We start from the raw sequence: 71,471 nt of genomic DNA on the forward strand, positions 1-71,471 counted from the left end.
GATAGACACATGAACAACTAAAAGACTTTTTTTTTTGACATAACTAATATAGGCATTTGTTTTGCTTGACTATACATATTTATAACAGATGTTTTAATTCTAAATTTGAGATGGGAGATTTTGAGGAAGGGAAAGAAGACAGATTTCTTCTGATTGAAAAAATATGTTGTATAATTTTTAAAAAGATGTATCAAGCATTCAGTCAATAATATTTGAGAAAGTTCAGAGATAACAAACCATGACAACAAACAGTAATATTATACAGCCTCAGATGCAGCCACATAAGAATAAAAAATATTTGTAACAAATATAAGGATGAGGGTCAATCAGTCTCTAGATCAGTTACCCAATCCACTTAAATAATAAGGTACTGAGCCTTCATACTTTAAGATAGTAAAAACATCTCCCAATCACTCAATGAAAATCTTCAAACCAGAAGTTCTTTAACTTTTTTATGTCAAAGAACTCCCTCTGACAGCTTGGTGAAATCTATAGACCCCTTTTCATAATACTGTTTTTAAATATTTCAATGAACTGTTAAATTTCAGTTAATGAAAATAAAATTGTAATTTTTTCCCATCCATATTCACAGACTTCAAAATATATCCATAAATGCTTTAGAATTTCATGGACTCAGGTTAAGAATACCTCTTTTATACAGTGTGAAAAGTCATTGATAAATTTAAAAATGTTTTTGGACTAAGTTAAATTATGTCAGACAGGACTGATTGAGGGATTTGGACATACTTGGATCTTCTATAAATTAGCAAACTCAGAACCAGAGAAAAGATGATGCAGCAGCTTTGTGGGGAGAGCCATTCTAATCAAACCTCTGTGTTACATGCAGGATGGGGCTCTCCCCATCATACCCTCCTTGGCCAAAGAATTTCTGAGCTTAGAAGGGTCAGCAGGATATTGGACTCCCCATCCTCCTATTAGCAAGGATAATTATTATAAAGGAACATGTGAAATTGTTCTTTATGTGAACATCAACACTTTATCCTTGTTTAATCCTAACAGCATTCCCAAACATCTATTAATGTCTACATCAGGAGCTAATGATAGACCAGATGTAGATATAAGGTACTATAAGGAACCTAGCAAAAGAAACTATACCAATACCTAAGAAATATCTTGAGAACTACAGCAAAAAGACTTCCAGAAATTATTACTCTTTTCCCATATGTATTAAATTTGAGCCCACTTTCTCCTTGACTCTATACATAGTTGTAGAAGAATGTCACAGACCTTGAGAATTTTGCATCTACTTTTAAAAAAAAATTTAAGTCAGTTTTTATTGATATTTTTACATCAATATTTTATCCAATATCCCTACTCCTTTCTTCCCATAAAATATCTTATATTATAAATAATAATTAAAAACAAAAAAGGAAGAAAAAGAAGAGGGTGAAATCTGGAAAAAAATCTGAAAAAAACCACATATATGGATGTCACCTCTGCCTAGAGGTGGGGTGAGGAGTTATTTCTTTTTTGGAACTTTGATCATTCTTTGTGATTTCACAGGTTGTAATGTGCATATGTTGAGTACTTAGAAATGTGCACATGTATGTTGAGCATCTTGGATAATAAACCCTTAGTAATTTACTGCTAAGATTTCTTCCTCTTCCCCTCTCCTGCCTCTCTCCCCTCCCTTCCACTTCCCTAGTTTATTTTGTTTATATATTGGCTTTTCTGTTTCACATAATCAAAGTATCTAGTTTATCTTTTATAATTACCTCTTTCCTTTGGTTAAGTATGAATTTCTTATGCATAGTTGTGAAAGGTAGATGATTTGCTCCCCTCTTAAGGTTTTTTAAATAAAATAATCATAATCACATATCCAGTAAGAATATATTGTAGAATGTGGTGGGAGATGTTGGTCCAAGTCTAATTACTACCAGATTGCTTTACAGTTTTCCCATAATTTTTATCAAATAGAGAATTCTTTTGAGCAATTTATACTTTCTGGTTTATTGGGCATGAGGTTTTTGAGTTCTGTTGTTTCTAATTCTATTTTGAGTAGATTGCGCCATTGATCTACCTCTCTCATTTTACTTTTTTTTTGTTTTGATGACTGCTGCTTTATAATATGAATCTGAAATCTCTCATTTATATGTTTTGATATTCTAGATATTTTATTTTTCAAAATGAATTTTGCTATTCATCAAGTTTTATAAAGTATCCTTTGATTGCTAAAACATTAAAATTATAAATTAATTTTCATAGTATAGTCATTTATAGACATGAACACTGAATATTTCTCCAAATATTTAAGTACTTCTTTAATTTTTTAAGGAGCACATTAAATTTTCTCTATATGAAGATTGTGTGCTTTGATAGACATTTTTGGATAGTATACAAATTTATGTAGTGATTTGGAAGAGGATGGTAAGAACTATTCTTGTCAAGTTAATGAATACCCCTTTCTAAAACCTCAGTTTTAGTTTACTAATATCAACTAACAACGATGGTTGGAAGTCCACCAGTAGAGGCTTATGAATTATAGCATTAAACCCCTTAAAACTTCAGAACTATTCTTAGTGCTCTAAAAGGATGTTAACAGCCATTCTTTGGGAACTTAACTAGGAGTAGGAGTTGTAAAAATTGCTTCAGACAATGTGCTATACGAGAATATAAATTAGAGATTCTGAAGCAAAAAATCACATTTTATCTCGGATTACTTAATTTTGATGTGATGATGCCCCATAGTAAAATATGACTCCAGAATACCTTATTGAAAGAAATATGATGAGGTAGGGAGTAAGATGTATCCCTGTACGTGTACTTTGACCCCACTCCAGACACTTGAGATGGTAATGCCCTCATCCTCATCACCAAGAAGCATTCTGCTTCTCTCATTCAGAACTCTGAAACTTCTAGCCACAACCTCCCCTTTTTCTCTCCCCGTGCTTTATTTATCCTCTATCCTTAAGGCAACATCTATTTACTTTATCCCTTTCTGCTTTCTCAGGTCTCACCACTGTGTTCTTGGTTTTTTCCCCTCCAAAACCTTGGCCAGATAGTTAACTCCAGTTCAGTTCTACTACCTAAATGAATACCTTGTCTCTCTGATCTAATACTGCTCATTTGGTTCCAAACTTCAACCCTAAATAACTCTTTTCTTTTTCACTGCTACTTTATAGGGCTGTTATAGAAAATAGTCAGATGGCTAGGTGGTACAGTAGATAGAGTGCCAGGCCTGGAATCAGGAAGATTCATCTTCATGAATTCAAATTTGGCTTCAGACATTTATTAGTTGTTTGATCCTGGGCAAATTATCTAGCCATGTTTGCCTTAGTTTCCTCATCTGTAAAAGGAACTCATCTTTACTTAAAAATAATAATCCAAAGGGGTCATGAGTCAGGTATGAATGAACAACAAAATTAGAAGTAGTCAATATTAGTGATTCCATTACAAATTTTTAATAATAATACTCCAAATGGGGTCCAAATGAGTTAGATATGACTGAATAAAATTAGAAGTAGTCAACTTTAGTGATCCCACTACAAATTTTTAATCTAATATCAAATGGATCCTCAACTGTTTCACAATGATCTTTTTACTCTTCCTTGATTTTCCATTGTATTCTTCAAAGCAAATATTTTTAAACCTTTCTTTTCTCCTTAGATTGCTTACAGCACCAACTCTTCCCTTCTTCCTCTCCTCAGAAAATCCTACTTGAGAAAATTGTGTTCATCTATCCTGAATTCCTTATTTTCATTTTTGCACTTCACATCTTTTCAATGTCATCCTCTATTCTCTCATTTGTCTCTGAGGAAGAAGTGGGCCATTTCTTTAACAAGACATACTCCTTTGTGTTCTTGGTCTCTTTACCTCATGTCTCCTCAGGGAATCTGATCTTTCAGAACACTGGACCAAATAAGATGAAATTTAATAGCTACAAACACAAAATTCTACACTTGGGTTCAGAAGCCAGCTCTACAAATACAAGATGGAGGTAAAGTTAGACAGCAGGAGGTCTGAGGGCCTTATAAAATTGCAATGGTCTGATACAGCAGCCAATAAAGCTAATGTAATCTTAAACTGAATAGAAGCATAGCATCCAGGAATAAAAAACTGTTAGTCCTTCTGAATTCTGCTTTGGTCAGATTACTTCTGGAATATGGGATTCATTTGTGGGCCCATTTCTATAAAAGAGAGATGTATAGGGGAGTGTTCAGAGGAAGAAAATTATGGCAATGGAGGGTTTAGAGATCATGCCATGAAGAATCAGGTTATAGCCTGGAGAGAGAAGATTGTGGATGGGACATGATAGTGCTCTTCTAGGATGTGAAGGGTTGTCATTTGGAAGAAAGACTCCAGAGAACAAAATTAAGAACATTGCATGGAAGCTGTAAAGAAGCAAATTCAGATCAATGAAAGGAAAAACTTAATAGGGGTTAATCAGGAATTGAAAGGGCCAGCCACCTTGAGAAGCAGAAGGATCAACAAAATGAGAGGTCTTTAGAGGCTGGACAACATATGTTAGGTATGCTGCAGAGTGGATTCTTTGCCAACTATGTATAATTTGAATTGGTTGGTAACGGGAATGACTTCCAAATCAAACTCCATGATTCTATTTTTAGCCTTGTCAGGACTAGCCCAGAGGAGAACAATCTACTGAAGTAAAATGAACATCTCTGACATAGTTGCTGAATGACTCCCGATCTGTGAGAAAAATATAGGTACATCCTCCCCCTGATTATGTCAGACTGAAGGTGAGGAATACAGTAATCACCACAAAAGGAATAGAACTTGGGAGAGACAGGTCAAACACGGTAACTCCCCACATGCCACTCTGAGACTCTTCTCCCTAACCCCTTGAAATCTGAATTTCTGCCCCTGCACCTTGTTTTTCCATTTCTCTCTTCCTAGATTTTTTCAAACTTGCAAGCATCCTGGTATTACATTGGCTTGAATTTTTTTTCCTAGCCTTGATTTGGTCCCTATCTCTGCTACCTTCAGATGATGGTTGCTTTCCCCCTTATGATGTTTAGCTCATAAATGTTTCATCCATAGATGTTAGGCTTGCTTCAGAGAAGTAGAAGATTCAAACCTAGTAATGTTATGCCATCTTTGGAAATATATTTGAAATCACTAGGACTGTGGCTCTGATTACTTCTAATTTTATTGTTATATCCAATTGTTCATGACCCCACTTGGATTTTTTTGGCAAAGATACTGGAGTTCCTTCTCCAAATCCTTTTACAGATGAGGAAACTGAGGTAAAGAGGAGTAAATGATTTGCCCAGGGTTACACAGTTAGTGTCTGAGACCAGCTCTGAACTCATTAAATTACAATCCATTAAGAGTGCCAAGACTGATTATTCAGTTACTCCAGTAGTGTATTTACTTACTTGGTAATTGAACAAGATTTAGCACTTTCTGACTTTCCTGCCAGTCTGCAAGCATCACTGCAGAAACAGAAGTAGACTATTTTTTCCCTGTTTCATATGTTATAGCCAAAGAACTCATGAACAGGTAATCAAATAGGTTGCAAAACTCTTCATACTTGTTTAAGTTGATCCTGAGAAGATATCTTTTGCTGGAATAGTACTTGAAGTCTTTTCAATATGGTAGGAACTTGCACTTCGCCAGTCTAGACTGAGATGGAAGGTCACCTTGACACCATGTCACAGCATCAAAGCACTAGAATCAGGAAGACTTGAATTCAACCTTGCCCTTGATACTTACTAGCTGTGCAACCATAGATAAGTCACCATTCTCTGAGCTTGTTCATTGGAAAAACGGAATTATCTACTGGTACCATTAGTCAGAGTTGAGGCTTAAATGTAAATTTCTTTGCAATGTCCCATATACAATTTTAGTCATTATTATTATTGTAAGGAGAGAAGTTTATGACTGGAAAAGAAAAATGTGCTAGTTACACAAAAACAAAGGATAACTTCTGAACAGTTTTCACTTATTCCATTGGTACCCATACAATATCAAAACATGAGGATGGCTCTTCCCACGTCTAGTGGTTCTGATGTGGGAGATTTAAAGAAGACAAGATATATATCTGTCTTCATCACACAAGATGGACAGACATGGATAAGCTGTGATCTATATCACAGGAGAAGTATATTTTGGGGTAACATCTTCTATGATACTGCCACATTAACTTCCTTTACTGGGGCTAATTTTGGGACCAGCCCCTTTATGTCATCCAAACATGTTCCATGGATTGCTATGTTTGAGACAAGAATTGGAGATATAGAGGCATGAAATTTATTTCCCTTGGCCTGAGAATTACTTTGAATGTGTTTCTCCCTCATACTCCAAATATCTGCTAACAGATCTTCAACTCCCTCATCCAACTGGGATTTCTAGAATTTTACCCCCAACTTTGCTCTACCAACATCAAGCTCCTTACAAAGAATGAATAATTATTTCTCTCCACTGACCAGCCATTTTTTTTTTTTACTGTATTGCTAAGTCTACTTTACTCCAAGAATGTCCCCAAGGATCCAGGGCACCTCATTTAGAAACAAATCCACTTCAAAACTAGTCTCTGTCCAAATTATGGACATCTACCCATATGAAGTTTATTTTAGAACTTTTATTTTATTTTGTTCTTCTAAATTTCTATTCTGATGTTCATTCTTCATATGTAGGAATATGGCTGTATGTGTGTACTTGTGGTTGCATTTTCATAATTAGGTCCTAAGTCTGGGTTGTTTAAACTTTTATTAAAATACCTGGGCATCTTCTGAGAACCTGACTAGTTAGATGTTTGCTAACATCCCCAATAGCAGATGTTAAATCTGTGAAATTAATTCTGGAAACCCACCTTCCTCAGAGTACAAGAGGCCCAGGGCAGCTATCCTATCTGCCAAAGCCCCCTTTATCATCTGCCCTTCTCAACAAGGCAGATTTTGCCCTTCAAGACCCTTTTTTCTCATGGCTCTGTGAGTCTAATGCATTTGTGTATTCATCTTTACTCAGGCAATGACTCTTCTGATGCTGCTAGGAACCTTATGTCATTCCACATTCCAGATCCATTCAGGTCCCCTATCATGGCCTAGGATAGAGGATTAGGGAAAAAGAATGGCAGACCCATGGCCTCAGAAGCATTCCTCTCCTGTACCACTACAGCCTAACTTCAAAGCTCCATTAGGAGAGCCTGCTCTGAGCCCGCAATACCCCCTAAGCCAAGGACTAAGGTAACAATTGCCTGCTTCCCCCCATCTCATTTCTTTCCCAGTTTTAGGATCCCTTAGGATTTCCTCACCCTAAGTTCCTGGGTAGGGGAGGTGCCTGAAGCAGCAGCATCCCCCTTCTCTTCCAAGAAGGATCAAAATGGAAGCCACGGAGATCATTTATTTTGTACATTGAAGCGGACCGGGCAAGGGTATTACTGTCTGTCTGTCAGTTTGTTTGAGAAGGCAGAGGGGAAACCATAGCCTGCCAGCCTACAGCACTGCCCTGTGAAGCAGCTTGGAGGCAGTCAGGATCCTTGGCTGTGAAGGCCCCAGGCTCCTCCTGGAGACAGGCCAGAAGAACTGGCAGTAACTGATCTACGTGATGGGGCTAAGACCAAGCCTAAAGGGGGTCTAGACCCTGAAGTGGGGTATAGGTCTAAGTAGGGCTAGGGGTTGGGGTGAAGCTTAGCAATTCTTGTAGAAACCAAAAAACATGTGGGTAAGTGGGCAAGTGGGCAGGCAGTAGGACGGCAAGCTCAGGGAGACTTCATAGGCCTCCCAGCCTGGTCACCTCCCCCACAGCCTCCCCTCCACCCCAATCACCAAAGCAGGAACCGAATAAATAAAGTGCAGCGTGAAGGGATGGGAGGGATGTGAAGGGAAAGGAGGATAAAGATCAACTGGTGAACATGGGGAGAAGATCCCGGGGAAGGCCCTGGAGTGGTGAAGGGCACATGGCTCCCACTTTCATTGCTCCCTGATCTGGCCCACAGTGGAGGGGTCCTGGGCCCATCCCATCCTTGGAGTGGTGGTGTCCATCTCTCTATCCATCCAGGTCTGAGCCAGCAGAGCAGCTACTGGAGGTAACGATAGGCCTTGAAACAGTGGTTGCCTGCATCAGCCACTACCACGTGGCCATCAGAGGTCAGTGCCAAGCCCTGAGGGCCATAAAGTGGTTCTGCAGTGGTGTTGATATAGGATAAGAAAGAGCCTGTACTGTCAAATACCTGTAGAACAGAGAGAAAGACAGAAAGTTCAGTGTGACCCTTAGCCTTCACTTCCCAGACTTCTAGGGACCAGAGAGCCGGAGGACTTACCTGGATGCGACTGTTCCCCCAATCTGCCACGATGATGTTCCCATTCGAGTCTACAGCCACACCAGTAGGGGCATTGAACTGCCCATTACCCTCGCCATGGGAGCCAAACTTGAAGAGGAAGTCTCCATCTGCACTGTACACCTGGGATGGGAGGGGACTTAGAGCCAATTCAAAGACACCCAGCATGAGGGGCACAAAGCCAGGGGCTGAAGATAGCAGAAAGGGAATGGAGGGAGGGAGGGAAAGAAAAGGAATCACAGGAGAAAAGTGACCTGGAGATCCAGAGCGTAGGAAGGAGGAGGAAGGTACAGGATGTCTGCTGTTTGTGGAAGATGTCACTAACCTTCACTGAGTGATTATGGAAATCTGTCACCACAATTTCATTCTTGTTATTCACAGCAACAAAGTGGGGACCTTAAGACACAGGAGAGAAGCAGCAGTAAGAAAGAGATTCTATATAGAGCTGGGATAATAGCCCTTATTCAGAGATTCACTGGGTGGTCCCAGGACAGCAGGTGTGTGTGTGGTATGTGTGTCTGTCTGTGTGAATTATGGGCTGAGGGAAGTCTTAAAGATTGCTAAAAAGATTAAGTTTTTTTTTTTAATTTTATTGTTGGTTATACTTGCTATGAACATTCATGACCACATGCTAGGGAAACTAAATGGAAAACCTTTATATTGGAAATCTATATATTAAGTGATATCTATGTTCTTCCTAATTCTGGGTCAACCTTCTAATGTAGATTTAAAGAAAAACAAACACATACACAAACACAAAATCAAAGTGTTTTGCTGCTATGTGTTTCAAGAATAAAAATCTCAGACTAAAAATAGATGAGGGTTAATGGTTCTTTGATTATAAAAAGATATTTTCCTGGGAAAGCTTTGAGTGAGTGCTAGAAAAATAAGAAGGAAAAGAATGATCCAAAATTATGTAAAGATCAAACTAAGGCTAATAGGACTGAAAAGAAATGTGACAAATGTTGGCAGGGATATGGGGAAAAAGTGAGACATTAATGCACTGTTGGCAGAGTTGTGAACTGATTCAACCAATCTAGAAAGCAATTTGGAACTATGCTCAAACAACTATAAAACCATCCATATTTGACTTAAAAATACCACTACTACTAGGTCTATATTCCAAAAGTGATTTTTAAAAAAGTAAAAAGATCTATATGTGCAAGGAACATTTATAGTAGCTATTTTCTGGGAGAAAAGAATTGGAAATTGAGGGGAAGTTCATCAACTGAGGAATGGTTGAACAAATTGTGGTAATTGTGATGAATTGCTATTATGCTGTAAGAAATGATGAGCAGGATGCTCTCAGAAAAATCTGAAAGACTTCCATGAGCTTTCCTTTGATACAAAGGAAAATATACCGTATGCAAAGTAATAGCAATATTTTAAGATGATCAGTTATCAGTTGTGAATGATATAATTCTTCTCACAATACAATGATCCAAGACAGCTCTAAGGGACTTATGATGAAAAATGCTATCCATACCCAACAAAAAGAACTGATGGTATCTGAATTCAGATTGAAGCATACTTGTTTAACTTTATTTTTCTTGAGGGGTTTTTGATTTTGGGTTTGTTTGGTTTGTTGTTGTCGTTGTTGTTTTTTTGGTCTATGCTTTCTTTCACAATATGATCATTATGGAAATGTTCTGCATGACTACACATACTATCAACTATACTGAATTGCTTACATTCTCAATAGGGGTGGAGTGGGGAAGGAGGAAGAGAAAGCATCTAGAAATCAAAGTTTTAAAAATAATGTTAGAAATTGCTTTTACCTATAACTGGGAAAAATAAAATACTAAATTTAAAAATAACAAAAAGAAAGTCAATCTCAAAGGATTCTTACAATTTTTTTTATTTCAGAGAAAATCATGTTAATTCAATTTGACCTCCTTCAGGAAGCCTCTCCCAATCCTCTTTCGCCATTAAATTCTCTCATATTTACTTATCTTTGTACATGTATTTATCTAGGAAATTATAAGCACTTTGAGGGCAATATCTGGTTTGTGTGTTTTTTTTAATATTCCCAATGCCCAACATAGTATCTTGAAAGCAAAGAGTCCTTAACAGATGATTACATTAAATTTAACTACTTTGCAGTAAAAATAATAAGAACATTGGCAGGAAATAACTACTCACTCCATCTGAAAATTAGAGAAGAGGAGAGGGAAGTCTGTCCCAAATGAAAGTACCCTCTATGGGAAAGAATGAATTTCAAAGCATTCCTTAGAAAGAGAGATAGGAGCCAATGGTCTAAGTATTTAAGGAATACTCTTAAGGATAAAATATTTTATAATATAAACACCAACTAACTCAGGTGCTAAGATAGTTTGAAAAATAAATATTAAGGACAACTAACAATTAACAAGATTTTGGAGAATCAATCTTGGAGATTCTTCAAGAATAGTGTCAGTAATGGTAAAACTCAGAATAAACTGAAATTGATGAGAGCCAATAAAAAGGAACTAAAAGAGTCTTTCTTTTTTGGGGGGTGGGGGCTTTCTTGAGAGCAAAAGGAAGATAACAATCTTACTCAAATACTTAGCTCATAAAGGTCTACAAAGCACAGCATCTCTTTTGATTCTCATAACTACCCTGGAAGGTTATTGCTGTTTTCATTCCTATATTCCAAATGAAAAAAACTAAAGTAGAAAGAAGTTAAGTGATATGCTTCTGATCACACACTTAAAATTGCTGCTTAAAGTAAACGGGATAATGATAATAGACAATGAAGGGAAGGTAGAACTAATCAACTCATATTCTGCTCCTGGTTTCTCTGCCAATATGAATAATATCTGGACTGGAAAGGATAAATAAACAATGGTAAACAGAGAGGAAATCCAAACAGGAGGATGGAGGAGCATTTATCCTGGGCTAAGTGTATCAAAGTTTTTGAAAGAAATGAGAAATGCATAAAAAGGAAAATGAGAAGAAGATAAGGAAATAGGAAGATTCTGATGCACTAGTAAAGTAAAAACATTTTTAAAAAATCAAACTAAAAATAATAGAAGTTTATAGTTTCATGTGCAATCCTTTACAATTAAGTTTATTTTTCCTTTGATCTTATTTGTGAAATGTGTTAGATAATAATAGAATACTAAAAAAAATCATGGAGAGCAAGAGGTGCTACAAGACTGGAGTAGGGAAAATGTCATCCTGTCTTAAAAAAAAAAAAAAAAAAGGAAAAAAGATAGAACCTTCAAACTATAAGCCACTGAGGTTGTCTTATCTTTCTCTGACAAAATTTTGCATCAGAGTTCTTAAAATTTTTCTGTGCCATGGACCTCTTCTAACAGTCTGGGAAAATCTAGGAATTTCTTTTTGGAATCACTTTTTTAGACTTATAAAATAAAATATTTAAGACTGCAAAGAAAATCAATTATACCTAATAGTTTTCCAAATATTTTAAAAAGTAAGGTCACAGACCCCAAGTTAAGAAGTCCTATTCTAGATCCTACCGTTATAGTGGTAGATTTCTGGGCATTTTAAAAAAAGGAAGCAATGGTCACAAAGAGCCAGAATAGCTTCATCAAAACCAGGTTGTGCCAGACTAACCTTATTTCCCTTTTTACTGTCCCGTCTGGTAGATCAGGAGAATGCTACAGAGATTATATACTTGAATTTCAACAAGGCATTCTGACAAAGGCATGCTCTTCTTGACCAGATGATAAAAGAATCTGAACTGGTACAATGAGCACCAAAGAGAAACTACTTCATGTGTGGGTCACACATGAAGAGATGTCTTTTTCAGGGCCCTCCCAAAATCCACCCTTGACCCTGTATTATATACTATTTTTTTATCAATGATTTAAATGAATGGCATCTTTATTAAATTTGTTGAGCAACAAATCTGTAAGGGATACCTACTATACTAAATAACAGACCTAGAATCCAAAAACATGATAGGCAAAAACAATGGGCCAAATCTAATAACATAATAGTTAATGGGGAAAACAACATTCTATTTGTACACATACACCTACACACACACACACACACACACACACACACACACACACGCACGCACACACACCCCAGCTGTATAAAATAAGAACACATGACTTAGACAGCAATTCATGGAAAAGAACTCAGAAGACTTTTGTGGACTGCAAATTCAATAAGTCAATAGCAGAACATAAGCAAAAAAGTTAATGAGACCCTAAGCTACAATAAAGGATGTATTGCTTCTCAACTGATGAAAGTGATGGTCTCACTCCACTCTGTCCTGATGAGATCACCTTTGGAGTACTCTGCTCAGTTTTGGAAGACCTTATCTTGAGATAGTGACAAGCTGAAGCATATCTAGAATTAGGTGGCCAGGATGAGGAGGACAATGGAAACTAACCCACATGAGAACCAGTTCAAATTTAGAATATTTAGCTTGGGGGAGAAGAGAGAGATAAGATATGATTCCAGCTCTTAAATATTAGAAAACAGTATATAGAATCCTGGAGGGCAGAACTAGGAGCAATAGGTAAAAGATACAGATAAAGAGATTTAGGTCTGACAAAGAAAAACTTTCTAGTGGCTGGGTTTCTGAAGGAAAATCAGTTGCTTTGAGAGACAGTAAGCTTTTTATGTCTGAAGGTCATCAAGCAGAGACCTAATAACTCTCTGTGGAGGATTTGGTGGAGAGAATCTTGTTTAGGTACAGGTATCTCCTGCTTCTGATTTTATAGGGGAAATTTTCTGGGTAGTGAGTATGGGTTGTCTCAAGTTCGTTGTGAAGAGGAAAGAAGAAAAAATCTCGGGGTAGTGAGGAATCTTTTAGTAATTTTCAGAGTTTCTTAGTTATAATCCTATCCCCATACCTGCAAAATGGCGGTCAGTAGCACCACGGCCCCCAAAGCGACCCACTAGCTTTCCATTGGGTTGGAAGGTGAAGACACAGCAAGCCTTGTTGTCCACCACGATGATGTGCCCATTACGGTCCACAGCCACACCCTTGGGTCCCATGAGCCTCCCAGCTCCAATCTTGGTCTGCAAAAGCCCAGAAAAGGAAGTTAGGACTAAGCTGGTCATCAGGACAAGGTAAGGATAGAGAAATCATCATCTCCCAGTGCAGGACCTCACAGACAGACCAGTATGGAAATAGGGAGGCCAAGAGGTAGAGGATGAGCAAGAAAGAAGCAGAAGGAGGCTTCTCCAATGTCCATTCTTGTCTCTCCAAAGAGGAGGACTCGACTCCTTGGTCCAGTTTTCATGAAGGAAAGAGAAGGCGATGTGAAACTACAGAGCAAAGGGGAATAGATGGCTCTCCTAAGCCAAAGGCCCCAGCTCAGGGAGAAGAAGCCCTTAGCCCAGAACCAAGAAGAGTCCAGGAAAGAGGAGCTGTACGGAGAGACTCCAGGTGCGAGAAGCCAGATCTTTCTCACTGGCCCCACAATCCAAGTGTGGGTCTGGACCCTACTTAACTTCTAAATAGTCTCATCTCTTCTCCCTTCTCACACTCAGCACAAGGAAGAAAATGGAAACTGACAAGCCAAACGTTGCTCTCACCTTGAACTTTCCTTCAGGTGAGAAGACACTGACCCAACGGTTGTCATAATCAGCCACAATGATGTCCCCATTGGTGTCCACCGCCACACCAGTGGGACGCTGCAGCTGCCCAGGAGAGCGGCCTCGCACACCAAAGCGGAGTTTGAACTGGCCCTCGTTAGAGAATACCTAGGAGTAACAGCGAGAGAGCAAACCTTTGTGGAAACAGACTAAAAAGAGGTCTAAGGAGACACGGTCGTTGGAGACGGAAGGAGGGAACGAATGGAGACTTCCATAGCTACAGAGCCCAGACCCTTCTAAACAGTCCATTTACTCTAGTCACTAGTTGTTGGAGGAGGGCAAAGGTAGAAGAAATGTCCTCATTCTGTTACACTGAAGCCTCCCCTTGAATCCAGATCTATTCCTCCATGATCTTATTTTCAAAATCATCCTTATTCTCTCCGTATCTCCCTCAACTCACTCCTTCTTTTCTGCCTACACACATATTCAAGTCTTTCCTAGTCAAAAAACACTCTTTTTATGGCAGGGACCAGTTAAAGCTTTTAAAAAATTGTTTGTGCTTCCCAGAGGGCCCTGCAAGCTAAGGACTGGGCAGATATTAGTATTACATCCAGTGAAAGCCTGACTTTCTTCAACATCCCTGATTAGCGGATTGAGGGGAGACTAGCATTCTCTGAATACCCTGGTCTTTTGGAGGAGACTGTTACATGAACACACACACAGCTGGGTGGATGGTGGTAGAGGAATGTCACCTCAATACCCTGGTGATTTGGGTTGAAGGATCCCTTTACCTGGATGCACTGGTTGTTACTGTCAGCCACCACAATGCGGCCACTGCTGGCTGCAGAAATGCCCTGTAAGTTGGTGAATTCACCCTTCTCTCGCCCACGGCTACCTGTAGAAAGAGCACTGCTTTGAAGAGACACGAAAATGGGCCCTGGAACCAAATACTCCTCCGGCTCCTTGTTCCTCCTCCCACTCCCTCCTCCCCCACATATACAAATACACACCCCAGTGACCCTGCAGGGCCTCTCTGCCACTACGGGCAGCTGGCTGGGGAGGCCACTCACCAACTCGGAAGACCAGCTCATCCTCAATAGGGTTGTCCTTCCTCTTGCCTCCTGTGCTATACATAGAGCTGGGTCGGCGTACAGCCTTCTGTCTCACATGGCCACCAGGACCACCGGGGGACTTGACCCGGCGTTTGACATCATCAGGAGAAGGGGGTAAGTCACCAGGGCGCAGGGCACGCACCCGGAAGGGGCTGCCCCGCACAGGCTGCCCATAGAGTAGGACAGAGAGGAGAAGCTCACCCTCTGCCCGGGCTGTATAGACTAGCTCATAAGTGCCATTCTTGTGGTCCAGCACATGGGCTTCAAGGCGAGCCCCATCGGGGCCCGTCAGCTCGGCCCGAAGTTCTGCACTTCCCGTGCGCACGAGCTGCCCGTCCTTGTCTTTGGTGGTGATAGTCAGTGAGGCCGGCTGCCCCACCAGGGCCTGGCGAAGGCCCTCCCCTGTGGCCACTGTCTCGTGGGCTGTGGCACTAGTGGTGAGGAGTGCACCCAAGTTGAGAATAGAGCGGCGCAGGCCATCCGTCTCTAGAAGAAGCTCCAGCTGCCCGTTCTCGTGAGGCCGCTCAGGGAAGGCTTGGCTGGCCAGCGCCGCCAGCCGCTCCCCCATCTGCTTGCGCACGAGCAGCACTTCCGTCTCTGAGCCTAGCCGCAGGGCCTGCTCCGCAAAGCTGCAGCTGCTCCCAATATGCTCCTGGCCCTGACGCAGTGTCTCCAGCTGGGCCTGCAGCACCTGGGGGCATGGGGCGGGCACCGTGGGGGCATAGATAGGGTACCATAGGGGCACTGGGAGGGTAACATGCAGAGGACACCAGGGGGATATAGTGAGTGCACCTTGGGGCACAACAGGGACATGGAGCAAAGGGCTATGGGACGGGGGCACCATGATGGCACATGGAGAGCACCATGCAGAGGGTTCTGTGGGGTGCAGGGAGAGCACCATGGGGCATAGAAGGGGCACTCCTGCAGGGTACAGCAGGAATAAGTACTATTAGGGCACAGAAAGCACTATGGATCACAGTGGGGATGGTGCTGAGGACAGACCCAGAGAAAAAGAAGGACCCAAATCAGGAAAGGAGTAAGGGAATGGGATGGGGGAAAAAAGGAACAGGATAGGGCAATGGAGAAAGGATGGGCAAATTTGGGGGTGTTAGTTGGGAAAGGGGGCTGGGAGCCCACCTTCTGCTTGGCCCCACAGATGGCCTCCAGGTCCCTGACCAGTGCCCCCTTGCGCTGCTGCAGGGCCTGCTCCAGCTCCTCAAAGGCCCCACTGATCTGGGCCAGGGCTTCAGCCTTCCGATCCACCAGCTGCTGGCTGATCTCTCCCACCAGGGCAATGGCTGCCGTCAACTGGGGCAACCTAGAAGGGGAACAGGCAAGACAGGCAATCACTGAAATCTGTAAAGGATTAAAGGATATTTGGAGTCAGAAAGAAACGTAAGAGACCGTCCAAGCCCAACTCCTCCACTTTACAACCAAGGAAACAGGCGTAAATGACCCACACGGCCTGCCCAGTGTCACACAGCTACTAATTATCTGAGACGCAGGATTTGAATCCACGGCTGCCTCTGAAAGTTGGGCGGCCCTTCTTGTCCCCTCTCCCAGAGTCCCTTCTCCCCACAACCCCTCCTACCGGCTGCGCACGGTGTCCAGCTGTCTCTGCAGGGCTGCCTTGTGCTGCTCCACCACATCCCGGAGCAGCACAGTGCGGTGCTCCCCGTGCTCCCCAGCTCGACATTCCCCACACATAGCTGTCTCACATGATTCACAGTAGAACTCCATTGTCTGGGAGCAAACAAGCAGAAACTGATGGACCGGAGCTCGGCCCTCCAGCCCCACAGCTGGCCACTCCAGGAGTCTCTCAGCCCACCCCTGCCCGGCCGTCCCCACCAGTCTCTCTTTGCCAGCCCGAGGCCCCTGCCCTCTCCCCCCACGAGCCCCAACGACCCCTCCACCTGCTCCTGCCTCTCCCCCACCCCCTTTCCCTCCCTATCCTTGTACTCCAGACCGGCACGGCCCTGGCCTCACTGGCCCTCTCTTGGGCCCACCTTGCCTTCATGGTTGGGGCAGGAGAGAGGACGCCCAGCCACAGCGCAGAGTGGGTGAGGGGCAGTGGGGTCCCGGCCTCCGTCGGGGGTCCTCTGCATCACTTCGATCAGGTTGCTGATAAAGAAGTTATTCTGCAGAGCAGAAACACCCTGCTCGGGGAGGATGGAAGTCTGGCGGCACACGGGACATGACAACGTCAGACTCTGGGCAGGGATGTAGCTCTGCAGGCACCTGCAAGGGGGAGGGAAAGGGGTCGGCGGCGGTGGAAAGTAGGCGGGGGGTCCTGGAGGCACAGTCAGGAAGGGGGGACCCGTGGTTCCCCCATCGTCCCTGGGCTGCTTACCTCTCACAGAAGGTGTGCAGGCAAGGTAAAACCTTAGGGCAATGGTAGCGATCCAGGCAGATGCTGCACACCAGGAACTGTTTGTCAATCTGCCGAACCACCGGGCTGGTGCTGCCCTCCCGCTTCGCCATGGCGCAGACAATTAGTTCCTCCCCCTCAGGCCAGTCTTTAGGGAGAGAAAAACTCATGTCAGTCAATGCCTTGTCCCTTCCATAAGAGTAGCCACTCACAGGGACAGCACAGCAGGGCAGAGAATGCCTTCTCTGTCCTTTATCCTTCTCCCCAAATGATGTTCAGGGGCATGTTCCTTTAGATCCATTCAGCCAAAAAACCCATCTCTTAATAACAGTATCTCCTCCCCATGCAAGCTCTGTAACAGTCACACTAACTCCTTCTGATAACAGGACTATGTACTAAAACTAACTCTCTGTGTATGCAGAAAACCAAAGGTGGGGTAGGGAACTCTGGGACAGCCTGAGCAAGAGAAGATGGGCAGACTGGGATGTGAGCCCACCCATGATGGCACTTAGATGGCAGTGCATAGAGTACCAGACCTAGTCAGGAAGACCTGAGTTCAAATCTGGCTTCAGACATTTCTTAGCTATCTGATCCTGGGACGAGTCACTTAAAATCCTCAGTTTCTTGATCTGTAAAATGATCTAGAGAAGGAAATGGCAAAATACTCCAAAATCTTCGCCAAGAAAACCCCAAATGGGGTCACAAAGAGTGGAACACAACTAAAACAACTGAACAACAACAAAAATTGAAAAATGGGCTTCTATGAGACCACTTTCCTAGCCAAAAATCTGAGGGGTTCTTGAGGGATGACAAGTAATTTTAAAAGGCTAGAAAAGTAGATGAAGAGCTGGTAGCCTGGGATGAAAAAGTGTGTAGATAAACATTTGGCTCAAGTTGTACCTATCATATTAGCTATGGCATTAAATAAAGAACATAACTTGGAAAACCAACTGGAGTAGGAGCCTTAAAAGAAGCACTCAAGGGGCCAGGCCAGATAAAGAATTGAAATCAAGTTTAAGAATAAATGAGGAATACACTTCCTTGTGTGAGCCTTAACACAAGGCTTGGGAGCATGCTCTAGGCAAACGGGTTGGGGGTCAATATGACTCAGAGTCACAGAGACAATTAAGTACCCAAAGATGATACTTCAGCAAGATCATAACAGAGTGACCTGAAGCCCAATGTTTGAGGCCAGATTAGGAAGAGCCAACCTCACTGGGATCCCTCAAACCAACCTGAGAAAAGAACAAATAGAAGATAAGACCTCCCTAAACAGAGCTAGAAAAACAGCTAAAGGAATGAAGGCAGGATAGAACTCTGTGCTAAGTATGAGATGAAGAGGAGATGAAGAGGTGGTAGAACAGAATTATATGAGAAGAGCTAGAAGACTAGGTCTTTTACAGGAGAACAGAAAAATGTCAAGAGTTGGAAGGGATCTTAGAAACCAGCTAGTCCAACCCACGATTAAAAAGGATTCCCTCCACAACAAACCTATCTATCCTTTATTTGAAGGCCTAAAGAGAGGAAGAACCTACTACTTAGAAAAGTAACCCATTCCACTTTAGGATAAAATAAGCATTATAATCCTTAAGTAGTTTTTTAAACATGTTTCTCTTCAATTTTCATCTATTGCTCTCAATTCTGTGACCTAGGACTAAGCAAAACAAGATTTCAAATACTTCAATATAGATATCAAATCTCCTATAAGTCTCTTCTCCAAGCCAAAAAGTCTTAAATTTCTTCAAAAGATCTTCAAAAGACATGAACTTAAGGAATAGATAAGGGAGGCCAGAGCACTGGGAGGCAAAGGATAGGATAGAAAGAAGTGTTTGGGGATCATCTTGCCCCTTGGGCTCTGACCTATTTGCCTGAGATCAAGAAACTGGGGGATGGGGTGGAAGTGTATGGAAAGATGCTGCAGTTAATAGACCAGGAAGGCTGTGCAAGGGCTGAGTCTGGGCTCTAGAATCTAAGATCTTAGCCTAAGAAGTGAAGTGAGGTGTTCAGAACTAGGAGCTGAGCTAAGTCAGGAGAGTGAGATGAAAAGGTGAGGATCATACAGTTAGAATTAAAAGTAAGGTTAAGGCCATTATACCTCCTCATTTTACAGGAGAGAACTAGCAAACAGAGAAGATTGTTGACTTGTCCAAGATCACATGACAAGGAAAGATTTGAACACAGATTTTTTTTTTGACTCAAGGAATTGAGTGAAGTGAGGAAGGGAGAAAGGGAAAGGTACTCTGTGGTCTGAGTAACAGAAACAGTGCAAAGTCAATTAAAGCAAAGTGAAGGGGCTGCAGAAAGGGAACAGGAATTGGTGGGATATGGTTGACTACTGAGTGATGGAGGGGACATTCAAATGACAAGAACTTTGGGAGTTGAGGGGCTCACACACAAGGAAGCAGGTATTTAAGAGATACAGCGAAGGGCTCAAGTCCTGGCCCAGGAAGGCAGCATGGTATGGTAGAAAGGCTGCTGGATGTGAAATCCTAGGATTTGAGTAAAAATCCCAATTCTCTCTCAGTAGTAAGTCTATGACCCTAGGCAAATCGCTAAGGAAGGGGTTAATCTAGGATGGTTGGACTAGCCACTAAGGTTCCTTTCAGATCTAAATCCCAGGATTCTAACTGGGGATGCACAGTAGGCTCAGAAGACTGCACAAGAAGCAGATTGCTTAAGGGAGTTACATGAACTGAGTAAGGAAGGCAAGCTTGGAGGGTCAGGAAGTTAGTGGAATGGAACAGGGGAAAGAGGCCCAGGAGGCAAGAGAGCAACAGAGGGGCAAGGATCAGCAGCCTGGAGGCTGAGTGAAGGGGCTCCTGGGGCTGACCCAGGTAACAAGACTTGGATGAGGAATGCTGAGTGCTGACCTAGGAGATGGTACGTACAGAGGAACTGAGGGGAGAAGCAAACAAAGTGGTCTCAGGAAAATGGAGCTCAATGCTCCCTTGGACTAAGAAGTGGTCAAGAAAGTATGGGAGCGAGGCAGGTTCAGAGAGGACAGAGAGGACACTAGGTAGAGCAGGACCCAGTCCAAGTAGTTCAAGCCCTGGTCCCCACTCACTACCCAGCCCTAAGAGGGGACAGCACCATGGCCGTGGGGAGGGGGAGGGGAAGGGAGGAGACAATGAGGGACTAGACACCGAGGACAGGCCAGTGCCCAAAGCCGGTGCTGCCTGGGCTGGAGGGAGAAGGTGGAGTGCTAGTGGCTCCTCCTCTTCCCTTTCCCTTTCCCTTTCCCCTTTCTCCTTTCCCCTGCCGAGCCTCCCCTCGCCAGCACCCGCCCTTGCCCCTGCGAGGCTCAATGGCTCGCCTCCAAACCCAGGGATCCTCCTCCCCTCTGGAGAAGAGACCCACTTCTGTAACGCCATCAGCCCGGAAAGGAGGCTAGACTCCCTTCCCTGGCTCAGCCGGGGGGCCTCGGAGGGGCTGGGGGCTGGGAAGGGGCGTGTTTCCGGAGCAGCCGCTGCTGGAGTGGGGTGGGGATGGGGTCCAAGATCTCGGCCTAAGGAATCTGAATCAATGCAGTGGTAGTGAAGGAAGATGAGCAGAGACCCAGGAGAGGGGGCAGCGCCGGGAGTGCAGGACATGCCAGCAGCAGAAAGGGCAAAAGCCTGGGCCTTGAACAGGGGCTGGTGGCTAGGCAGAAAGGAGCCTGGGCTTAGGACAAGACCTAGACCCGGAGGCAGACCTGTGGCAAGGATTTGGAGGGTGAAAGTGGAATCACGGGTAAGGACATGACTTCTGTCCATCTATGCCCAGCTCGTACCATCTGGGGGCATCCTTTGGGCACTGACTGCCCTCCATTCACCCTCAGCTTGTCCTGAGCGCCTCCCCAAAAGTGCTCACTTGTTCCTTTCTCAAATCATACTTCTGCTCCCCCTTTTCCCTGCCAACCCTCTGCACCACTCTCTGCTTTCCTTTACACATCCACATATAAACCTGAGCTCCCGGCTGTCCTGGAACACGCCTTACATAGTCATGCCCCTGCCTCTCTGGCTCATGCTGTTCAATCCACTTTAAAATGCCTTTCTTTTCCTACCACCACACTCCAGTCTATAACTTTCAAAATCCCACCCAGTCTTAATGACCAGGCTATTTATCACTATATCTATTAAAGCTGCCCTGACCTCCCTCCAATAAATTCCTATGATTTCATGACACACATCACATTCTTTTTGCTTTATATGTACATATCACAAATGGTGAGGGCCTGGAAAATATTCCACTTGAAGCTTAGTTGAAGAACTAGGAGTAAATACTTAACCCAGAGAAGAAAAGACTAAAGGGGGAAGGGAGGAGAAGAGGCAGCAGGGTACAACAGCATGACATTTAATTTGGTATAATTATTTGGAGGCTGTCACAAAAGAGGGATTTAACTTATTCTTTGTATCCAAGAAGCAGAACCAGAAGCAACAGGTAGAAGTTACAGAGAAGCAGATTTTGGCTTAATATAATTTAGAGTTGTCAAAAATTAAAATAGGTTGCTTGAGACATAGTCCATTACTGGAAAGTAGACAAGAAGATCACTTAACTTAATGATTCTAGGGTCTCTCTAAATGTTTAAGATTCATTTGATTCAATTCTTAGACCTGAGTCATAGACTTAAACTGGAAGGAACTTCTGAGATCATATAATTCAACCCACTCATTTGACAGATGTGTAAACTCAAGGTCCAGAGAAGTGACTTGCCTAAAATCACCCAGGTATCACTGTGTATTCCTGAGTCACAGGGCACTGTCAAAAGAAAGTGCAGAGCTATGTACACCAGAGCCAATATAAAAACACTGTTTCCTCCTTAGTACTGGACAGCCCTTTCATTCTTCTCCCTGCTTCACTGCCCTAATTTCCCCCACCATCAGACCTCTCTTCCCTCCTGAAAGCTTTCACCCCTCCATTTTCAACAGATGATCCTTCCTCTTCTAGCATGGTCCCCTCCCCTCATTCACCCCAAAAGTCCCTTCTTTTCTCTCCATTGATCCTGATCAAATGAGATAATGTGTGTAAAGGGTTTGGTAAATCTTAAAGCACATTTAATATGAGGGATTGGGCCAGATGAGTTATAAGGTCTCTTTAAATTCTAAATCTATGATCCTCTATATCAAGGTACTGTAGGAAAAGGTGGACTTGGAGTCAAGAGGTCTGTGTGCAAATTTAACCTTTCCCTGACAAGTTAGAGCTCAGAGAACAAATCAAGCAAATAGTTTAATCCATTTCTTTATCTGATGGAGAATTTCAAAGGGAGATAATACCATTTACTTCAGGGTGCTGTTGTAAGAAACAAGTCAGATTATATAGGATATTCCCAAAGTCTTAGAGCAGTTTTAAGCATGAGAGAGAGAGAGAGTGTGTGTGTGTGTGTGTGTGTGTGTGTGTATACACATATATGTATGTAGATGTGCATTTATGTCTGCTCATAGATATATACTATCTAGGACATGCAATAATACATGTATATTTACAAACTGTTTATATGTATACATATGTGTACATGTATAATTCTTTTATAGTTTAAGAACTATATAAACTTCAGTTATTAATTTTGCCATCACCATCCTCCTCTACTTCCTAATCATTGTCATCATCATCTTTCAAGAATGAATTCTATTCTTAGGTCCTCCAAGAAACTTTCTCCCAACTTTTCCAGCCCATTCAATCAACAGATATTTTACTGAACATGTCCAATATTTCTAATTCTATGCTAGGCCATTTAAGGGCATAATAAGAGAGACGATAAAGCAGTTCAAGCAGAGCTGGAGAAATAGAATACACATACCTATTATTCTGTTATCTAATAAATCCTGTCTTTTACCAATGATCCAGTGTGAAAAAAAAAAGAAAAGTTAACATAGTTACATGAAAAGTACTATACTTATTAACTGTATAAGAACAGAATAACTAGATATCAATTAGGAGTTAGAAGTTTGCAAAGTAATCTACCAATATGATCTTTTTCTATCTATTCTTATAATAACTTCATGGGAGGTAGGTACTATTATTACTTTCCCAATTTACATATAAGAAAACTGAGGCACACTCACAAATATAAGTGTCTAAGGCCAGAGTTGAGCTCAAGCCTTCCTGACTCTAGGTCTAATGTTCTATCCACTATACCTACCAGGATAGGGAAATGTAGCTAGATAATAGTACTTTAGGATATAGGGATTTTCCCTTTCATTAGAGAGCTTCAAATAAAGGCTGGTTAATCACTTTGTGAGGATGCTATATAGGTCTGATTCTTAGTCAGGTATGTGACACAGCTAAGTGCCAAAGAGTGTGCTAGGTAGGTCTAAAGTAAGGAAGACCTTGAGTTCAAATTCAGCCTTAGCCACTGATTAGCTATGTGAGCTTGAGCAAGTCACTTAACTTGTCTACCTCAGTTTCCTCAACTGTAAAATGGAGATAATAATACTATCTACCTCCCAAGATTGTTGTGAAGATAAAATGAGATACTTGTAAACTGTGCTGGTACAGTGCCTGGTATATAATAGGTGCTATGTAAATACTTCTTCCTTGTACTTCCTTTCCCTTTCCTTAAATGTTGGATTTAAATGGACTTGGAGGTCCCTTTTGATTCTGGGATCCTGCTTATTAAATGTGAGAATAACATTTAGGTATTTTATTGTCTCCAAGTCCAATGAGTCAACAGTACACCAACAGCCAGGAAATGCTAATGAAATCTTAGGATGCATTAACAGAAGAGAATTCAAAAGGAAGGGGATGATAGTCTTGTTTTACTCTGCTCTAGTGAGACCACATATGGAGTGCTGTGAATAGTCCTGCCTACCAAATTTCAGGAAGGATGTGAACAAATTTAAGCAGAGGAGGGCATCCTGGATAGTTAAAGAGAAACTAGACCAAAGATGAATTAGAGGATTTGGGAATATTTAGCCTAAAAAAAGAAAAGGATTAGAAAGGACATAATTATTAGAAGGGGTGTGATATAGAAAGGGGATTGTTTTCTGGAGGGTAAAACTAGGAGTAATGAGGAGAAGTTGCAGAAAATAAAAACATTTTTGACTAGGTTTAAGATGTAAGTTCCTCCCGAAGAATATAATCGCCTCAAAAGCAGAAACTGTTTCAGATTTGTTTGTATCCTCACTGCCTTGAACAATTCCCTGGCAATGTCTGTTCATTTAAATTGTTGGGAGGAAAAACTTCTTAGCAATTGGAGCTGTCCAAAAGTAGAATGGACCAATGGAGTAATAGGTTCCTTATCCCTGATTGAAGGGGGTCTTTAAATCAAGGATATGTGATCGTTTCTCAGGAAAATTAGAGGGGATTTATGGTCAGGTACAGGTTGAACTAACTGACCTCCAAGGTTCCTTCTAACTGATTCTATCAGTGACTCTAAAATAGTTCCTGTTTCCCTTACACTCTTAAATGCCACTAGCCTCAGTTAGGCTTTTATCACCTCTTCCTATTAGTATAACAGTCTCTTTAACAAGCTCTCTTCCTCCAGTCTCTCTCTAAAGCACAAGGTCTATACATATTACTTACCTGCTCAAAATATTCAATAACTACTCACTACTTATAAGATAGAAGAGAAATTCAACATGGCATTTAAGGCCTTTGACAACCTACTCCATCCTGCCTTTCATGATTTTTCTCACAGAGATGTGGTGAATTGAGTATTGGACTTAGAATGAGGAAAACCTGAGTTTATATCCAGTCTTAAATACTTCTGAACTTTTCAACCCTGGGGATATAGCTTGGCCTTACTCAGCCTCACCTGTAAAATGGAGATAATAGGATCTACCTGACAGAGTTTTTGTGAGGATCAACGAGGTAATACTCTACGAACCTTATGGCAGCATATAAATGCTGGTTATTAATTACTTCCCTTTGTGTACTATATAGTTCAGTCAAATACTAGTCATCACTCCCAGATTTTGTCCTGCCTTCTACATCCATGCATTCAGTCCCCTCTAAACACATACACACCCTTTCACCTACTGAAATTCTTTTCCTTCAAGATCCAACTCAAGCTGTTACCTCTTCCCTGAAGCATGCCCTGAGACAAACATGAAATGATCTCTCACCTTTCCTGTTTTTCACAATCATTGTCTATCTTGTTTAGCAGCTATTTATGTGTTTATCTCCCCTTTCAGAATGTAAGCTTCTTGGGGGAAGAGATTATTTTGTTTTTCATCTTTGAAGCTGAAGGGAAAAGAAGGGAAGACATATTTGTTAGGTATGTATTAAGTGCTTTAAAAATACTATCTCATTTGATTCTCACTACAATCCTGTAGGGTAAGAGCTATTATTATGTCTACTTTACATTTGAGGAAACTGAGGCATAGAGAGAGAGGTTAAGTGGACTCAGGGTCATAGAGCTTGTAAGGGTCTGAAACTGGATTTCAACTCAAGGCTTTCTGACTCCAGACCCAGAGCTCTATCTATTATAACACAAACTGAGCTCTCAAGCAAAGGACCCAGCACATAGTAGGTACTTAATAAATAGACTGAATAGGCCTAATACAAGTTCTAATATGTGAAAGAATTTGGTCTGTTTGACACCAAAGTATTAGACTTACTAAAGGCTTCTCAGATATCCAATCAAAGAGAATAGAGCCAGTTGTTCCATGCCTTAAGCATTCTTCCCAGCAATACTGAAATGCAGTTAGCTGCAGTCAGTGAGCTAACACATTTTAAAAGAGATATTTGGATAAAATTTTTTAAACTAAAGGTGGTGTTTAAAAAATAAGTAAATACCACAGTAAACATTCTTCTTTCTTCCTGAGGATTGTGATATTTCTGAATTCAGTTAAATTAAACCAGTCTTTAAATGGTCATTGCCCTTTTATCCAGAAATTTCATTATTGGACATATAGTCCAAGCAAGTCAGATTGAAACAAAAATTAAATATATATTATGCTAAAGTGTTCATAGCAACACTCTGGAATGATAAAGATCTGGAAACAAAATGGATGCCCAGTGACTGGAAAATAGTTTTAAAAAAATGAAATCTGAATGTAATGGAATTTCATTCTGTATTAGGAAATGACACGTGTAAGGAATGTGGAAAAACATAGAATAATTTTCATGAACTAATGAAAAATAAAATATGCAGAGCCAAAAGAATGCCATATGCAATAATATGAAGATAAGAACAAAAAGATAAAAGGTCTTGGGGCAGCTAGGTGGTACAGTGGATAGAGTACCAGCCCTGAAGTCAGGAAGACCTGAATTCAAATCTGACTTCAGATGCTTAATACTTTCTAACTGTGTGACACTTGGCAAGTCACTTAACTTCAATTGCCTCAGCAAAAAAAAAAAAAAAAAGAAAAAGTAAAAGAAAAAAGGTAAAAGGTCTTTTATGGAGGTAAAAATCTGTGAAGAATAGATAATGACATATACTTCCATTAAAGCATCAAAGAGAAGACTGGCAGAGCAGAATGTTTACTACATTTAAAGGTGAAATCACTGTACTAGATTTTTATTATTATTTTTCTTTGTCACATGGGAGGGTGCACTCTGTAGGCTATTTTCTTCCCTGAGAAATGACTGACATCAAACAAAAAATGTCAATAAAATGTATTTTTAAATGTTCAAATAATGATTTGTTTAGAGCCTTATGCCATAAACAGGTAAAATCATTTTTTAAATTCTGAGGGTTGTGGGTTTTGTCTTAATATAATTTTTGAGAAAGACAACCTGTTGCAAGAAAAACAACACTGTACTAGAAATCTCTGCCATAAACAAACTTTGAGAATCTAAACATGTTATTTCTGTAAAATGAGGATGTTGCGCTAGATAAGATACCTATCAGCTCTCAAATTCTATTACCTAAAATCAGATGCATTCCTGGATGCATCTAGGGACATCATCTACGAATTCAGATTCAATGTTGACATAATCTTTGATAAATCATTGGAAAGGTTCCAGATGACTAAAAAGAGCAAATGCCCAGGTTTTGTAAAAGAAGGAAAAGATGTATTACTGAAAGACAGGAAGGACATCTTGACATAACTCCCTGGCTATACTTTATTAAATGAGTGTTGGTCACCATTTGATAAAGAATATGCTATTTGTTCCTCCATTAAATCTTGTTCTTACAGTGGCGTGGATGTGATCCTGGGCTCTTAAAAGTCTATGACAGAAAACTACAAGCTCTGGCAAGTCCCACACCAAGCTGGAAAGGCTTCTTGTCCAAGACTAGTGACAGATTGTGTATGTCATCAGAGGATCAGCCTAGTTAAGACTTCACCAAACTGCTGATTGCCAGGTATTAGATTTTCTTCCCCTCTGCATAAAACTCATAAAGATACTGTACTAAAATATTTTACCTTCAGTGAAATCATAGAGTTCTGTGACAATAGAAAGTGCTGTTCCATAGGAAGCATTTTAGGTATCCTTAATACAAATTATAACATAGTAATATTTTCTTATACATTTACTATGTCGGTAACATTAGGGGTTACATATTGTACAATTTATCTTGATTCAAGATGAACATTTGACAGTATTTCATAATGCTCTTAACGAAATGGAAGAAAAAAATTCAAGGCTGAACAAGAGTAATTAGCAGACAGACAAATATTCAGCAATCATAGTCAAAGAACATTGAAAAATGGAACAATATCAATCTGGAGAGAGAAGTGTCCAGGAGAGTGCCACAGGGATCTGCCCTAGATCCTGTTCTTTTCCAACATTTTTTTTTATCAAAGACCTAAATGAAGTCATAAACTGCTTGCTTCTCAAATTTATGGAAGAAGTAAAGTAAGGAGAGATTGCTAATATATTGGATGCCTAGATAAAGTTTTTAAAAAATCTTTAGATTGTTGTTGAATGTTGGACTGCACATGGCTTGATGAGCAAAATCTAATTATGAGCCTTAATAATGCCAATGTAAGGTCCTGCTCTTGAGTTCAAAAACCAATTACATAAAAAAAGAGTGTGTGTGTGTGTGTGTGTGTGTGTGTGTGTGTGTGTGTGTGTGTGGCTTGACCACACTTTATATTAAAATTCTGAGAGGAGGATGTTAGTTGACTGCAAGCTCAATTTGAGTTAATATTCTGATATAGTCAACAAAATCATTGACTGTATAAATACAAGCACAGCATCCAGAAACAAGGGAGGTGATAATCTTATTATCTTTTTCTCCAATCAAATAACATCTAGAGTTTTGTGTTCAGTTGCAAGGAGGTCACATTTTCAGAAGAACACTGACCAAGTGGCTCACATCACAGAAGTACAATCAGAATAGTGAAGAAATTCAAAACCATGACATCTGAGGTCTTGGTGAAGGAATTAAGGATGGTTAGCCTGAAAAAGAGAAGACTTAAGGAGAAGACAGCCCTTAAAAACCCAGCTGAAATGTCAGTTCAACTGTGAAGTGATTTTTCCCTAATTCTTGTACTTAGGTCTTTTCTCTGCTAGTAAATTTAGCTCTTTAAAGAGGGGTGTGTGTACTATTAATCTTTTTATTGTCTATTATTAGGAGACAGCTAATAATAATTAGGAGACACAGTGGATAAAGCACTGGATCTGAATTAGGAAGGCCTGAATTCAGTATGTGAATCTGGGAAAGTTACTTAATCTCTTGCCCTCAGTTTCCTCATCTATAAAATGGGAATAACATCATCACTTAATTCCCAGGATCAAATAAAATTACATTTTTAAAGCACTTTGTAAACCTTAAAGAATACTTCAATGCCAACTGTTATTATTATTGGAGAGCCATTCATATTTGTGTAATTAATTATTTGAAGGACTGTCATATAGTAAGAAATGATTTACTCTGCCTCAGAAGACAAAACTAGGACCAGTGGGTACCAAATGCGGAGTCACCGATTTGGCTTAAATATAAGAACAATATGCCTGTTCAAAAATGAAACGGGAATCTTTGTGAAATGAATTTCCTTTTACTAAAGTGCCAGAAGTAGAATTGCAGGGATTTCTCTACTAATGACCTCAGAGGTCCAATTACTGCAGAACCATTGATAGATTTTGAATAAGGAGTGACAAAGCTAGAGTCGGAGGGACCATGCCTGGGTGAGGAATTCTGTGATCTGATTTGTGTTCAGATGATCAGAGAGCTGTGTGTTCTAGAAGAATATATGCAAGATGGATCAGATGGGAAGAAGACAAAGTAGGATGATCACTTCCTTCTCTGACCTAACAATAAAAGTCTGTATCACATGTACCAGCCACAATCACAGTAACTAGGAGAAAGATGAGAGGACCCTTACATATACCGAGAACCAGTGAACACCAGAAGGCAAAACCAACCTCAGTATAAGAAAGACTCAAATACCAACCCTACAAGCCCCCTCTGCCAGAGTTTAGCCAGGCCTGGTAGGGACCTGCCAGACTGGGTGGGCCAGGGGAGGGAAACCGGCAGGAAGCCAAGGCCAGGAGGAAGGGAAGCTACAAAAGTCCACAAACAAGGAGGGGCCAGACGTGGGGTTCTAATGAAAATGCAGATTCCATCTAAGATGCAAGGGCCCTGGAGTCTCTTCCCTTGTGCCTCAAAGGAATCTTCGGGGAAAGGGGGAGGGAGCAGCCCCCTAAAGAAGACAGAGCCATCTGGTCAAGTCCCTGCCTCCAAACAGGCTTCCCTCAGAAGACTGCAGGCATGGTCCAGGAGGTGGGCCCAGATTTCCGACCTTCGGCAGGCAGAGTCGCAAACACCTCGTTCTTATCCCACCTGCTACCCCCTCCTGGCTCCAGGCCTTTGGACTAAGAACTGGGAGGTGCATTCAGCCTTCTTCCTCGCCGGGGTGAGGGGGGTGGGAAGGAGATGAGAAAGGAGGTCCCGATGGGCGAATGTCAGCGAGGGTTGGGCTAGCAGGAGAGGAGGGGGACTGGAGGGGATGGGCGTGCCAGGCAGAGGCACTGTGCCCTGAAGCAATCCCATACCAGCTGTGCCCTAGGGGCAGGAGGCCCTCAGCATCCCCGCCACCCCACCCCAGCCCCGGAGTCCGAGACGCAGGAGCCCAAACACACATGCGTACATACCGACACCCGCAAACAGGCATGCAGACGGTCATACACGCAGCCACACAATTAGACGCGCCCGCACCAACACACCGAGCACGGCCGCCCGGCCGCCCACCCTCACCCGTCCCCACCCGCAGCACTCACCCCAGGCTGAGGAAAGCTGGGAGGGGCCGGGAGCCAGGCTCCCCGCCTAGCTTTATGTGCGGCCCGGCCGGGCTCGGGCTCACGTGGTGCCAGCAGCGCTGTCCCCGCTGTCCCCGGGGCCGTCACTGCACCAGGCTGACCGAACGGCGCCGCGCCGCACCCACGTCCCAATCCCAGCGCCCGCCCGCCGGGCCCGGGCTGCACACGGCCGGGAAGGCGGGAGAGAGGGGCGGGGAGACAGGGGAAAAGAGGGAGGGGCTGCCGAGGAGCAATTCGACTCTCGGCCCCGCCCCCCAAAGCTCTCCCTGCTCTCCACTACCCTACCCTATTCCACCGCACCCGGGCCAGCCCAGAGCTCCAAGGTCCCGCTCCACCCTCGTCTCAGCCACCCCAGACCTCGGAGAAGGTGGGGATGAGAGGGAAAGAAGAAAGGGTGGGGTTACCCGTTGGTTCTCTGGCTCCACCCACTCTCCACCCCAACAACACCAAAGCCCCCAGCCCTGCTCGCCCCGCCCCTGACTAAAGGGGGAGGGGAACTAAGCTCCGCCCACGATTCCCCAGAGCCTTGCTCCACACACCACCCCATTCCCCGAACCTATACACACTCAAATAGGCCTACCAACCTCCTCCTAGACTTATCCCAAGGCCTGCCCCTCACTCTTACACCTCTGCTCCTGCCCGAGCTCATAAATCCCCTCCTACGGTGTCCCTCTCCTCCCAACCCCCATCTCCGGCTGGTCCCAAATTAGCTCAGCCTACTCTGGCCCGAGGTCCCTCCTCCCAAAAGCCGAGGCACACCCGCTATCCTTCCTCCAAGCCTACCCCTATTTAGCCAGGGCTCCGCCCCACCTAAGGCCTATTACCCTAAACTGCGCTCTGTCTCGGGCTCACTCCCCTTGTTGACAAACTCTTTTCCTCACCCTCATCTAGGTATCTTTTAGTCCCATGGCCTCTTTTCTTACTCCCAGTACTCGACCCAGATCACAATCAACGCTGCCCTTTCTCCAACCATCTCGCCTAGACCTACCTGCCCATTGTTTAAACCAACCACCCCGTACCAACGTGGCATAGCTAATCCAACCAGCCGTGGCTGGCTTTCCTTCCCCCCACCCCCAACCCTCGCCACGGGGCAGATTTCTAGACCCATCAGTGACTCCTCTATTGTCTCCATTTCCACATCTAGTCACCCCCTCCCCCCACTGAAATCTCTGATAACCCCTCCTAACACTCAATTGTCCCTTCTCAAATCCTCAAGCTCCCATTGAATCATCTATTGTCCCTGCGATACAAATTACTCCCCGATGAATCGTTTATTATTTTCACACGCAGATTTCCCCCTTTCAAAACCAACACACACACACACACACACACACACACATACAGAGAGAGAGAGAGAGAGAGAGAGAGAGAGAATACCCCTACTCTTAAGGGAATATTCTGGGGGCAATTCTCTATTCTCTCCCCCCAACTGAATTCTTCTCTATGTTCCACAAATATACCTCCTCCTACTGCCTCATCCTTATCCAGCCCAGACATTCTATAACTATTGTCCCCTCTTGACTTCCCCTGCACATATACACACTATACATTAGACAGATGCTTATGTAAAGACAGTGTAGTAGTCAAGAAAACCTGGGTTCAAGTGTAGCCTCAGATTTACTTATTAACCTGCGATCCGTTCTCCTGTTCTCCCCTAACTCTCAGATTATAGAGCGCAGAGCCTGGGAAGATTTGTATTGGTACAAGGAGTTCCTTCACCAGGAGTGCCCTAAACTAATAACATTAAGACTCCAGTCCAAAACAAGACCACAAAACTAGTGGAGTACCCCCAGAATTCTCTCCCCATCACCATCCATTGTCACAAAGATCCTCTGTAATTGTACATCCATAAACCAATGATTACCTATGTACAGACCCCCTCCAATTTCCCTTATACCATTCCCGCACGCAGACTTCTCCATCTTCTCCTCTAAATGGATTTCATATATTCCAACAAAAGTTTTCTATGCATATCAAACATGAACTCATCTCTGTCTTCCCACACATAAACATTACTACTGTCGCCCTCCTTAGACACTCTTGTTTCACAAATTTAAGAGCTGAATTGACCTCCAGTGTCACTTAGTCCATATTTACTATTTTGAAATGAAGAAATTGAAAAAATACCATGATTTACTTAAAGGTTACAGAGCAGAGACTTGAACCCAAGTCCTCTGTCCTCAAAGCAGATCATCCCTCTCTACTTCTTCTCAACTCCCATTTTCCCCATACAGAGAATCTGAAACTGTTCTCCCTATATGGTCTCAGATTCTCTACAGATCCATCAATTGTCATCCTCATAGAGCTCCCTGACATGGAATAGACAGCACTATCTACTCTCAAATCGTTGCTACTAACCCTACTCCACTACAACAGAGACTGTAGATTTCTCCCTGCTTCAATTACAGTATCCAATAAGTTTCAGAGGTTTGTGGATTCTTTCTTCACAACTTCAATTATATCTGTCCACTTTTCTCCATTTAATCAGCCATCACTCTAATTTAAGCAAGAATGTATCTCCTCTTACTTGGACTATGACAATAATTTCTAACTGGTCTCTTCCAGTCTTTCTCTTTTCTACTTCTTTCTCCACACAGCTGACAAAGTGATATGCCTAAAGCATCCGGCCATGTCACATCCTTCCCCCCATGTCACATCCTTCCCCCCAAAATCATCAATGGCTATCTACTGCTTCTAGCATCTAATACAAACTCTTCAGCCTGATTCTCCACAGTGTAGTTCCTATTTAAATTTCCAGCTATTTTCTATTACTGTCCTCATTCTCTGTTTGACTCATATTAACCTGCAAGCTGTTTCTCTCACAAGAAATTCCATCTCCTCCCTACACACATTCCAGATTATGATCTGTAAGCACATCTTCCTCAAATTCATAACTCGTGTGACACCTCTTACATGAGATCTTTCTTGACAATGCCCCCCACTTCCATGTTCTCTATTTCTTGAATTTTTAAAAAAATCTATAACAATAATTGGTTTATTTTAAGTCTAAGGAACAATAAGAGACTAATGTTATTGGATCATGAAGTATGCTTATGTGGGTAAAGTACAGGAAACATAGAAAGGAACAAGGCTATAATGAATTTTAAAAGTCAAAGAGAAGTTCCCATATACTGGACCTACACCGTTCCCCTACCAACTTTCTTCTGTCCTCTACAGATCCATCACTGGGCCCCTCTTCACACCTGTAACATGCCCTCAGAAGTCCTCATGACCCAAATCTTTCCCACACAACCTTCCATTGGGTCCCACACAGACCTCCTCATTCATACTGACACTATCCATTCCAAACTCCTCTCATTATTCTCTAATGCAGAACCCCAATAATTCAACTCTACATTTTCTCTCCTGCAGAGATTTCTACCACCACCACCACTGAGCTCTCTATAATTCTCTCTCTACTGCTTTCACACAGAATCCCTCCCCCCCATAATAGGAATTCCATTTCTATGGAATTCAATTCATTATACACCTTAGAGTCATCAGTGGTGCAATAGAAACAGCATTAGTCCTGGAATCAGAAGAGTCCTAGGTTCCACTCTTGCTTCTGACACTATTAAAATATAACCATGGAGAAGTTAGAGCATCTAGGTTCATTACAAACTATATGAGCTTGGCCATTTAACCTCTTTGGGGCAGTTTTCTCTTCTGAAAATGAGAGGGTTTGAACTAGATAACATTAGAACATCCTTTCTAACTCTAAATCTATGGTTCATTCTCAAATAAAATATTTAAATTCAATAAGCTTCAGTTTCTAGTTCTATAAAATAGAGATACTAAAAATATCTACTTCACTGGATTGTTTTGAGGTTCAAATGAGTTAATGTATGTGAAGTGTTTTTCAGACTTTAAAGTACATATGCATGCCCTAAGAATAGCAGCCTCTTCCTAGACCACCACCCTAATCCAGAGGTAACAATATCCACTGAAAAAGGACCTGCCATCCCTATCACACTAGAGCCATCTGGATAACAAGTCAGCCTAAATGAAACACCAGAGTATCCTGAGAAGAGACAAGGGACAGGATGTGTCAGGTAGGGCAAACAGGCAGCAATTCTTGAACATCAATACCCTCAGAGTGTGCTGTTGGCATCTCAGAACTTAAGAAGATCCAAGAATAGAATGTTTCCCTCCCTCCACTCCAACCTTAGACCCACCTTCTAGCCCAGCCCCCAATAGCCATCATCCAGGGGAAAAAACTTGTCATGTGTCCCACCATTCCTGCCACAAACCAGCACCAAAACTGACCAACTCAGCCTCCTAACCCTACCTCCAGTTCCATGGCCATTAGACATACCCAGGGAAATAGCCCTTGTGGGGATCAGACTTGATTGGCAATTTCTGTGTCCTCAACAGTCACAGATATTGAAAGCCCGGTACAGAAATTCTCTGCATCAAGTTCTTAGCATTGTCAAAGACTTAATATCAGAAACAGGTTAGAAGAGGTTTTATCAATGGGAATAACATTAAATCAGAAATATTACTATCTGTTTTGCTATTTGCACTATGAAGGACCACTGGGCCTTTCCATCTGACTTAGAGCTGAAACCTCCTATCTCCATGTTAGAATATTAGCATCTTGAGAGCAGGAACCATCTAGATTTTCTATTTGTATCCTCAGAATTTGCCACAGTACTTTGCACATAGTATTTTAAAATGTCTTGCCATTTATTTTATTCATGTCCTGTGGGTTTCTTTTGCATAGTGCTCTCTACTGCTCCCATATAGTCTCCAAATAACCAATTAGTATTCCCTACACAGACCAAAACTTCCCCCTCTATACTTTCAAGGTCCCCATCATAGAATACTCCACACAGTCCAGTCAAAACATAGCCCTATGCCTCCACACAAGTTTCCCCACCCCCATCACCGACCCCTTATATAACTTTCTACCCACACAGACCCATCACTGTCAGACACATAAATACATGTAACTCCCAATGCTTCTCAAAAAATCCTTTCACCTTTACATATATAGATGCCTACACAATCAGTTCAAAACAAGCCCAATCATTCTCTCTACTCCATGCAAAACCTCTATTGTCCAACTAAGATCCCTCTCCATCACTTTTACATAGATCTCCCCATTCTGACCCCAGAGTAATAATTAATAAAAAATTTGAATTATCTACTTCCTCTAGTTTCACCTACATGGATCTGCTATCCCACCCTCCACCTCCATATATGTCCCTCCAACTTTTCTCCCACCAACTCCCAACTCCCCCTCTCCATTGTTGACCTCACACAGATCAACCACTGCCCCCTACAGAACCTTAATACCCTACACATGATATATAATATCCTTCATAAGATACTCACACTGTCCATCAAAATCAGATCCCCATCACCATATTACAGACCTCCCCAATTCTTTCCCCATATAGAACCTCAGCACTGTACCTATATATGTAGTTAACCATTAATCCTTCCACATTGAAACTCAGTGCCCCATTGTCTCCACCCACAGAGACTTATCTTCTACAAATGTTTGTCACAGTCCCTTTCTTTCATCATATACATACACAGTTATACAATTACACACACACACACACACACACACACACACAGCACATAAATATACAACACCTCCACTGTTCCTTAAAGACTCATACTGACCTAAAATATAGATTTCCCCCCTTAGCCCTGTATAAAAATTAGCACTATTCTCCTGCTGAGATCCTATCTGGATCTCTCTAATGCTTTCCCAGATTTTCTCCATTTCCCACCACATCTTGATCTAAATCACTAAACCATTCCCCTTACTATCTAATCTGTTTCTTTGGTACGAAGTCAACACTTCTATTGTTTCATTCATTCAGGAATTGCATTCTAGACAGACCTTTGAGGTTCTATTTACCCTTCTTGAATTCCAAGCTCTACTTTCTTTGTTTATCATCCTTACTACCAGAATCAGAGAATATGTTTTTAAGCTCATGAGTATTAAGCCTGCTCTTTTTCCAGTGATTTACTGGCCTTCTTCAATGCTATTTTTATTTCATATCTACTGCTTTTTACATAGTGGCACTTTTCTCCCCATACCTCTGAATTCAATTTAAATCTTTCTTTATCAAATCAAGCCTAATCTCTAAGCAAATACCTTCTAAAATGTATCCCTTCCCTAATAAAGAATCTATTGTCTTATATCTTAACCTATATCTTATACATTGGTCCACAAAGCCTAATATTTTTATCTGACACCATCTTCTTCATCAGAAGATAAGAAGAAAAAAGAACAGATAGTGGAAGTCTCTCTGTGGGAGTGAGAGGAATTTTGGAGTATTAGGATCTTTATGTGTATATGTGACATGGAGGTAAAGTTATTTTTGATCCCATAGAGAAAGAAAAGAAGGAAGTGGTTAAAATATCTGGATATTTTATATATCTGGATATATCTGGATGAGAAAGATATCCTCAAGGCTGGAAATTCTATGATATCCTGATTTTCAAAAAGCTGGATTCTTGAAACTGCAGATCAATGAACTTAACTTCAATTCCTAGTAACTTCAATTTCTAGAACTATCTATTAAGAGGACTCCTTGTAAGTACTTAAAGAGAACATTGGTCATTAATAGCAAAAATAGGTTCATCAAGAACAGATTATGCTAAACTAGATTCATTTTCTTATTTGATAGAATGATTAGACTGGTAGAATGTTATAGAGATATATCTGGATTTCAACAAGACATTTGACAAAGTTCTTTTACAATATCTTTGTGTAGAAGATAGTGAGATGTGGGCTGCATAATAATACAGCTGGTTAAATTCTAGAGTTGATTAATTGAAACTTTAAAAATACTGATTAATGTAATAGCAAGCTTGAATGAAATTTTTAATGGAAAGCCACAGGGATTTGGTTCTTTTCTTTCTAACCTGTCTATCAATGACTCAGATACTCCTACTCTTGAGGCCAGAACTAGATCCCCTTTGCAAAAGATGGAAGACTCTTGGGCCCTAGGAAACATTTGTAAAAATTAGGGGACTGAATTAGATGATCTTTAAAGTACCTCTGGCCAATACATGAATAAACCTGAGTTCAAAGCATACCTATGCTCTGTAATCTTGGAAAAAATCACTTACTCTCTCTCAGCCTTTTTTTACACAGTTTTTGTGAAAAAATGTCTTTGTAAACTTTAAAGCATTTCAGAAATTAGAACTAGTGTCATTATTACTCAATAATATTGTTAATAATAATATCATTTTTTGTGAATACACTTTCTGCTGATGTATTTGGTTGAAAATTATAAAACATTATAATCTTTAAAGGGTCAAAATTTCAAATGACCTAAAGAATAATAGAGAAATGGAGGTTGGTAATAAATGGGATATATTCATGATGACTTGTACTCAAGAAACAATATAAATGTTATGATCCAGGAATCAGGGGATTAAAAAAAATGTGTATTAGTCTTATAATGAGCCAGAGAGGTAACTGATAGATGATCAGAGTTATACACTGGTACCCATGGAAGAAGACCTCCAGTGCGTTTCATGGATGGTCTAGAGAGTATATAAGAAAGAACACAGACAAGAATTGTATAAGATGACAAGAAGGCATGGACAAATTTTTATCTGCAACTTCAGAGAGAGTTACTCACATTGAAGAGATCAGAAATCCATTGAAATAATAAAGCATTGAATAAACTGGACAGTGTATTCTTGTGATTAGAAGAGGAAGAAAACAGAGAAAGTATGCGCTCATTTTGGCGTCTCAGAAACGGAGATAGTGGCAAATGTAGGAGGACAAGTAAAGCAGACTGAGACAAAGAAATATCAGATACTAAAGAGACAACCAGTTCAGTTACCAGGAAAGTTATTGGCTCAGTGTCTTGAACCAGAAGTTAGGGATCAATGAAATTTAAGTTACAATTATTCTCCACAAATCTCTTTCCTCCAACATTTTCTCTTTTGTAATCAACTAGAGATCTCCACAACTTGCAAACTCCCTTCCACCTTTTTCTCAACTATCATTGCACCCTTTCACAATTTTGGCCTGGCAATTAACACCAAGAAAACAGAGGCTCTCTAGCAGCCAGCACTCTACTATCCAAATAGGGAACCATAGGTTACAACAAATGGAGAAATTTTGAATGCTTGTGGATGAGTCACTTACCTGGACAGTATATTTTTCTAGTGATGTATACATTGATAGTTTGACACACACATTACCAGAGCTAGCTCAGTCTTGGGAGGTGTGGGAAAGAAGAGGTATATTAGGCCTCTTATCAAACTGAAGATCACCAGAGCCATTGTATTGACCTTGTATTGAACCAGGAAACTGAATTGCTTCCATTTGAGCATCTTAGAAAGATTCTGAAAACCATGTGGTAAGAAAAGGTACCAGACCCTGTGGTCCTTTCTTGATTTAACTGCTAAGTATTCAAACTCTACTACAGAGAGCACAACTCCAATGGGCTGGCCTTGTTGTTTGAATGGCAAATGTATGTTTATTAAAAGACTATTTTTATGGAGTATTCACACAAGTCAAGAGTTCGTATGGAAGTCAGAAAAAGTCTCTCTGAAGAACTTTGCTATTGTAAGACACAGGGGACACTAGCACAGGACCATACAGCATAGTGTGCCTGCATCAAAGAAGGCTCTGTGTTATATAAGTAACACAGGACTGCAATAACTTAAAAGAAACATGAGATGCACAGATTTAGAGACATCTCTACTCCAAATGTTTATATCGAGTAATTGTGCCAACCTGTGGTAGAACCTTCTGAGCTTGTACTGGTCTGATCTGCTACTGTCAGACACACTGTACCTTCACCTCAACATAATAATGTTCTTTTGGTCCTTTTTGATCATGAAGGACAAAACCTGAGAACCACCCTTCCACAGAGACCTCTTTCATTTTCCCTGATAAACTCATAAGATCCTGTCCCCCCATATCTATCATCCTTCCCACATCAATCCCTTACAATAAATCCTTCACTGTCTTTTCACTTACAAACTCCCTTCTCTACAAATGCCCATGACACCTCAACTTACTGACTCTCTAGCCTGTCCCCTACAGAATCAAAATACTCCATCACACTGTCTGTCACTTATATACACATTCTTAGGCTGTCTCTCACAAACTGACCCAATATTATTCATAAAGAGGTTCTAGTTTCTTCATTTATAAAATGAAGGAGAGATTAGGTGATCTCTAAGATTCCTTCTAGGACTAACATTCTATGATTCCATCCTCCCACTACCCCTTAAGTTTTATTGTGTCCCCATCATACAGAAACCTCCCTGTTTTCATCACACAGATGTCCTAAAGATACAGATTCCTTCTGCTCTCCAAAAGAACTCCTATAACCCTATAATTCTAGTGTCACATCTCTACCAGTGCTTCCTACAGTTCCCCATTGTTCCCTTTCCACACATAAACGCCATCCCAGATTCCTCAATGTTCTTCTTAGGGAAGCTCCAAAGTCTCTTTCCTTATTCCCATCCCATTCCCCTCCTACCTTAAGATTCCAGGATGTTGCATCCATATTTACAGCTTCACTGGCAGGAGCAGGAGCAGGCGCAGGGGCAGGGGCAGGCCAATGGGTGAATTGCTAGATCTTGGGTAGGACTTGGGCAGATCCAGTTGAGGTTGATCCTTCCTCACTACAAGATCAAGTGATGTGCCTTCAATTCATTGATCAATATGTTCTCAAAGACCCTGATTCTATCAAGTCTTCCAGCCCTTCTTAAAGTTTTTTTTTTCCCCTAAGTGATTCTGTTTGTTTTTTGATCAAACCTACTTTTCCATAATCTGTCTATCTGTGTTTATTCTGTTTCCTTTTTCAGTTTTGATCTGTCTTCTGGCTGACTTATAGTGATTCTGTGTTTTGGTCATTGAGTGTCCTACTTTCTGTCTTCCATTTATTCTGAGCTCTAGGCAATCTCTATCTTTTTCACTTGATCCATCTATCTCTGACAAGTTTGATACATTTGTCCCCAGTCAGTCTGATCCTAGATGGTTTGGTCCATATACAACCGATCAATTTGTTACCTCTAGTCAGTTTAATGCATCTGATCCCTGAACAGTCTCTGACTAGTTAGCTTGGGATTTTTGTCTCCCTAGACATTGCTATTTGATTTTGTCTATCTATCTCATCAGTCTGTGTCTACGTAATGGTTAAATGTATTGTCTTGGTCAATTTTTCTGTTTTCATTTATTTGGGCCATTTTTCTCTGTCAGTCCATATTAATCTGATTGGTTTGATTCAGTTGTCCCACTACTTAGATTGTTTTTCTCCAGTCAATTTGGCTCCATTTGTTCTGTGGTTAAATTATCTCTTCTCAGTTGTATGGTCTGCTTGCCAATATGACTATTTCTAGTCAAGCTGTCTTTGATTGCTTGTGTCCATGTGTCCTCTGGTAAATCTTGTCCACATGTATCCTTGTCAGTCTCTACTTGGTTTGGTTCATCTGTCACCTAGGCAGTCAGTATATCTTTTCTTGATTTGTCTCTTTCCTGTCTAGACCGTCTACATTTGATAAATTCAACTGGCCTTTCTCTTTTGAATAAAGTTTGCTTCTTCCTGGTCAACCTGTCTTCCCTGGTTTGCTTGGTTAGTCCTGACTCAATCTTTCTGCTCCTGATTTGGTTGATATATCTATCAACTGAAATACCCAGTCTCCATGTTCCTGATTAATCTGATCTGCCTCTTTCTGGTCAATCTGTCAGTCCTTAGTTAATTTGGCCTGAATTTCCCCTGGAAAAGACTCTGCCTGCTGCCCGCCCACTGGAGAATGCCCCATGTAAAGACCCTGGGTGTGTGGAGGGAATCCATAGCTTTCTGTCTCTAGGAAGAAAATGAAAATAGTAGAAGATGAAAAAAGACATCAGGATAAGCAGGAGGAAGGTAGAAGCAACCAGCTGGAGAGCCAGGGTGGATGAGCCAGAGGCCAGAGCTCAGAGATGAAGAAGAAGTCACTTCACCATGGTCCCCTCCCTACCAACTGTTGATGTCCCAAAAATTTCCATGGAATATTGAGGTATATTATATTGAGGAATATTAAAGGGGCCTACTTCAAGTCACCAGTCTGCTCTCTCCAATCATGTTGATATGCTCTACACCCTGGCCTGTAAAGGGAGCCCAACCTCTTCTTCCTATTGGTGGCTAAAGTCATTGTGGTATGATCCCTGTGTATGTGTACATAATTCATGTGTGCAATCATCTGTGTGATCTCGGTGTCAACAGCCCCTGTGAGGTCTTTATAGTCTATTTCTGTATGTATATTCCTTTATGTACAATTCCATGTGTTCACCCTCTGTGCATGTGTGACCCCTGTGGGCAAGTATGTAACCTTTTTCTGAAGCACATTTCTGCTTCACAACTTATAACTTTCTCCTCCATTTTAACTCTTATTGTAGGCACCTAAAAGAGGATAAAATACAAAGGAAAGAATGTCAGGGGCACTATTAAAGTCGCCAGAATTAAGAACTGGCTAATCTTTGGAAGGACATTTTAAGAGCTGTTCACAGTGCTGGTGGTTGACTCTCTTGGGAGTCTAGGTGCATCTATTGCACCCTGGGAGGAGATTTAGAGAAGGAAGTTGGCTATTTGGGCAGCCAGAGGGATTATTTCCCCAGGGCCAGCCTACTAAAGTATTGTATAACAGGTTTTGCCTAGTTGTCAGCCAGGAGCAATAATCTTTGTGGAAGCAGTGGGATGGTGTGAGGCCATTGTGGTAAAACTAAACTTCTACTCCTCAAGAATGCTTGAAAGTATTCTAAAAAATGGTCTTTGGCTTACCCATGCCCAGATATAGGATACAGAGACAGAGAGCTGGAAATTCAAACTTTACTAGGTCTGACCAAATTAAGTTGATCTGGAGTTTGACAGCGTTATGATTTATTTTCAACTAAATTAAATGCCATTTAACCTCTACCAAATGAGTGAATTCTTATGAGTTTATTCTGATAATGGGACAAGATTATGGATCCCAAAACATAGGGATACAAAGCCAAGAAATTTTTATTTATTTTGGAGGAATTAAATAAACCTTTAGAAGGAATGCAGAATTTAGAACACAGGCTCATAAAGGAAAAGCTAAAGACAATGATGTATTTTTTGCACATGCTCAGTTTGAAGTGAGCTAGTGTACTCAAGGTTTGAGTACCATCTGGTGGCTTGCCCAGATACAGCGCCCTGAAACAACTATTCTAGGACACACCTCCTGATGTAAGCAATACAAGGCATATAGGACCCAAAGTGTTTCCTATGCACCCTGAGTAAGGCTCTGTGAAAAGCATGCATCTCAATACCACTTCTGTGAGATTCCTATATATGCAATTCTAGGCATGTGCAATATCTCAGTATCATTCCTGAGAGTGCAAGTCTTACGTGTGATTCCTGTGGGTAACCCTTCTGCACGTGGGGCCCCACAACTTATTGGTATATCTTACACTTCCATTAAAAGTAGAGCTAGACAAAAAAGTTATCAAACTGTGCATATCCTTTGATCCAGCAGTGTTACTACTGGGCTTATGCCCCAAAAAGATTTTAAAGAAGGGAAAGGGATCTGTATGTGCAAGAATGTTTGCAGCAGCCCTCTTTATAGTGGCCAGAAACTGGAAACTGAGTGGATGCCCATCAACTGGAAAATGGCTGAATAAATTGTAGCATATAAATATTATTGTTCTGTAAGAAATGAACAACAGGATTATTTCAGAAAAGCCTGGAGAGACTTACATGAACTGATGCTGAGTGAAATGAGCAGGACCAGATCATTATATACTTCAACAACAATACTATATGATGATCAATTCTGATGGACGTGGCCCTCTCCAGCAATAAGATGAACCAAATCAGTTCCAATAGAGCAGTAATGAATTGAACCAGCTACACCCAGCGAAAGAACTCTGGGAGATGACTATGAACCACTACATAGAATTCCCAATCCCTCTATTTTTGTCTGCCTGCATTTTTGATTTCCATCACAGGCTAATTGTACACGATTTCAAAGTCCGATTCTTTTTGTACAGCAAAATAACTGTTTGAACATGTATACTTATATTGTGTTTAATTTATACTTTAACACATTTAACATGTATTGGTCAACCTGCTATCTGGGGAGGAGGTGGGGGGAAGGAGGGGAAAAATTGGAACAAAAGGTTTGGCAATTATCAATGCTATAAAATTACCCATGCATATAACTTGTAAATAAAAAGTATACATATATATATATATACATATATATATATAGTAGAGCTAGAATCATATCTTGTAGGTTGGGAAGGGGCAGTCAGAGGATTGATATAAGGCTCCATATTTCCCTCTCACTTAAGCAACTTAGCCTTCCCCCCAAGGTGGATTGGGTCCTAACAAATAGCTAGTGCCTAAAGGATACAGTTAAAGTGGCTAGAGCCAACTAATAAAGAAGAACAGAGTAGGGGCTGAGCAACTCCAGCATTAAGTCCTGGAGACCAGAAGAAAAGGCTAGATTGGAGGCACCAGAACTGCAGTAGCAGTAGGGGGCCAAGCCTGGGGCAAGATCTGAAAGGGCCAGGAGAAGACCTGATTTGGCTAGGTTGGTGGTAGACTCTAAGGATTCTAGGGAAAGACCTGAGAAAAGGCAGGGACAGAATCTGGGAAAATCTCTGAGGTCAGGTTAGTCCTATAGGATGAGAAAGGTCTGGTGCAGCTACAAAGTGAAAGGACAGTTGACTAATACACCTACCTGGGAGGCAAGTTCCGGGAGGCCTTAAGGATCCGGCAGCACCTGGGAGCAGTGCTGATCCCACCCCACCCCCACTCACCCCCCAGTCAGGACTCTGAAAGTTTAGTCTGGCTTCTATCCCAAGCAGGGTGAGGTGAGGGAGAGGAGCAGGGGTGGGGCTGTATACTGGGCTAACTTGCTGTGGTTGTAGCAGCCTTAATTACTTCAGGAAAGGACATTTCAGGTCCTGTAAATTCATAGTAATTAAAAACTTTATCATTGTCCTAGCATCCAACATATGGTATAATAGGAAGGACTCTCTAGACCTGGACTCTGATCTCAGGACTATCATATGCTGATTGTCTGTTTTAGATCTTTAAGGTAATATTTCAAAGACTAAAGACTAGCAAGGTATCTCTCATGTAAATCAAATTTATACAAGATTCCTTGAAACATATAACAGTGGACATAATCTTGTTTGACAATCCTCTGATCATTAGTATCAAGCAAGGAATAAATATTTGCCACTGAGATAGAGGAATCCAGGGCAAATCCTAATGAAAGAGGGATATTCTATATTTCTAAAATGTTCCTTTTCTAGATAACAATGTGCTTATTGCAGAAAAGCTTGGGATATTGCAGAGCATCCTAAATGAGACACAACTTTATAAAACCTTTGGTCTAACTATTCACATTAGAAAAACCAAGTGGATGAAGAGTGCTGGTTGTCCAGACTATTATATATAAGCTTTCTCTATTTTTCTATTTGTCTATTTCACTTTTATCTCTTTATTTCTCTCCATCTCTGTTTCTCATTCTCCATTTACTTATCCTCTCTCTTTCTCCCTCTCTTATCTCTCTGAATCTTTATCAATATCTCTAGGACAAACATTGAAAATTTAAAAGACAAAACAAAATCAAATTCTACAATTGTGCACAGAATTGAATAGGAAGAGTAGATCAATCTGGATTGCCTTTTGATAACAATTGAAGTGTTTTAATTGTCCCAAACTTCTCCTTGGAATGAAGGCCCATTTTTAAAATATCTATTTTTCTTCTGGTGAAGTTCCATGGATGTGATTTACAGAAAACATTATTAACTAAAGAACTGAAATTAAAAAACCACCCAAAGAGCAGTGGAGATGTAAATCATAGGCACTACTTACTGCACCACATTCCATATTAGAATTTGTGAAATAGAAGTGCTGTAAAACAGTAATGTCAAATACAATTAGAAATGAGGACCACTGATCCATACATGATGATCCTTGTGAGCTGCATATTGGCTTAGTTTTAAAGTGTTATCTATGTTTTATTGTATTTTCATTTATTTGGTTAAACATTTCTATTCATGAGTATTATACTTGCTGCCTACTAACTGTATGTTTGACACATCTACTGTAAAGGATGTCATAAAAGCTATGCTCATCACATGGTGAGAGTGAGGGATAACTGATGAATAAACAATTTCTATGATCCACTGGCCTCCTTATGATGTCAAGAGGAGCCACTTAATTTTTCTGCTTCCTCTTCTGTAAAATGGAAATAACAATTCCTGCCATATCTACTTTACAGAGTTGGAGTATCAAATTAAACCATGGTTAGGGAGGTGCTTTGTAAAGTGTAACTCAGTACACAAAAAGATAAGGTTGTATTGTAATTACTGTTGTTATTAGCATCAACAACATCCTGGCATTCTTAAACTCTTAATTTTGCAGCACAAGTCTTACCTCTAAAGACCTGCTGTGATGCCTACTATAATTTTATTAATGCAAACAAGATGAAAGGGAAGGGAGGCTGGGGTTCAAAAAAAAGAGACGAGTAGAAATGGAAGTTGAAATTGTTATACATACTGGAGGTTCATTCTGCTAGGTTGTTAAGGAGGGTTTGGGACAAGGAATGATAGCTGTGTGGGGAGCACAGTGTAGACTGCAAGAAGACTGACCTCAGATAATTTCTTAAAGCATGAAGCAATATCTGTCATCTGGACCTTCTTCTGAAGTATAAATACATAAATCCTGCTTGAATCATCCATTATCAATATGCTCTACTTGCTCCCTCCAAGATCTCACTTTGGTGGGTTAATGATGAAGCCTTTTGAATGAATGGAAAAAGATATTTAAAAGGAAGGGCATAGGTGACATTCTAAATGGGATAACTCTATAAGAAGGTGTGAAGACCGAATTAGCACCCTGGATATCTTAGAATCAGTCGGAGTTAGGAAAAGCAAAAGTCCTTGGTCTTTAGAGGTAGAAGTGAAGGGAATGGACACAGGATCTCCACGACCTTCCTTCTCCTCATCTATCGCCAAAAGTGACTCTGACTTGTCTTACTCCACCCCCTAATCCTTCCCACAATTCTCTGTATACACCAAAAGGTTGAACTAGCACAGAATAATGGAAGCATATTTCCAAGCACATGCTAATACAATATTGGCCAATCAGTAATTAGCCTTAAGTGCTCAGTTGTCCCACCCCAGTGCATCAACTCAGAGTTTCAGCACTTTACAAGAAGGTACTAGAGATGTGAGGAGTTAGTAAAAGGAGCTCAGAGATACTAGAATCTATTCCATCCACATTCTAAAGAAGAACATGGAAATGCTGATCATGAGACTTTTAAGACTTCTTTAACTTTGGTAACCCTGAATCCTCCAAAGGGTGTTTGCTCAGGGACAAGAGGATAAGAGTTGGGGTTGTATTTTTTCCCACAGTAGGTTCAGGAAGAGTATCTCAGGTGGAAGAGCAGGTGGCAACAAAGCAGGGAAACGGATGGCTACTTCACTAGGCTTACAGAGGGAAAACCTCTTAACAAAAATGTGATAAATGAAGTGGGTGATGGGAAGCTACATGAGGACCCAGGAGTTATCCCAGATAAGTTCTGGATGAGGATCCCTGGAATCTTAAGCAAGAGATTACCTATCAGTGACTATAGGGAGATAAGAAGAATGAGGTCCAGAGGATCATTTCAAAGACAAAGCTCAGAGGAGCAGCCTCAGGTTGTTGAGTTAGGGAGATGAATGAGGTGAGATAGTCCCTCTTCTGGGAAAAGCTAGCTCTCTGAAGACAATAGTCACAAATATAGATTAGGTTTTAATCAAGTCTCACAAGAGGAAATGGAGTAAGTCATCTCAAAATATTTTCCAGAGGTAGAGAATGTGGATTTCTTGTATTCCTGTTTTCAGCAGAACACACAGCAAATATACAGATTTTCTAATGGGGAGTTCCATTCCATTTCTAATAGGCTGCCTACTAGCACCTTACTAAAATTTGATACTTAGTAGTGCAGGTATCTGAGATAGGATATCTGGAGTCTTATCTTTTGGAATCCAGATCTCCACAGCCCTAATTATCTCAGTTCTAATGATAAGAAAAGGGGGGTTGCAACCAGGGGGATTGAGGCAGAACAATTCAAGGAAACAGGCAGAACAATTGGGGAAACTGAGGCAGGACAATTCAGGGAAACTGAGGCAGGAAAATTTAGGGAAACTGAGGCAGGAAATTAGGGAAATTGAGTCAGGACAATAAAAGGGAACTGTGGCACAACAGTATCTGGATATAAAATACTCCTCTCTCCCCACAGAGACCCTTTAATCAATAATTGACCAAAACTGCTATATCGTTCTGCAAGGTCAGACATTTTTACAGAGTATGGGATGTGTCATGAAATACCTGGTCTTCCAACAGGAGGAGGGAGAATAGAATGGACTAGTTAGCTAGGAAGATGGCAGTTTCCTCAGAGAGGGAACTAGGAGCCCTAGGAATAAAGATTGGAAGTGAAATAAGTTGAAATCCAAAGATACTAATATAGAATAATTTTAAGAATCTGGGACATTTTAAATCTGAAATTCTTCTGCTCACAATTTATCAGGCTAATTCAGATTCCTTAGCCTCGTTCTAGATTGATTAAAGATGGTCAGAGTGGCAAAGGAGTTTCCTCCTTAATAATAAGAATTCACAGCCTGAACACAGAAGATGCCAGCTTTAGAGAGCAGATGCTTGAAAAGGGTCAATCTCTCCCTTAAAAGTGAAATATAGATATGATTGTTTGTGATTCAGGAGACAAAGTAAGGCCATATGAAATCCTATCTTCTAGGAAAGGAAAGGAATCAGAGACCAGTAGATGTCTAAATAGCTAATAATTGAATGGAAACAGAGGGATAAATCACAGAATGTTTGGAGTTGGAAGGAACACATACCAAAAAAGAATTCTCCTCTATAAGGTACATGGAAGATGGTTATCCTGACTTTGCTTGAAGATCTCTAGTGATAAGTAACCTACTATCTTCTTAGACAAGTCATTACATTTTGAAATAACAAATTATTAGGAAGCCTTTCCTTATATGATGCCTTTCTGCAAATTCTATCTACTGCTTCTAGTTCTTTCTTCTGGAACCAAAAGGAAAAGTCTAATCCTTCTTCACAATCTTTCTATTATTGTAGATAGACATGATATCCCCTTATCTCCAATCTAAACATCCCGAGTTCCACTCATCTTTATGCATCTTGGTCACCATCCTTTACTATACCAAATTTTTAATGTTCTTCTTAAAGTACGGTGCAAATCATATTACTCCATGTGTGGTCTGGCCAGAGAACAATAGAGTGGGACTCTTATTACCTCCTTATTTTTGGAACTTAGGTCTCTTTTAGTGCAGCCCCAAATCATATTTGTATCCTTAGCTGCCACATATGCCTTCTATAGACTCATTTGGGGCTTAGTCTTATCTCTCTCATCTTTTATTGCTATGAGAAGAGACCAATAGCCTTAGGAGATGTTTTAGATGCAAAAGAAGGTGGTCATGACTTCAGAACTATCTCCTTGAAAGGATTTAAAAACATTATGACTGGGAGCCCTTAGATCTAGCCAATCTGAGAAAGGGGAAAGGACAGAATTTATATAGGTGTCTTTCAATACAAGCTAAAAATTAAAGAGAGCAACTTTCCTTAAGATCTTAACGAGACTAACCAAATACTGGAGCTCTAGTCTAAGCTTCAGAGATCTACCTGGGACTTTTTGTAGTAACAAAGTATTAGAAACAAAGTAGATGCCTTCTGATTGTGGAATGGTTAAATAAATTTTGATGTATAGATTTAATGGAACATTATTCTGTAAGAAATTTTAAAAATGGCAAATACAGAGAAGTATGAAAGATTTGGAATTTATTTAGAGTGAAGCAAGCAAAACCAAGAAAATGATGTATCTAATTATAACAATGTTAATGAAAAAAACTGCAAAACAACAAAAAATGAACACTGTAAATTTCCAAAGAAAAACATTTAGCCCTAAAGAAGAGTTATAAACAGAGCTGTGGGGACAGCCAGGTGGCACAATGAATAGAGGCCCAGCTCTAGAGTCCAAGACTCCTGTAACTGCTTAATAAACTGCTGAGTTGAGAAGATTGCCTGATTAGAATATTTCTGATACTCTAATCTTATAATTGGTTGTTGTTCTTTATTCTAGAAAAGGACCAAAATGGCATCACTGTTTATAACTCCAAAGGGTCAGACACAGAGAAGACCATAAAGAGAGTCAAGAAGCATCACTAATATTTTCCCTTTCAAAGGCCATTAGACAAAACTTTTAGCCCAGGGATCTCAGACTCAAGTTAGGAGAAATAAAGATACATGAATGAATAATGACTCCTGACTGAAGTTGAAATGGAGGTAACTTTGGGAAGTAATGGAAATAACCATTTTAGAACTGATGATGTATGAGGAAGAGAGTGTCAGATATGGTCTGACATGTAGCCTAGGCTTTGGGAGAACAGATTTCAAAGAATTAAAAAATAAGCTAAACAGGCTCACATACTCTCAAGAAGGCAATGAAGTACAATGGAGAAAATGTTAGACATGATTTTCATTGAGTACCTTTATCTCTCTGGAACTGTGTCCTCACTGAAATGAAAGAGTTGGACTAGGTTATTTCTGAAGTCTTTTCCTTACTTTACATCTATAATCCTATGAACAAAGTTTTGATGATGAATCCAAAATTGATTTCAATGAAAAAAGAGGAAAGACCTAAAGAGTACAATGTCTGGACAGGTTGCAAATTGATTGAAGAAATAACATAGCAGAAATGGAATTAAGGGTAGAAACAAGATAAATAAAAGAGTTAAAAGAATAGTTTTAGGAAAAGTTGGAGCTCAATGTGAAATGAGATTTTCAATATATGCTAAAATGAACATTTGTTTGCTTATGAAGATATAGGTTTGCTTTAGCTTTTAGGTCAAGTGAATGATCACAGATCCCTTTGGCCACCTGGTGAAACCTATAGATGACTGCTCAGAATAATGTTCAGTTTTTTTTTTTTGTTGTTTATTTTGTTTTGTTGTTTCTTATGTCACCGTAATGTCTATATATCTCTCCTCTCTTTCTTCCAGAAAGTCATCCATATGACAAATACTATTTTTAAGAGGAAAAAAATTCAGTACTCTGATGTTTGATACATTGAAAATGTCCAAAAAGATGTGCAATGCATAACATCTTTGGAGATATTTGGTTTGGAGATATTTTCTCTTACCTCTTCATTTGAGTCCTGCTTGATCTTTACAATTTTGTTACATTTGCTTTTTGTTATTTGGTGTTTAATTCTTTCCATTTACATTGTTGCAGCTACTGTGTATATTACTTTCTTGGCTCTGTTTACATTAATTTACATAGGTCTTTTCATACTTCTTTGTATTGATTACATGTTACTTACAGCACAAAATATCCTATTATATTCATGTACTGCAGTATTAACTATTTCAATTGATGGGCATCTACTTTTTTCCTCAATTCTTAACTATCATAAAAACTATCATGGATATTTGAAATGAATATTTTAGAATTTACAGGGTCTGTTTTCTTATTGATGGCTTCCTTGGACTATAAGTTCAGTAACAGAGGCTCTGGTTGAAAATGTATGGACATTTTAGTCACTTTAACTATAATTCCAAATTGCTTCAAAACTCCAACAACAATATATTAGTTAGCCTTCAACAACTTCTCCAACATTGGCTCTTGCAATTTTTGTTAGTCCTTTCCCTCTCAATTTTCTGGTGTGAAATGTAATTTAAAAAAAAATTCATAATTTAAGGAAATGCTAAATTTCAGTTAGACATTAGCAAAAATAAAGATGCTTTTTTTTTCATTCAAATTTATGGACTCCTGAAATTCATCCCCCATGTGGAAAAACTGGGACACACACACACACACATGCATTGTTGATGGAGTTGCAAACTGATACAACCATTCTGGAAAGCAATTTGGAACTATGCCCCAGAGGCTCAAAGACTGCATATTCCTTGATCCAGCAATGCTACTACTAGATTTATATCTCAAGATTTAAAAAGGAAAAAGAACCTATTTGTACAAAAGTATTTATAGCAGCTCTTTTTGTAGCAGCAAAAAAAATTGGCAATTGAAGGGATGTCCATCAATGAGGAAATGTCTAAACAAATCTTGGTATGTGGGATACTATTTGGGTTATAAGAAATGATAAGCAGGGTTGATTTCAGAAAAACCTGGAATTAGACACACTGATGCAAAATGAAATGAACAAAACCAGAACACTGTACACATTAACAGCAATTTTGTACATTGATCAACTATGAATAACTTAGCTATTCTCAGAAAATAACCATCCAAAGAAATTCCAAAGGAGTCATGATGAAAAATGCTATCCATATCCAGAGAAAGAACTGGAGTTTGAATGCACACCGAAGCATACTATTTTTCATTCTTTTTTTTGGCTTTTTTCCCCCATTTTCTTTAACCATATGACTAATATGGAAATGGATTGCATGACTGCATATGTATAACCTATATCAAATTATTTATTGTCTCATGGAGGGAAGAAATAAATTTGGAATTCAAAATTTAAAAAAAATTGCCTTTACATGTAATTGGGTAAAAAAGAAAAATAATTTTTTTAAATGAAATTTATTCTTCGATTCCCACCTTCACCTCATGGTCCATGAATTCTAAATTAAGTGAGTTAGAACGATTATTTGAAATGGATGAAAAGATGATAAATGGAGAAAAGGCATAACTATTCAACACCTATTTTACTTGCATTCTCTATTAATGAGAAAAGTATTAACATTGCAAACCACAGAATGAAATGGTTGAGAGAAATAAAGAGAGCATTTAGTTGCCTTCAATAATTTTGAGGCAGAGGCCTAGGATTAACTACAAAGGATACTGAATCTGATGCTAAACTGATGCCCTTAAAAAGTTTAGGAAAGTCTAATGGAATGTCAGAAGACTGGGGCTCAATTTTATCCAAATATTTCAAATAATAGCTTGCCTTCATAAGTGTTTTACATTTATTATCTCATATGGCTCTCCTAATAACCTTCTGAGATAGGTGCTACCTTTTCTGTCTCATAGATGAGAAGACTAAAGCTCATTTGCCCACTATCAAAGAGCCACTAAATATCAGAGGCAGAATTTGCATCCAGATCTGCTGTCACCCAGAATTCTTTCAACTGTACTATAGCATGCTTACCAAATTTGCAGAGGACAGAAATTTGAGAGGAATAAGAATGTGGATGAGAGAATTTTATTATTTCTTTTTAATTAAATTTTTTTTAGTTCCAAATTTTCTCCTTTTTTACCCCAAGAAAGCAAGAAATGACATACATTAAACATATGAAGTCATGAAAAACAGATTTCTACATTAGGGTGGGGGGAGGAAAGCATGAAAAATAAGGTGGAAAAAAATGCTTCAATCTGTTCTCTTCTTAAATGACAAAATTTAAAAGAGCTCAGGCTAAAGTTAAGAATATGAAATTTAAGAGGAATAATAGTAGTATAGCATTTGAGTTGAAAAATCCAGTTACATAAGTACAGGTTGGGGAGGAACTAGGAAAAAATTCATGTGATAAAAATCACACAAATTTCTACTGAATTTAAAGCTCAATATGTCAGCAGTATGTTGCTATCAAAAAACAGAACTTCTATTAGGTGGTTATAGCATTAAGGGTAAGGATGGTGATACCTATCCCCTCTGTCATAGCCAGAACATACCTGGAATGTTTAGCTCTCGGTACTACATTGTAGACAAGACATTGCTAAGTAGAAGCACATCCATCAAGGTAGTTATGAGTAACAAAAAGTATGAGTACTCAAAAAGTACTAATTGAAAGAAGTATGTTCCTGACAGAAGTTGTACTGACGAGTATTTGAAAGACTTATATAGGAGAGGTTTAAATTTACTATGTATGGTGCTAGATGCAATAGGTGGAAACAATAGGGAGGCAGATTTGGGCTCAACATAAGATCCCGCAAAGAAACAAATTGTTTTTGAAGCTGGTGAGTTCATCATTAGTTATATTTAAGTAAAAGCTAGAAAGTCACTTTTGGAGAAAGTCTCACACAATTCAATCTTGGTACTCCTTCATGCTTTAGATGAGATGAAATTAGATGAGCTGTCATAAGATGTCTGCATTAGGTGAGAAGCTGGAGTAGTTCATACCTCATCTCTTCCAAACTGAAAATGCTGTGCTATGAATTTCTGCCTTTATGAGCAAGACTCAAATTGTTCACGAACACATTCACTCTGGGGACATAGCTGGGATAGATCTGTAGACAGTTCAAAAAACCAGCCTGGCTGTGAAACTGAGTCAATGTGTAGCACCTGCAATAGTGTGGTAGGGCTGATATTACCAACTAGTAAATAGAAGTCTCCCTTTGTAATAAATCTGATGGCTGTTAATTGTGTATGGGAGGGGGAGGGGAAAGAGAGAAAATTCCAGAGACTGAAGCAGATATACTTCTAAGTCTGGGTGGTTGTTTTGCTTTAAACTCCAGTGCAGCATAATGACCTTCCATGATTAATCTTTAGGTCAATAAAATAAATTAGATACCTAGGACTTCTCCAGGAGTTAAGAATTCTTGGTTCTCTAAAATACAATTAGGAAATATTGCTTCAGTTTTTTTTTTCCTTAAAGAACTTAAATTCTTAACTGTAAAAACTGATGTAGATACTACAGTTCATAATGCTTATAACAAGGTATTTACAGATCTATCAACTACAGTATAGTTCAGGAACTGCTCAAGACGTTTTACTGACTCATTAGGAAAGGAATATTAAAAAACAAACATTGTTGTTTGCTTTAAATTGCAAAGTCTGGTAAGAAACCAGGGTGACTGGAAAAAATAAGCTGTCTGATGTAATGCTGGTGACACCAACTATATCCCCTGGTTTATGTGACTTGTCTGTGACACCTAGTGAACCAATTACTTTTATCACTGCTCCCTCTCCTAATTCTGAACACAAGGGAAAAGCAGCAGGCATCATTTAGATAGTTAATGTAAGACTTGAATGGACAATGGGATGGAGGAGTGACAGAAAAGCCAGAAGAAAAGCACCAGGAAGAAGGAAGTAAGGTTTAGAATTCTAATCCACAATGGCTCTGTATTAGTCTGATTCAGTTTGCAATGTGAACTTTTCCCATCTGTCTGTTTCCCTGGAGTCCCCCACACGTTTCCCTTTGGAAGCCCCCAAGGGCCTTTTCTTGTGTTGGTGTCAGAGGCAACAGAGAACAGCCAGAAGAATGGCTGGGCTCAAGATAACAATTTCCAAGGAGAAAAAGGAGTGGCAGTGGTAGTCAGAATGTGATGAGACCAGGTATTCCCAGAGCTGAGTATGAGCAAAGGAAGAAGTCTGGGTTTGAAATGCCCAAGGATCGCATTAATGAAAGGACAGAGTCCTTTAGGGTGTAAGTACAAAGGGCTCAGGCCTAAACCTAGAAGAATCGACATTTATGATCATTTGTTTCAGGAAGCCTGTGTACTATGCATCATCGTCCCAGATCCCTTACCCCCAACAAACAAGCCCGGGCCAGGTTTTATGAAAGGTTTATTTCTGGTCCCAGGCTCCCAGGCCACCCTAGGGCTGGTGTGACAGTTTCTACAGACTGGACAGGCACCCCAGAGTCCCACCCACAATTAAATTAAGAGAAACACCACCCTGGCTCCAGGGCATAGAGACAGGCAGATGCTGGGACAGACAGCATGGCACCCCTAGTCTTTGCCTCATACTTCCCCAGTCTGCTACCCTTTGGTCCTAAGACCCTCCCGTCTTCTCCCCACCCCCAACCAAAAGTAATGGAGGGAGTGGAGGGGGAGGACACTGAGGGCAATGTCATTGGCTAAAGGATCTTCAAGTGACGCCAGCTCGGGGGGCCCCAGGAGACCTGCTATCAGCCAAGGGAAAGACCCAGGAGTGATGCCATTGGCTTTAGGGAGAGCCCTGGGAATAATGCCATTGGTTGGGAAGAGGGCCTTTGGGAAAAACGACTGGCTGAGGGGTAGTGGGAAAAGATCTGGAAAGTAACGCCAAACTAGCTGGCAGAGGAGCAAGGCCTTAGGCATCAGGACTAAGTACTGCTGCACCTGGCCCAGTAGTTGCCCTACCTAGCCCCCTCTCCTGGGGGGTGCCTCCCTTTACCACCCACAACAAGTTAAGGTCTTGGGAGGGAGATCCTGGGCAAGGAAGGTTTGAGGGGAAAGGGGGAGTGTACATTCTTGCTTTCCCTGTCCCTATCTCTTCCCTACCAAAAAAGGCTTCTTTCTGCTCCCCTAGTGGGCTTGTTGAAGAGGAGGGCACTTATTCCCACTCCCCTCAGCTTCTCCTAGGGAGGAGGTTCACTGAAACTCCAGCTAGGAGGGCTTCTTGGGGACAGGGGCCAATCCAAGGGGGCAGGCCTCACTGCTCCTATAGCCAAGAGTGCTTCTTGGGAGTGGAGGGCCAGGACAGGCCACCTCACTGCTCCTCCAGCCAGGAGGGTTTCTCAGAGCCTGGGGGCCGAAGCTTGATGTTGAACTGCTGCAGGGTCTGTTCAAGTTGCTGTTGGTTCCCAGCGAAGTAAGCGGACACGGCATTGTGGAAAAGCAGCAGCTGTTTGTGCATCACCTTGATCTGGGGGCATGGATGGGGGTCAGTTGGGAGGAGGTGGGAAGAGAAAAACATTGAGAGGAGTTAGGGGATAGGGGTGAGGGGGATGGTTTAGCACCTTGTTTTCCTCCAGAAATTTGAGCTTGATAGCCACGTCCCCACGAAGTTTCTCATACTTCTCACGATGTGTCTGGAATGTAGCTTGGGCACTTTCAAGTCGGCCTAGGGTCCCAGCATCCCGTGGACCCAAGCTCAGTTCCTCCAAGTCTGTGCGGTATGCATCATACTCCAGTCTAGAGGAATGGAAATAGTCATCCATGACTGAAATTTGGGGAATTAGGTCTCAGACCTCTTGACCTTAAGTCTCCTATTCACTCCCCATTCCAGCTTTCTGGTTTGTGCTTTCCTACCTGGCAGCTTCATATTGCTTGACAGTCATAAGAGTGTCCTCCATGGTTTTGGTGACCAGGGTGTTGATGCTGGACACAAAAAAGTTGACAGCCCCCAACAGGGTCTCCCCATTTTTACACAGTAACTTCTGTGTTTCTGCATTATAACCAAATTCCTCCTGTGGGTTGGATGAACATAGAGCCCAGAGGTCATGGGCCTGCCCTGGCCCCCTATTACCCTCAAAATGGAAGGGAGATAGGAGCACAAACCTGGAGCTCAGGGGACTTCTGGCTGAGGTCAGCGAAGGCATCACCCAGGGCATGCTGAGTCTGAAGCAGGCTATAGAGGTGAGCAGTGAGTGCCCGACCCAACTGAAGAATACTCTCATACTTGCGCTTTGTGTCCCGTAGCAGCTCAATCTGCAGCTCCAACTCTAGGTCCACAGTGCGTGATCCTCGGCCAAACCTCTCGGACAGCAGCTGCTTTGTACACTGAGCAGGCCCCAGGTCCCAAGCAATCAGAAGGCCCTCCCAGACTCAAGAACCCCCTTCCCCACCCCGAAAATGGAGATACCTGCCCCCACCCCAAGCTTCAGTGACTATGAGTCCCTGGATGAACAAGGGCAAGGGTAAAGGAACAGATGGGATCCAGGGACCAGGGGAGGAAGTAGGACATTAATAGGAGGTAGGATCTGGGGGTACCCATGGGACAGGGGGCTGAGGGGACACAAGCCCCACCTTGTAGGTGTTGATGCCCCACTTCTTGACAATGTCAAACTTCTCCCCAGCAATGCCCCGGGCCACCTCGTCACCAGGGCCAGCAGGGGTTGCACTGTGGGGCTGCTGACGGCCAGGCCCTAAAGGATAAAATTCTGTGATCTGCATGATAACCATTTCTGTCTCTACTCCCGCCTTTCTCCCTTTACCCAATAATTCCTAAGGTCTTCGTCTTCAATAATTCCTCAGGCCCTCTGCCTCATACCTGTGGGGATAAGACCATCAGCTGAGCCCCCATAGCCTCCTGACACAATGCTTGTCTCATTGAGATTTGGTCCAGACACCATCACCTGCTGTAAGTCCTATGATGGGCCAAGTAGAGAAAGGGGAACAATTAGGAAGGGATAGAGAGATGAGGACTGGAGAACTCTCAGAGGAAGATTCTGGAAGGCTAGGACATAGAGACTCAGATATAAGAGAGATTAAAGGATGGCTTGGGAGTTTGGGTGTCCAAAGGCACAGTGGGGGATCTGGGGATGGCATGATCACGAATGTGAAATTTAGGAAGATCAAGGCATGGTAGGGGGCATCAAGGAATTTAACAGTAGGGAATGGGCAGAAGTGTAAGGGCTCTTGAATAAGGAGGGCATAGTTAGCTGAACCAAAGATATGAGCAACGAGGGTGCTTGAAGCAAACAGGCACCCACCTGCTCAAGCCCATCATCTTCAGGAAGCCGTCCAGCCTCGCCATTACCGTGAATGGGGATTTCCATGGTGGCCGCTTTCCCCAGGATCCCGTCAGTCATGGCTGGGAGAGACAAAAGCTAAGGTAAGGACATCTCTTCTTGAAAAAGTGTTTCCCCCTGATCTCGCAGGACTCATATGCATTCTCTCTGGAGCCTTCTACCCTGGATCTGGCTAAGTCCCCCTCTTATCCCCTCGGCTAAGTTGGATGCCCTTCCTCTCCCCACTTCTCAGGTGGGTGCCCCTCCTCCCCTCTTAAACCCTGGATTTAGTTGGGTGCCCCTCCTCCCCGCTTAAGCCCTGAGCTCAGCTGGGTCCCTTCTCCCGCGCCTTCTTCACAGGACTCTAACGGGTGCCCTTCTTCACCCAGCTCAGGTGGGCGCAGCTGAATGCTCCTTCTCCCCCCATGGACTCAGGTGTATGCTTTCCTCCTCCCCCCCTCCAGGGCTCAGGTGTGCGTCGCCCGGCCCCCTCACCTCCAGGCTGGGCCACGCTCCCTTTACTTCCGTTCCTTTCTCCCCGCACTTAGGAGCCTCACCTGTCCCTGCCCTGCCCTCGGGGCGCCGGGCCCGGGGCCGTCCTGGGACCTCGGGCTCCGGTTCCCTTCGCGCTCCTCGCAGCAGGTCAGGGACACGGCGGAAATGACGTTCTCGGCCGGGCAAATGAAGGCAGCCGCGTTGCCTACCGCTAGGGCGGAAGTGACGCCACGAGCAGGGACACGCTGCGCAGCGCCGTAGGCCGACTGAAGTTGTGTGCGGTTTCGGAAGTGACGTAGGGACTTGCGCCCTGTGGCGCCATGGAGTCACAGCAGTCGCAGCCGCCGCAGCAGCAGCAGGTGCAACAGCAGCAGCTGAGAAACGTGAGTTCGGGGGCAAGCGGTTCTCTTCGGCCTGGGGACTGCCTAACTCCTACCACGTAGGCCACCGGAGCCTCAGGAGCCCCCCGGTCTGGAAGAAAGGGAGGGAAGAGACTGAGCATATTAAGACAAGTCAGGCTATGCGGCGCATTTCGGAGCATGCGCTCTTTGGTGCCTCCTTAGTCCTGGGATCGTGGGGGTTGAGGTTTAGAGACCGGCATGGCCCAGGAAGAACAAGGAGATCCCTCAGAGGAATGCTTGAAGGGACTCGGGACTTCTCCTTCTGGACTCTGGGGATGGGGAAGGAGGTGCCCCCGGGACACCCCACCTCGATTCGTGCTGGTCTCCAGCTCGGATATCCGCCCCTCTGCTTCTACACGGTCTTGCTCAGGCCCTTTCCTCACTCCTTATCAGTTCTTTAGAAAGAGCTCTGGGCAGAATGCTCGCCCTCCGGTTATGTTCTCAGGTTGGTTCACTGTTGAATCCCCAGCAGGTTATCGCCCCCTCAGGGCCCACAGGGAGTTCATGACATATTTAAGGTCACTTCCAGTTTTGTCGAGGTATCTTCGGCGAAGGGGTCCCTCCCCAAGATTTCATCACCCCTCTTTTCCCCCCAGCTTCGGGACTTCTTATTGGTATACAACCGGATGACAGAACTCTGCTTTCAACGCTGTGTGCCCAGCTTGCATCACCGAGCCCTGGATGCAGAAGAGGTGTGTAAGAGGTGTTTTCTGTAGGGAGGTGGGAGTGCTCCTCTGGACTGAGGAAGGAAACTGTAACTGTGAATGGGAAGGTTGTTTACTCTTGGGGAGGAAGGAGACTGACCCAAGCCTTCTGCCCTCCTAGGAGGCCTGCCTGGACAGCTGTGCGGGAAAGCTGGTCCATTCCAATCACCGCTTAATGGCTGCCTATGTACAGCTCATGCCTGCCCTGGTACAGCGCCGCATCGCCGACTATGAGGCCAGTGCAGCCCTGGCAGAGACAGCTGAGTCTCCATCAAGCCCTGGGGCCGGCCAGCATGGGACTCCAGGCCCGGGAAGCTAGAGGATTCCTATTCATCTGCCACCTTGGGATGGAAAACTCGAATATGAGGCTTTCTGACATCAGGAAAGTGTTTAGTGTGACTTGAGTCATCCTGGGTCAATCTCATCTCTGCTCTTGCCTACCAGATGCCCTGATGTCATCACAGCAGGAGCCCATTACCTGCCACAAGGGGTGTCCAGGCAGAGGAGAGTGGGTCAGGGATACCTTTGGAGATACCAATGGAGTTCCAAAGTACAAGAGGCAAGTTCCGGAGATGACTGAACAGAGAGAAAAGACTGCCTGGATTCTCAGAAAGGTTAGAAAGCAAGAGAAGGAATTACTAGTTCATGGCAACCTTTCACTGAAAACCAGGGATGGCATTTCTTTGAGTCCAGAAACATCCCAAACTCTGTTTTTTCTTCCTTGTCCAAACCTGCCTGTCAGCAGTAAAGTCCTTATAAGTTTCCATGAACTGTGTGTGCTTGCTTTAGGGGAAGTAGGTTGGGGATTGATTGAAACTTTCTTGTCCATCTCCTGGACAAGGCTCTAGGATAGAGAAAAAGCTAAAGTATTGGCTAGTACATTTGGGAAGCTCTAAACTGTTGAAGAAAATTCCTTAGGCATTTTTTATGTGTTCCTTAGTGGTTAATTTCCTTGTTAAAGACCTCTACCTATACCTTAAAATTTCTATCCTAACCCTCCTCTAACACCTTGATTTAACTATTATCTCTTCTTTGTTTTTTACATAAATATTTTCTCCCTTGTTTCTTTTATCCTTAATTTTCTTATTCTAAAAAAGAAAAACTTTACCAGAAGTCTGCTACTTTCTTCAAGTATTGTTCTGTCTTCAGTGTCAAATGCCTAGAAAAAGTAAGTTTATACTAAACATGTTCAACATTCTACTTTCTCAACCCATTCTATGATGCCCTGAAATGTGAAAGGTATTCCCCCATACTATACTGAATATTTTTTTCCATGGTCTCAAATGACTATCTTAGAGCCAAATAAGCCTTCCTTCATCATCTTCTTGGGCCTTTGCAGCACTAGATAATCTCTCTCCTCCCTGCCTTCCATTTGTAAAACTCTCACTTAAAAATGAATATTGCTAAAACTAAACTTTTTTTTCCCAGACCCATTTAGAATTTCTCTATTTCTGTAGTTGCCACCATTGTCCTCTAGATGCTGAGGTTTGCCTCTTCAGTCCTCTTTCACTGTTTTTTTTTCCCTTCTCCAAACCAATCAGTTTTCAAGCATATCTGTCTTGTTTATGCAATATATCTTGCAACCACTACTGTCTCCAATTCTGATAGTTAATGCTAGTGAACGCACTCATCATCTTTCATCTGAACTGTGGTGTCAGCCTCTTAACTGGTTTTTCTGCATCTTTTTCCCTTGCTGATCTATTTATATAACAGTCATAATAACCTTCCGTGAATGATGAGGCTGCTAATATCAAATGGCTTTGCTTGAAAATAATTCATGACTCCTTATTTGCTGATTAAAGATCAAACAATCTGATACTTAAAGCCTTCATGATTTGTCCCCAACCTACCTTTTTAGCCTTGTCTTTATTGTTCCTCTTTATTTAAACCTATATCACAGCCACACTGAATGACTTGCTTTGCTGGAGGTTATGCCTTAGGTTTGTTTGGCTCGAAGACTACACAAACCCATTCCCTCTGTCAGAAATGTCCTTACCTACTCCTCAAGACCCATTATAAATACGACTAAGAAACCCTCTTCCACTCAGTTAAGGTCTTAAATACAGCCCTTTGTTCCTTTCTTGGTACTTTTACATCATACCATCAAATTTGGAGTTTGGACTCCTGTTCTTAATTAGCTATATGACCAATTGTTAAGTCTCACTAAACTTTTCTGAACTATAATCTTTAAATCTAGATAATGATACTTGAACTATTCTACCTCCCAGGGTTGTGATGCAAGTATTATAGATAAGCACTCTGAAAATCTAGTAACAAGTCATTTGAGAATAGCTGCACAAATTATGATTTATTTATTTATTATGATTTAAATATAGCATGACATACTAGAGAGTGGCCTCTGAGGAAGCCCTGCCTCTGACATACATTGGCTAGACAACCCTAGGCAAATTACCAAACCTCTCGGTGCCCAAGCAGTTCTGTAAGACGTTATGTTACAGGGAAGTCCGGATGAAAGGAGTTTCTTCTACCAGTGAAATCACAAGTAAAGTCACAGTCTCTGTATCTCTGATAGTTTATTAATGGCATATTATGGTATCATCAATACAATAAGTAATAGAATGGATGATAGACCTGGAATTTCATTGGTAGAGGGATTTCTGAATGCAAAAACTTCTACCAATACACGAGTACCTTTTCTGTAACTTACAATTTTTTTTTTTTTGATAGCTGTTTATTTACAAGATACATGCATGAGTAATTTTTCAGCATTGACCCATGCAAAACCTTCTGGTCCAACTTTTCCTATCCTTCCCCCCAGATGGCAGGTAGACCAATACATGTTAAATATGTTAAAGTATATGTTAAATACAATATGTGTGTGTGTGTGTGTATGTATATATATATATGTACATATATACATATATATATATACATACAGTATAACTTACAGTTTTAAGGCCACTAAAGTGACATAGCTTAAGATCACACTGGGATATGTTTGAAACAGGTCTTGAACTCAGATCTTCTGACTCAGAAATTGATTCCACTAGGCCATTGCTACCTCTCAAATAAGACCATGACAATTTATGGATATGTAATATGCAAAGGAAAGTCAGAATAAGAACATTGACTAAAAGGCAGTGGAGTTTATAAGTATATTCAGAAGAAAATATATTTTCTATTTTTTCCCAGTTTTGTTTTTTTTCTTTTAGTCAAAATACAATTGCTTAAAAACTTTAGAGTTCTTGACTTGCCGTTTGAAAATATTCCTATTTGGGTGGCTTGTTAATTAGTAAGTGCATTGAAGTTTATAATTTTTAAAAGGATATGAACTGTCAATAAAAAGTTATATTAAAAAAAAGAAAATGGAATATTACAAATGTAATTTAAGCCAGTAAAAGTTAAAATAAAATAAAATTTCTTTCCTATATTACTAAAAAAAAAAAAAAAGGACATGAAGTATTTTCCTTATGTGCAAATGTCTTTCCTATTATAGAGCTTTCTGTATTCTAAGACCCTGTCTTCTTTCTTATCGCATGAGAAGGGCCTTGAATTGCATATTTTGGAAATTTAAGTTTTTGTTGAATATATTGTTTATTTCTTATTTTATAATTGAGTATGAGATTGAACTGGTATTGAGCTTGATGAATACCCTGAATTACTTACAGCACCTATAGGGAAGACTTCCCAATGCAGAAGAATTTGAATAGGGTGCGGAAGGAAGGAAAAGCATGGATAGATAGACAAAATGGAAGAGCACTTGTGGCTGGGGTTTAAAATAGGAATTGGCAAACTGACAAAAGAGCCAAATCTAGGTTGCCACCTAACAATTAACAACCTAAAAATTATTTTTACATTTTAAAAAAGCAATAAAACTGTCGAGCCATATAAAAACAGGTAGTGGTTGCATTTGGTTCATGGGCCACAGTTTGCCAACACATCTTTGGCAGAGTCACTGAGATTGTTCTGGGAATTGGTTAGTAGAATATCTTATTAGAACTAGGGGGATGCATTATATTGAAACCTAGAAAAGCAGATTATGGGAGCACCTAGAAGATCAAGTTGGATTCTGAAAAGCATTTTGGAACTATGCTCAAAAAGTTATCAAACTGTGCATACCCTTTGACCCAGCAATGTTACTACTGGGCTTATATCCCAAAGGGATCTTAAAGAAGGGATAGGGACCCACATGTGCAAAAATATTTGTGGTAGCCCTTTTTGTAGTGGCTAGAAACTGGAAACTAAATGGATGCCCATCAATTGGAGAATGGCTGAATAAGTTATGGTATATGAATGTTACGAAATATTGTTCTGTAAGAAATGACCAACAGGATGATTTCAAAAAGGCCTGGAGAGGCTTACATGAATTGATGCTAAGTGAAACGAGCAGAACCATCATTATACACGTCAACAAGACTATACTCTTTAACAATGAGATGATTCAGACCAGTTCCAATTGTTCAATAATGAAAGCCATGTACACCCAGAGAGAGAACTGTGAGAGCTGAGTGTGGACCACAACATAGCATTTTCACTTTTTCTGTTTGCTTGCATTTTTGTTTTCTTTCTCAGGTTTGTTTTTTTTTTCCTTCTTGATCCAATTTTTCTTGTACAGCAAGATAACTGTATAAATATGTATACATATATTGGATTTAACAGATATTTTAACACATTTAATGTGTATTAAACTATCTGTCATCTGAGGGGGATGGGGGAAAGGGGGGAAAATTTGGAACAGAAAGTTTTGCAAGGGTTAATGTTGAAAAATTACCCCTGCATATGTTTTGTATATTAAAAAACTATAATAAAACAAATTTAAAAAAAATTTTTAAATGGCAAACTATTAAAAAAAAGAAAAAAGAAAATCAGGTTGGAAGAGAGTAGAAAGTCTTATAGGAATCTGGCCAGAAGATGAGCAATTTGGAAATTCATTTCAACAAATAATAAATGTCTATTATCTACAAGGCAGTATGTCAGCTTCTGGAATCATTACATACATGGAATGGAGGAATGGCCAAATAATAATGAAGGATGTCAATCAATGAATTGATTAACTATTATATTTGGATGATGAATTTCGATTTGAAAGGGACCTAAGAGATCATCTAGTCCAACTGGCTTGTTTTAACAATAAGAAAACAGGTAATAGATGGCATGGTAGAGCCAGGATTTGCTATTGGAGCCTCAGACTCTAAATCTGCTGTAGCTTTCTGTCAAAATCAAAGTTTTTGCTAAATTCTTGACTTGCCATAATGATAATTTCATTCTTTCAAAGCCAGTATCAACAATTAGAACTACTATTTTGGATGTGATTATGACCAGGAAGTGGAACTTTAGGAGAGAAGTGACTTCTCCAATTTAGAATTTAATAAAAGAAAAATGGGCATAAACTGATGCATATCCTATGTTTTAAGGGAATAGATTTTGAAGGGTTCAGAGGAGAGGTAAGATACAACACCATGTATAGGAAAGTCAGCTTCAAAAGGATGAATTAACTACTGAATGAAATTTTGAAAATAAAATTCTCATGAGAAGAAAAGGGGGAACATGTACAAGGAACTCAACAATTTTTTAAAAGAGTAATACATGTTAAAACAACAAAAAAAGTCAACATGGAAAAGCAGTAAGCAGTGATGTGATACCTAAAGCCATGAAAATAAATGAAATTTTCAAGAAAATGTAAAAATAGCAGGACAGAGGTCACAGAGCTGATTCTTGGGAAACATGCACATTTAGGGATCAGGAAGAGGATCTGAAGCTATAGAAGAAAGTCTTAGAAATGTAGAAATTAAGAAAGTCATTAACAAAAAAGCTTCATATACACCAAAATTATTTGTAGCATTTTTTGTGATAAGGAACTGGAAACAAAGTCATTGCTCCTTGATCATTGATTAGGAATGGCTTAACAAATTACACTTTAATATAATGGGATATTGATTTGTTTTAAAAAAATAGCAAGCATTGCTTGCCATCTGGGGGAGGGAGTGGAAGGAGGGAGGGGAAAAATCGGAACAGAAGTGAGTGCAAGGGATATTGTAAAAAAAACTACCCTGGCATGGGTTCTGTCAATAAAAAGTTATAATTACTTTAAAAAAAAAAAAAGAAGAAGAAGAAGAAACAGCAAGCATACTGAATACAGAGGAACATGAAAAAACTTTTCAGGAAATGGTGAAAACTAAAGTAAGCAGAGCCAGGAAAATGTAACCAGTAACTGCAGCAATGTAAATGGAAAACACAGCCATAAAACAATGGAAATAGAATGCTTTGAGATTGTTAAGAATAAGTTTGGCCTTAAAGAGAAAATAGAAACTACTTCCCCCTACTTATCTGCAGAAGTTGAGGTCCATGAGTATGGAAAACTTTCATCAGGTTGTTTTTTTTTTTTTTTTTCAATGAAAACATTTTGTTTTGTTTTGTTTTCTGATTTTACTTTTTAGAAACAGAGAGAAGGAGTGATTAAGATATAAATCTAGTAATATAAAGGAAAAGCTGTCAATAAACATTATTTGTAAAAAGTCAACTAGGTTTATTAAACACTTGTTATTTTTTGTCCTTCATGCTCAGAGGACCAAAATAACATCATGATGTCAGGATCAGTGTATATGTCTAGCTGTGGCTGATCATACTAGTTCTAGCGCAGAAGATTCTATTACAGCCAAGGCGCAAATTGACTATTGGGGAAGGAGATGTTTCTAAATCCTTACATCTAACATTTCTTTGGAATTACTACAATTTTGTTTTGCACATAGAGTACAGCTTTGATGCACCCATACTGTGCTGGATGGTCCGGTGCCAGTGTCTCCCATGTCTCAATACCAAAATTCTTCAGAGAACCTTTGAGAGGGTCCTTGTATTGCTTGTTCTGACCACCATTAGAATGCCTGCCCCATGTGAGTTCTCCATAAACTAATCTTTTAGGCAAATGTACTTTTGCCATTTAAACAATGTGGCCAGCTCATTGGAGTTGCACTATCTGCAGTAAATTTGCTTACTTGGCAGTTCAGCCTGAGAAAGGACTAGAAGATCTCAGTTCCAATTGATCAGTGATGGACAGAAGCAGCCACACCCAGAGAAGAAACACTGGGAAATGAGTGTAAACTGTTTACATTTCTGTTTTTCTTCCCAGATTATTTTTTATCTTCTGAATCCAATTCTCCCTGTGCAACAAGAGAATTGTTCGGTTCTGCACATATATATTTTATCTAGGATATACTAGAAAATATTTAACATGTATAAGACTGCTTGCTATCTGGGGAGGGGCTGGAGGGAGGGAAGGGAAAAATTGGAACAGAAGTGAGTGCAAGGAATAATGTTGTAAAAAAATTACCCAAGCATATGTTCTGTCAATAAAAAGTCATAATTAAAAAAAAAAAAAAAAGGAATTCAGAAAAAAAAAAGAGAGAAAGGACTTCAGTGTCTAGTGCTTTACTTTGCCAGCTGACCCCTCAGGAAGTGATTTAAGTTTTCTGTCATGGCAGAATGTCCAAGTTTCACAGGCATATAGCAATGAGGTCAACACAGTGGCTCTGTAGACCTTTAGTTTGGTAAGCAGCCTAATACCTCATTTCTCACACATTCATTTGGATCCTTCCAAACACTGACCTAGCTCTGGCAATACACGATTAACTTCATTACAAATGAGTACATTCCTGGAAAGTGTACTGCCAAGGTAAATAGGTGAACTTTTCCACAGAATTCAGAATTTCTCCATTTGTTGTATTCATTGATTTCATGTATAGATAATAGGGAGCTAGTTGGTGGAGAACCTCTTTTCTTGGGGCTAATTGGTAGGACAAAACTAGCACAAGCAACAGAGTAGATCCATGCTTTGTTCCATCTCAACCTCAAGGGTTGCATGTGCAAAGTTATGGCAAAATTTAGTTGCCCAGAGAAATTCATCTGTGTTGTTTAGCAGTCTAATGATGGCATACCTTTCACTGGTTCTGGTTTATAGTCGATGCTCTCATATTTTCCCAGTCACCAGTGGTGAAGCGAGGCTGTGTGCTTGCTCCGGGTTTTTTTTTTTTTTTTTTTTTTTTTTTACCATGTTTTCAATGATGTTAAATGTTTTCAACAAGGACCAAAACAGTGTCAACATCAATTACTGCATTTAAGGTAAATTATTGTTAAACACTATTTCAGGCGCTGTACTAAGTATTAGGGATAAAAAGAAAGACACACAGTCTCTCTCTTTTTCTTTAAAGCTATTAAATATATAATTTTTATTATAGTTTTATTTACAAGATATGTGCATGGGCAATTTTTCAGCATTAACAATTGCAAGACCTTGTTCCAACTTTTTTCCTCTTTATCCCCACCCCTTCCCCTAGATGGCAGGTTGACCAATACATGTTAAAGTATAAATTAAATACAATATATGTGTACATATCCATACAGTTATTTTGCTGTACAAAAAAGAATCAGACTTTGAAATAGTGTACAATTAGCCTGTGAAGGAAATAAAAATTGCAGGCAGACAAAAATAGAGGGATTGGGAATTTTTTGTAATGGTTCATACTCATTTCCCAGGGTTCTTTCGCTGGGTGTAGCTGGTTCAATTCATTACTGCTCTATTGGAGTCTCTTTAAGTTCATATTTCTGATAAGGTAGACTGTTAAACCCTGGATAATAAGCCATAGCCACCCCCACCCCCTTTTCTTGCCATTAGGACTGGAAAATTGAGTTTAGAAAACAGCCCAGGAAAACCCTTGAAGTTCTGACTCCCTTTACATACTTTTGTGTCATAAACTACAAGTGAATTATCTTGATCCTTGCTAGCATAATTCTTCCTCCATTTTGAGCATTGCCCTTCCTCTCACTTTTTCTTGCCCTCAACCTTCTTATCATAACCAGGATTAAATTATGATCCTTTCCTGGAATTATGGCTTGTCTGTCCTCCTGGTATCCTTGCCCCACTTATCTGCCTTTGTTTCCCCTATAAGATTGTATATTCACGTTATGTATTCTGTTTGCAAACCCCAATTAGTTAAAACCCTATATAAGCTCTCTGTCTCAGTTTATGTGCACTGTATGCTTTGGAAACATATTCCCATGTGGTCAGCTAGCTTAAACTCTCCACATTAAAGATTGAAGAGACCAATCTTGACTTGCCTCAGTTACTCTAGTATTACAAGACAATATGTAAACAATTATGTATAAACAAGATTTAGTCAGGAGACAATCAGCAGAGGGAAATTGGGGATAATAAACAAAAGAAGGGAACTAATATGAAAGGGAATCAGATGTGGCTTTTTGTAAAAGGCAAGAACTTAAAGGAAGCAAGGGAAGCTAGGAGATAAAATTAAGGAGAGATACAATTCCAGAATGAGGGAAAGTGAAAATCCAGAGTTAGAAGATTGGGTTGCAGAGTATTTGGTTGGGGGTAAAATATAAGACTAAACAGTGAAAAGGGGAAAAGGGAAAAATTAGGGGGAAAAATCAGTAGGTTATCGCACCTTTGAAATGAGAGGGAAATGAAGTAATAGAGACATAGTATTAGGAACTAGACTTCAGGTGTCACTATATAGGGAACTTCAGATAAGGAAAATATCAAAGCATAATGGAACTGTTAAAAAAAAAAATCTTTGTTTGGACCTTGCTCTTAATAATGAAGCAAACCCAAGAAGAGAAAATTTAAAAGGAGCTTATTGTAGTGTAATGCCGGAGAAAGTGAGGCAAGATAAAGATTAGAGAGTTTTTAATATTTTATTTGGCTTTCTGAGAGGGAGAGATTGTGCTGGGGGCATGTTGCTCCCAGGGCTGATGTCCAAAGGAACCAGCAACGAAAGGTTCCCATGAAATATATACACACATATCTCCAAGCTCGGTTAGCTAAACAAAGGCGGGGATGGAGGAGGGAATCCAAACTCTGGTGAGAGGGAATCTCCAGGCAGAGACTATCAATCAGGTTCTGACACATTGTGAGTAGGACCATAAATTCTAACAAATTGGGAATTAAGGAGGTGTCCAACTAGAGCCAGGAAGTCTGGACTTAGAAAATACAGACAATACCATTTAGATATCTGAGATAGGACATCTTGAGTCTTATCTTCTGGAATGTCAGATCTCCACAGTCCTAATTATTTCAGTTTCTAATGAGCAGAAAAGGGGGGCTTCAACCAGGGGGATTGAGGCAGAACAATTCAAGGAACTGAGGCAGGACAATTAGGGAAACTGAGTCAAGACAATAAAAGGGAACTGTGGCACAATAGTAGTACCCATAGCAAAAATCTTGAATGGAGCCAGGCAATTATTTCAAATTGTTCTCTGCTTTTGTAGACATCTTTTTGTAATAAGAGCAAGACAGCCCTGATAGGAACACATTTCCCAAAGGGGATAGCCCATTGGGTCTTACCTCTTCCCTTATTGCATCATAGGGAAATGAAATTAAAGGGGATGGGACAAAATTGCTACTGCTAATTACAAGTAATACAAAAGACAAAAGGATGGGATCAAAGTATATGGTACTTCTCCCAATAGACTGGATAACACATACCAAGAGAACAAGACCGTAAACAATGAAATCAGCACAAATTTCACTAATTCCCTCATGTGGTGCTAACCACAATTAAATGTATATTGATCTTTTATGCTCAAATACAACATCCCAATCTCTTACTAATTTCTGTTCTATTCTTGCCTCAGAGAATTCTGCGAACTTTGGGGGATACAGTTTGCCATAAGGGAATTGGGTCTAATATCTTTACATCACTTAACCTATCCTTTAAGGATGTCTGGTTTGCTATCCAAAGAAGTCTGGGCCATTATCTTGCAAGTAGACTGAAACAATTAATAGTTTTATGCTAAGTGAAATGAGCAGAACCAGGAGATCATTATATACCTCAACAATGATACTGTTTGAGGATGTATTCTGATGGAAGTGGATCTCTTCGATAAAGAGAGCTAATTCAGTTTCAATTGATCAAGGATGGACAGAAGCAGCTACACCCAAAGAAAGAACACTAGGAAATGAATATAAACTGCTTGCATTTTTGTTTTTTTTCCCGGGTTATTTATACTTTCTGAATCCAATTCTTCCTGTGCAACAAGATTACTGTTTGGTTCTGCACACGTATATTGTATCTAGGATATACTGTAACCTATGCAACATGTAAAGGACTGCTTGCCATCTGGGGGAGGGGGTGGAGGGAGGGAGGGGAAAAATCGGAACAGAAAAGAGTACAAGGGATAATGCTGTAAAAAATTACCCTGGCATGGGTTCTGTCAATAAAAAGTTATTTTTTAAAAAATTAATAGTTTTTAGTCACAAGAAGGAAAGGGATTGTTGCTACCTCCTCTACCCAACTTCCAACCAATTATATTGTTCCTCATACTTCAGCTAAGTAACCAACCATGTTTCTCTAAACCTCATGATGTCACCCAGCCTGTTATATTCTTTGTTATATTTTCCCCAGAACCAATAAAAAGGGAACTGTCTTTTTGCTTCAGGTCTTAGGCTCGAAACTGAGGCAGCTATTGTCTAGTCTACCCTAGACTCTAGAACTACCCTACCAGTCCTAATAAGATGTTATTTATTCTATTCAGAGAAATGTGCCTCAATTTTTGCCTTTTTGTAAATCTCACCCCCACGCTATATTTCTTGCTTTCCTTTTTGAAATATGGCTAATATAGAAGTACGTTTTACATAATTTCATGTGCATAACTGATATATTGCTTGTTCTCCCAGTTGGTGGTAGGAGTAGGAGGAAGGGAGAGAATTTGAAATTTAAAATTTTTAAAGAAAATAATGCTAAAAATAAATAATTAAGATGTTAAAAATAAATAAAACATACTCAAAACCAATATGTCCCATTTTGAAACATTTTGGAAGCCATTTGTTTATAAATATCCTAGTCCTTAGATTTCTGGCAGGTTAATCTAGCTTTTCTTGATTAGCTACTCTAGTACATTTTAAAAATACCTTTACATCTTTATCTTATTTTTTGAGGATACACATAAACATATATGTACATACATATCTACATATCCTCATCTCATCTTGAAAGATTGAGAGGCTTAATCTGATACATGAATATATAACTATTAAGCAAAGCCTCCAAACTCCCTTACTGCGTGGCATACTGAGTTGCTCACAAAGATTAAAAATAATAAGATCTGTTATATTTGTATCCTATTATAGTAACTAAGATATTTTAGTAGTA

At 40.7% G+C, this 71,471-nt stretch overlaps 3 protein-coding genes across 6 annotated transcripts; 1 reads left to right on the plus strand and 2 right to left on the minus strand.

Moving 5' to 3' along the window:
• Nucleotides 1–7,303: 7,303 nt before the first annotated feature.
• Nucleotides 7,304–40,028, minus strand: TRIM3 (tripartite motif containing 3). 2 transcript variants are annotated; one of them, XM_051987613.1, is made up of 12 exons: nt 39,847–40,028; nt 17,225–17,390; nt 16,881–17,112; nt 16,466–16,617; nt 16,012–16,192; nt 14,833–15,565; nt 14,554–14,657; nt 13,763–13,930; nt 13,075–13,243; nt 8,586–8,656; nt 8,243–8,383; nt 7,304–8,152 (listed from the first exon to the last, which is right to left on the minus strand). In XM_051987613.1, the coding sequence occupies exons 2-12, from the start codon at nt 17,353–17,355 to the stop codon at nt 8,000–8,002; spliced, it is 2,235 nt and encodes a 744-aa protein (XP_051843573.1). In that variant the 5' UTR covers nt 17,356–17,390; nt 39,847–40,028; the 3' UTR covers nt 7,304–7,999. The 2 variants fall into 2 exon arrangements, with proteins under 2 accessions (XP_051843573.1, XP_051843572.1); XM_051987612.1 differs by lacking the exon at nt 39,847–40,028 and adding an exon at nt 30,332–30,785.
• A 14,835-nt stretch (nt 40,029–54,863) lies between these two features.
• Nucleotides 54,864–58,424, minus strand: ARFIP2 (ADP ribosylation factor interacting protein 2). 3 transcript variants are annotated; one of them, XM_051987615.1, is made up of 8 exons: nt 58,307–58,424; nt 57,732–57,832; nt 57,290–57,386; nt 57,046–57,164; nt 56,578–56,799; nt 56,329–56,486; nt 56,037–56,211; nt 54,864–55,942 (listed from the first exon to the last, which is right to left on the minus strand). In XM_051987615.1, exons 2-8 carry the CDS (start codon nt 57,828–57,830, stop codon nt 55,787–55,789), a joined length of 1,026 nt encoding a protein of 341 aa, XP_051843575.1. In that variant the 5' UTR covers nt 57,831–57,832; nt 58,307–58,424; the 3' UTR covers nt 54,864–55,786. The 3 variants fall into 3 exon arrangements, with proteins under 3 accessions (XP_051843575.1, XP_051843574.1, XP_051843576.1); XM_051987614.1 differs by having other exon boundaries at nt 58,245–58,423; XM_051987616.1 differs by lacking the exons at nt 57,732–57,832; nt 58,307–58,424 and having other exon boundaries at nt 57,046–57,243; nt 57,290–57,349.
• An 85-nt stretch (nt 58,425–58,509) lies between these two features.
• Nucleotides 58,510–60,113, plus strand: TIMM10B (translocase of inner mitochondrial membrane 10B). The gene is made up of 3 exons (XM_051987617.1): nt 58,510–58,627; nt 59,242–59,337; nt 59,471–60,113. The coding sequence occupies exons 1-3, from the start codon at nt 58,565–58,567 to the stop codon at nt 59,666–59,668; spliced, it is 357 nt and encodes a 118-aa protein (XP_051843577.1). The 5' UTR covers nt 58,510–58,564; the 3' UTR covers nt 59,669–60,113.
• Nucleotides 60,114–71,471: the final 11,358 nt, after the last annotated feature.

Source organism: Antechinus flavipes, chromosome 3 (genome assembly GCF_016432865.1).
Source record: "Antechinus flavipes isolate AdamAnt ecotype Samford, QLD, Australia chromosome 3, AdamAnt_v2, whole genome shotgun sequence".
In the NCBI taxonomy this organism is placed as follows: Eukaryota; Metazoa; Chordata; class Mammalia; order Dasyuromorphia; family Dasyuridae; genus Antechinus; species Antechinus flavipes.

Excerpts from the sequence above, each read along its gene's own strand:
- TRIM3 (XM_051987613.1), bottom strand. The coding sequence starts at position 17,355 with ATGGCGAAGCGGGAGGGCAGCACCAGCCCGGTGGTTCGGCAGATTGAC. Across the intron at positions 16,618-16,880 it reads GCCCCAACCATGAAGGCAAG|ACAATGGAGTTCTACTGTGA; the intron begins GTGGGCCCAAGA and ends GTTTGCTCCCAG. Across the intron at positions 8,657-13,074 it reads TACTGACCGCCATTTTGCAG|GTCCCCACTTTGTTGCTGTG; the intron begins GTATGGGGATAG and ends CTGTGTCTTAAG.
- ARFIP2 (XM_051987615.1), bottom strand. The coding sequence starts at position 57,830 with ATGACTGACGGGATCCTGGGGAAAGCGGCCACCATGGAAATCCCCATT. Across the intron at positions 57,165-57,289 it reads TGATGGTCTTATCCCCACAG|GGCCTGGCCGTCAGCAGCCC; the intron begins GTATGAGGCAGA and ends TTTATCCTTTAG. Across the intron at positions 56,487-56,577 it reads AGAAGTCCCCTGAGCTCCAG|GAGGAATTTGGTTATAATGC; the intron begins GTTTGTGCTCCT and ends TCCAACCCACAG.
- TIMM10B (XM_051987617.1), top strand. The coding sequence starts at position 58,565 with ATGGAGTCACAGCAGTCGCAGCCGCCGCAGCAGCAGCAGGTGCAACAG. Across the intron at positions 58,628-59,241 it reads AACAGCAGCAGCTGAGAAAC|CTTCGGGACTTCTTATTGGT; the intron begins GTGAGTTCGGGG and ends TTTTCCCCCCAG. Across the intron at positions 59,338-59,470 it reads GAGCCCTGGATGCAGAAGAG|GAGGCCTGCCTGGACAGCTG; the intron begins GTGTGTAAGAGG and ends CTGCCCTCCTAG.